Raw genomic sequence first — 72089 nt, 5'->3', positions numbered from 1 at the left:
GAGACCTTATATAGACAGGTGTGTGCCTTTCCAAATCATGTCCAATTAATTGAATTTACCACAGGTGGACTCCAATCAAGGTGTAGAAACATCTCAAAGATGATCAAGAGAAATGGGAGGCACCTGAGCTAAATTTCAAGTGTCATAGCAAAGGGTATGAATACTTATGTCAATGTGATATTTCAGTTTTTTCTTTTTAATAAATTTGCTTAACTTTCTAAAATCCTGTTTTCTCTTTGTCATTATGGGGTATTGAGTGTAGATTGATGAGGGAAAAAATGAATTTAAACCATTTCAGCATAAGGCTGCAACATAACAAAATGTGAAAAAAGTGAAGGGGTCTGAATACTTTCTGAATGCACTGTATGTACTGTTACGTGGTCCTCCCGGTAACTACCTGGTCTTGGTGACCCCCGGGCCGTGGGAGGACCCCGCCAGAAAGATCTCTGATTTATACGCGTTCGTAATGCAATCAATATGAAAGACACAAACAATTCAGGTCAATAAGCAACCCCACACCAAGGATCCGGATTAATTAATAATATATTCTCAATCCATCAACACAATCAACAATCAATCCGCAATATTACTAAGATGGCCATCTCATATATTTCCCCCCTTTCCCCACTCACGACCCCTCAATGGTCACTGTCCCTCCCAATGTCTCTGGGCCCCCCCAGACCAAGGTGAAGGTCGACTTCTCCGCACACGGGAGGTTGAACGAACCCCTGGCTGACGTGCTCCAAACGTGCACGTCGCGTACCGGGAACAGCTGCTGCAAAGCAAAGCGGGCAAAGCAAAGCGCGGCTCGCAAAGCGCACGAGGCCCAAGGTGCGACCCGTACGCGTCCTTGTAGACGTTGAGGCGAACTGTGCCGGACGCTTGGTTCCATGCACGAACCCACGGCAACTTGACGCGTAACCGGTAATTACCCCGCGCAGGTAACTCCTCTCGCCAGACGGGCTTTCAAACGCAGCGTTCCCCACGCTGCTCAATATCGACACCGCTCGCGTCGGAGCTGGGCGAGGAGGAAGAAGATCGCTGCTTCTCCAGGACCTCGTGACTTGTTTTTCTTCTTCCGGTTCACTATCCCGTTTCTGTTCTCCTGTTATCCGGAGCCTCTCTAACCATTTAACCACAACAACCTTTAATAGAATAAACATTAATAAGCAATGACATGAATAGTAATTCACCTAAATCCGGGATCCGTAACAGTACATCAAGATGGCGACACGACATTCAGAGCATGGTAATCTGTACAATTATACCTGGCTACATGGTAATCATTTGCCTACCCCCCACATACGTAACAATATAAATAAGGACCACACATTACACCTTGTTATTTTCTGCTGCTAAAATAATCGAATAACCTCTGGTAAGGTAGGTAAGGTAGCTTGGTCAATGTCAGATACATTTTGGAAAATTCTGCCATTTTTGAATCCTTGATATTGAGCTTGTCCATTGAATGAAGGACAGAAATATGGCAAATGCTTCATCTAATCTGACTGAAATGTTATCAATTATCCAACATTTTGAAGTTTTGGTAAATTTTGAATACTTTTTGTGATTTTTCTTTTCAGTGAAACAAATGACACTGGTTTCTTGTTGCAACTGTTCTAAGTTGTTCTGCTCAGAAGTTTTCAATCATCACATGACACAGAATGTTTGTCAAGAAACAGATACAAATAGAAGCACGTCTTCCAACCGCAGTTGCAAAAGCTGCGCAGAGACTCTCAAGAATATCCAAGGAAGGAAGAGACCACACAAATGTTCTGTTTGTGGTAAGGATTTTTTTGATTCATCACATTTGCGTCAACATCAAAGGATACACACGGGAGAGAAGCCTTACAAGTGTTCTGTTTGCAACAAGAATTTTGCTTCTTCATCAAATTTGCATCAACATCAAAAAATTCACACGGGAGAGAAGCCACACAAGTGCTCTGTGTGTCTTAAGGCATTTGTTGAAAGAAGAAAATTAACATATCATGAAAAAATACACACAGGAAAGAAACCCTACAAGTGTTCTTTTTGCCTCAAGGCTTTTGCTTTTTCATCATATTTGCATCATCATCAAAAAATACACACAGGAAAGAAACCCTACAAGTGTTCCGTTTGCAGCAAGGCTTTTGCTTTTTCATCATATTTGCATCAACATCAAAAAATACACACAGGAGAGAAGCCACACAAGTGTTCCATTTGTAGCAAGGCTTTTGCTTTTTCATCATATTTGCATCATCATCAAAAAATACACACAGGAGAGAAGCCACACAAGTGCTCTGTGTGTCTTAAGGCATTTGGTGATAAAAAAATATTAAAAAGGCATCAAAGGATACACACAGGAGAGAAGCCTTACAAGTGTTCTGTGTGTCTTGAGGCATTTAGTGATCAAGGCAAATTAAAAAAGCATCAACGGATACACACGGGAGAGAAGCCTTACAAGTGTTCTGTGTGTCTTGAGGCATTTGGTGATAAAGGAATATTTAAAAAGCATCAAAGGATACACACGGGAGAGAAGCCACACAAGTGTTCTGTGTGTCCTAAGGCATTTGGTGACAAAGGAATATTAAAAAAGCATCAAAGGATACACACAGGAGAGAAGCCTTACAAGTGTTCTGTGTGTTTTAAGGCATTTGTTGAAAGAGGAAAATTAATATGTCACGAAAAAATACACACAGGAGAGAAGCCACACAAGTGTTCTGTGTGTTTTAAGGCATTTGCTGATAAAGGCACATTAAAAAAACATCAAAGGATACACACGGGAGAGAAGCCACACAAGTGTTCTGTGTGTTTTAAGGCATTTGTTGAAAGAGGAAAATTAATATGTCACGAAAAAATACACACAGGAGAGAAGCCACACAAGTGTTCTGTGTGTTTTAAGGCATTTGCTGATAAAGGCACATTAAAAAAACATCAAAGGATACACACGGGAGAGAAGCCTTACAAGTGCTCTGTGTGTCTTGAGGCATTTGGTGATACAGGAAAATTAATAAGTCATCAAAGGATACACACAGGAGAGAAGCCTTACAAGTGTTCTGTGTGTTTTAAGGCATTTCCTCAGAGACAAACATTAATAAGGCATCAAAGGATACACACAGGAGAGAAGCCACACAAGTGTTCTGTGTGTTTTAAGGCATTTGGTGATCAAGGCACATTAAAAAAGCATCAAAGGATACACACGGGAGAGAAGCCTTACAAGTGTTCTGTGTGCCTTAAGGCATTTGGTGATCAAGGCACATTAAAAAGTCATCAAAGGATACATACAGGAGAGAAGCCTTACAAGTGTTCTGTGTGTCTTGAGGCATTTGGTGATAAAAGAAAATTAAAAAGTCATCAATGGATACACACAGGAGAGAAGCCACACAAGTGTTCTGTGTGTTTTAAGGCATTTATTAAGAGAGGAACATTAACATGTCACGAAAAAATACACAGAGGAGAGAAGCCACACAAGTGTTCTGTGTGTTCTAAGGCATTTGTTGAGAAAGGAATATTGAAAAAACATCAAAGGATACATACAGGAGAGAAGCCTTACAAGTGTTCTCTTTGCAACAAGGATTTTGCTCGTTCATCATATTTGCGTCAACATGAAAAAATACACATGGGAGAGAAGCCACACAAGTGTTCTGTGTGTTTTAAGGCATTTCCTCAGAGACAAACATTAATAAGGCATCAAATGATACACACAGGAGAGAAGCCACACAAGTGTTCTGTGTGTCTTAAGGCATTTCTTCACAGACAAACATTAAGAAGGCATCAAAGAATACACACAGGAGAGAAGCCACACAAGTGTTCTGTGTGTTTTAAGGCATTTGGTGATCAAGGCAAATTTAAAAAACATCAAAGGATACACACGGGAGAGAAGCCTTACAAGTGTTCTGTGTGTTTTAAGGCATTTGCTGATAAAGGCACATTAAAAAAACATCAAAGGATACACACGGGAGAGAAGCCTTACAAGTGTTCTGTGTGTCTTGAGGCATTTGGTGATACAGGAAAATTAATAAGTCATCAAAGGATACACACAGGAGAGAAGCCTTACAAGTGTTCTGTGTGTTTTAAGGCATTTGGTGATCAAGGCATATTAAAAAAACATCAAAGGATACACACGGGAGAGAAGCCACACAAGTGTTCTGTGTGTTTTAAGGCATTTCCTCAGAGACAAACATTAATAAGGCATCAAAGGATACACACGGGAGAGAAGCCTTTCAAGTGTTCTGTTTGCAACAAGGATTTTGCTTCTTCATCAAATTTCCATCAACATGAAAAAATTCACACGGGAGAGAAGCCACACAAGTGTTCTGTGTGTTTTAAGGCATTTGCTGATAAAGGCACATTAAAAAAACATCAAAGGATACACACGGGAGAGAAGCCTTACAAGTGCTCTGTGTGTCTTGAGGCATTTGGTGATACAGGAAAATTAATAAGTCATCAAAGGATACACACAGGAGAGAAGCCTTACAAGTGTTCTGTGTGTTTTAAGGCATTTGGTGATCAAGGCATATTAAAAAAACATCAAAGGATACACACGGGAGAGAAGCCTTACAAGTGTTCTGTGTGTTTTAAGGCATTTCCTCAGAGACAAACATTAATAAGGCATCAAAGGATACACACGGGAGAGAAGACTTTCAAGTGTTCTGTTTGCAACAAGGATTTTGCTTCTTCATCAAATTTCCATCAACATGAAAAAATTCACACGGGAGAGAAGCCACACAAGTGTTCTGTGTGTTTTAAGGCATTTGTTGATAAAGGCACATTAAAAAAGCATCAAAGGATACACACGGGAGAGAAGCCACACAAGTGTTCTGTGTGTTTTAAGGCATTTGGTGATCAAGGCACATTAAAAAAGCATCAAAGGACACACACGGGAGAGAAGCCTTACAAGTGTTCTGTGTGTTTTAAGGCATTTGGTGATCAAGGCACATTAAAAAAGCATCAAAGGATACACACGGGAGAGAAGCCTTATTTGTGTCCTGTGTGTTTTAAGGCATTTACTCAAAGAGCATCATTAGCATATCATGAAAAACTTCACACAGGAGAGAAGCCTTACAAGTGTTCTGTTTGCAACAAAGATTTTGTTTCTTTATCACGTTTGCATCAACATCAAAAAATTCACACGGGAGAGAAGCCGTACAAGTGTGCTGTGTCTTCAGGCCTTTCCTCTCTCGCATACTTTGAAGAGGCATCCAAGAATACACACAGGAGAGAAGCCACACAAGTGCTCTGTGCGTTTTAAGGCATTTGGTGATAAAGGCAAATTAAAAAATCATCAAAGGATACACAGAGGAGAGAAGCCTTACAAGTGTTCTGATTGCAAGAAGGATTTTTTTCATTCATCACATTTGCACCGACATCTTAGAAGTTCCCATGGGAGAGAAGCCTAAAAGTGCTCTGTGTGTCTTGAGGTATTTTGTACAAAGATCAATTTGATTCAATCCGAATTGGTAAAATCATCATTAAGGCACCAGTCATTTCAACATGCATTCACCAATTTCAAATGTTGTTTTGTATTCTCCTTTTTTTTTCCACATCCCCTCATTTTACAACCAGCATTGAAGTCTACGTTTTTCTATCTGGGATTCTTTAATGACAATCTTCATTAACTTGTTTAAAGTTTATGGTGGAGGTTTGGTCCTTGTTATCCTCTTTATCAGGATCAGGATTTGGATTCAGTGTCGTCAACTGTGGAAAGTCTTTTTTGTGGTCAAGTAGAGGTGCAGTCATGGCCAAAAATATTGGCACCCTTACTCGTTTTTCACAACTGAGCACAACTTTCACATGGACAGTGCAGTTTTGTTTAAACTCTTAACTTTAATCGGTTTGAACTCTGGAAATTCCTGCTTTGTGACAGTTTATGAAACCTGACAACTCAGAGCAATGATCTCTGATGTGCTTGATTTCTGCAACACCAAAATGGGATCGACATTTTTGAGGTTATAGCACTGGGTGGAAGATGCTTGAAAATGGTTTGAACACATCCAGATTTTTGTTCATGGTTTTTATAATGGTGTCTATAAAGGTTTTACAACAGTTTTCTGCCTCAATTCCCTTTTTCTATGACTTTGATAAGGTGCACATCCATCCTCGTTGTTGGAACTTCCACATTTATTGGCAACATTTATTCCAACTTGGAAAGGTTAAGTCCATGTGAGTGGGGTATCCTCTTCAAGGCAGTGATGCATTCTTCAATGTGCTTGTTTATTATCCCACAGTAAAGATTTTCTCTTTGAAATGTCTTTGACTTGGGACAATAATGTAGAAGAGAGGTGGCTTTCTTCCATTTGTTACATATTTATGTGAATGTATGTGAATTACCATTCAGGTCTTTGCTTATCCATGTGGAGTAGATTAAGGGTTGTTGTGGTTGGAGGGTCAGGAGCCCTTCTGAAAAAGTGTCTGGAAACAGAAGTGACCGGAAACGGAAGAAAAAAGACACGAGGAAGAAAAGAGACGAGTAGTCTTCTTCCTCGCCCCGCCCCGACGAAAGGTGGGATCGACCTTGCGCCGCGTGGAAAAGCGGCGTTCCGAAGCCCGTCTGGCGAGAGGAGTTACCGGGACGTGTACCTACCCGGTGGAGACGTCAAGTTGACGTGGGGCCGTGCATCGACCCCGCGTCTGGCACCGTTCGCGGCACCGTCTAAACAGACGCGTACGGGTCGCACGTTGGGGCCTAACACGCCTTGCAAGCGGCGTGGGGCTTTTGGCTTGCTTTACCGTACCCGCTTCGCGTGGCCACGAGGGGCTGCAGCCGCGGTGCCTGGTACGATACCTGCCCGGTGGAAACACGTCCACCCGGGGTTCGTTCAACCGCCCGAGTGCGGCAACGCCGACCAGCATCTTGGTCAGGAGGGGCCCAGAGACATTGTGAGGGGCAGAGACCAAAAGGGGGTCGTGAGTACAGAAGGGGACACACATATATAAGATGGCCATCTTAATCATATAGGGAATTGATTGTGGATTGGGAATTGTTGATGGTTGTTTGTTGTTGATTGCTCGGGGAATATCCGTGATTGTATCATTGAAATTGTATGATATCCTTACCCTGGAAATATATCATTGAACATCAGTTTCTCTTGGGTGGAATTCATAGGTATTGCGTTGCGCAAGCGCATATATAATACTACTTTCTGGCGAAGGTCCTCTCACGGTCCGGGGGTCACCGAGACCAGGCAGTCACCGAGGGGACCACGTAACAGAATTGGGGGCTCGTCCAAATTACGATTTGCGGATTCGCAATTGGGTCTACGTCCGGGATCTAAAAGTGTATTTGTATAAAATAATAAAATAATATTTTTATTAATTAAAATTTATTAATTAAGTATTAATTGGTAATTTTTTGGGGAAATTGGGGTAAAGTCTTGGGTGAAGGTTAACAGGTGTTAACGATAGTCACCATGGCGTTTGTGGCACAGAACTTTGCGGTAACACCGAGTGAGGCACAGTTCCGAGCGTTACTAAAGTCGGACCTCTTGAAATTGGCCAAACATTTTAACTTGATTAACATTTTAACTTGATAACTTGGAGGTCCGAACTAATTTGAGGAAGGCAGAGTTGCAGGCCACGGTGATACAATCTATGGTGGGATTAGGAACATGGGACGAGTTAGCCTGGGAGTGGCTACCCGAAGAACCAGAAGACGTTGAGCTCCGGAAACTGGAGTTGCAATTACGGAGCCAGGAACGGATCAAAGAAGAAGAAAGGAAAGCAGAAAAGGAAAGAGCAGAAGAAGAAAGGAAAGCAGAAAAGGAAAGATCAGAAGAAGAAAGGAAAGCAGAAGCGAGGAGAGAAGAGAAACAAGCAGAGGAAAGGAGAGTGGAACGAGAACTCCAGGAAAGGTTAGAAGGGAGAAAAGCAGAGGAGAGGAGAGCTGCAAGGGACCTCGAAGCAGAGGAGAGAAAAGCGGAAAGGGAATTAAAGGAACGTGACATGGAGCTTCAGCAAGAAATCAAATTCAAGGAGCTGGAGTTAATGAGAGAACGGGGAGAGGCACCACCCTTGCTGACGGGGTCGACACCTAACCAGAAAACCTGGGATGTGGGCAGACAGGTGAGGCTGGTTCCACCGTTCAGTGAAAAGGAAGTCGCGAAATTTTTTCCACACTTTGAGAAAGTGGCTCGACAATTAAACTGGCCGGAGGAGGCCTGGACCATACTCGTGCAAAGTGTGCTGGTGGGGAAAGCTCAGGAAATTTATTCGGCGCTACCAATGGACCAATGTGCAGATTATGAGGTACTGAAGAAGCACATCCTCAAAGCCTATGAGTTGGTTCCGGAAGCTTACAGGCAAAAATTCAGGAATGCCAGGAAGAGGGAGAGTGAGACCCATGTGGAGTTTGCCAGAGTGAAAGAAAACATGTTTGATCGGTGGTGTGAGTCAAAAGGAGTCGGGAAAGACTTCGAAACATTGCGTGACTTGATCCTGGTGGAGGAATTCCAGCAGTGTGTCCACGAGGACATCAAAGTGTACCTGCAGGAAAAGAAAGTACCAAAGTTGTGGGACGCAGCCACCATGGCAGATGATTATGCCTTAACCCACCGAATAGGGGTCCACAAACCTAACTCCTCGCCTAGACTTCAGCAGGGGAGTTATGGAACACCCGGTGCGGAGAACGACCTTACATGGCGGCGGCCTCGAGATGATTATGGGGACAACTATGATACCCCACCTGTTCGAAATCAGAGGGATGCGGGCCCAAGACAAACTTATAGTTTGGGGGGCCCGAGGCAGACCACGAGTTTTTCCTCCGGGCCTACTTGCGCTTTTTGCAAGAAACCTGGACACTTGATGTCCAGTTGTTACCACATGAAAAGGGAAGACCCAGAGCGGAGTCCGACTATTACGACTCCAAATGCAATGACCATTGTGAGAAATCGCCATCAAAAGGGTTACCAACCATTTATTTCAGAGGGGTTTGTGTCACGGGATGGAGCCTCGACTAACCGGAAACCGGTTAGGATATTGAGGGACACAGGGGCACATCAATCTTTAATGCTTGAAGGCATTTTGCCATGGTCCGAGGAGACGGCAACGGGGGATAGTGTTCGTTTACAGGGGATCGGGGGCGGTGTTAGTGCTCCCCTTCATGTCATCCATTTGGTGTCAGGACCGGTCACCGTCGGTTTACAAGCCACGCTTCCTGTAGAGGGTGTATCTGTGGTTATCGGGAATGATTTGGCCAGGGGTCAAGTTTATGGTAACCTGAGGGGTGGTAAAGAGCCCAGCAGGGAAAATAACACCACACCAGCTCGGGATGGCGACAAAAGTGCCAAGTTATTTGTAGGGGGACTGAACTTCAAAACAGAGGAAGAAGTTCTGACCTCTGTCTTCAACAGATATGGGCCGCTGGTGGAAGTGCAGTTGGTAAGAGACTGGGAAACGCAACAGTCAAGAGGGTTCGGCTTTGTCACGTTTGCCAGCACAAAAGACGCCAGAGAGGCAGAGAAGAATTGGAATGGCAAGGATTTGGAGGGTCGGACCATAACAGTAGGGAAGGCATTTCATAGGCGTCGAGAGGTCTACAGGAGAGGACAACTGGGTGGTAGTTTTGGTGGTGGCCGCAATCAATATTATTATGGAGGCTCCCTGAGTTACGGCCGCTCCCGAAGGAAGGATTGGCAAAGTAGTGGCCGAGAAGGAGACCGCTATTCATGGGACTACAGGGACAAGTGGTCCCACCCTAATTATTAGGGAAGTTCTGAGAAGTTGAAGCACTGAATGCGGCGGAGCCGCCGAGCCAAGATTCCTACACGGATTAACCGTGAACGCCGTTCCTAAAGGCGTCCATGTAGTGAACTTTCATGCACGGACTCACCGTGAACTCCACGTTCCTCAAGGCGCCCATGTAGAGAACTTTCCTGCACGGACTAACCGTGAACTCCACGTTCCTAAAGGCATCCATGTAGTGAATACTCGGCTTGGCCTCCCGGAAAGAAGTGCTATCGAGTGGCTTAACTTTGGATCTTTGATCAACCTCTTAACCTTCATTCACAAGAAACTGACGGTCAAAGTCAGAGGGTCATGAGATGGAGTTTGATTTGGCAGGGACAATGTCGTCGCTGGTGCTTAGTCCAGAGTGAGTAATCTGGAGGGGTTGTGGTGAAATTTTGGTTGCTTTATTTTTAAGTGATAACTGTGCCCGGGGGGAACTGATAATGTGGGGGGGTTGAGTTGTCTGGTTTGTTTCTCCAAATTGGCCGGCAAAGAAAGTTTTCGCTGGGTTCAAACTTTCTTTCTTGAAGGGGGGGAGTGTTACGTATTTATGTGAATGTATGTGAATTACCATTCAGGTCTTTGCTTATCCATGTGGAGTAGATTAAGGGTTGTTGTGGTTGGAGGGTCAGGAGCCCTTCTGAAAAAGTGTCCGGAAACGGAAGTTACCGGAAACGGAAGAAAAAAGACACGAGGAAGAAAAGGGACGAGTAGTCTTCTTCCTCGCCCCGCTCCGACGAAAGGTGGGATCGACCTTGCGCCGCGTGGAAAAGCGGTGTTCCGAAGCCCGTCTGGCGAGAGGAGTTACCGGGACGTGTACCTACCCGGTGGAGACGTCAAGTTGACGTGGGGCCGTGCATCGACCCCGCGTCTGGCACCGTTCGCGGCACCGTCTAAACAGACGCGTACGGGTCGCACGTTGGGGCCTAACACGCCTTGCAAGCGGCGTGGGGCTTTTGGCTTGCTTTACCGTACCCGCTTCGCGTGGCCACGAGGGGCTGCAGCCGCGGTGCCTGGTACGATACCTGCCCGGTGGAAACACGTCCACCCGGGGTTCGTTCAACTGCCCGAGTGCGGCGACGCCGACCAGCATCTTGGTCAGGAGGGGCCCAGAGACATTGTGAGGGGCAGAGACCAAAAGGGGGTCGTGAGTACAGAAGGGGACACACATATATAAGATGGCCATCTTAATCATATAGGGAATTGATTGTGGATTGGGAATTGTTGATGGTTGTTTGTTGTTGATTGCTCGGGGAATATCCGTGATTGTATCATTGAAATTGTATGATATCCTTACCCTGGAAATATATCATTGAACATCAGTTTCTCTTGGGTGGAATTCATAGGTATTGCGTTGCGCAAGCGCATATATAATACTACTTTCTGGCGAAGGTCCTCTCACGGTCCGGGGGTCACCGAGACCAGGCAGTCACCGAGGGGACCACGTAACACATTCCTAATTATTTCTTTTCAGGAACATACTACAACCAGGGCTTTCACAAGAGGGGATTCCGGTCGTATTAGGAAAGGGCAGTACGATCATTGTGTATGAGAGATGTTTCTCGGTATGTCTGTGTGTGTGTGTGTGTGCTGCCATTTTTCTCAAACATGGCCAAGTGGATCTTTGTCCAACTTTCAGAGGTTCATCAGTGAGTGCCGGTGAGTGTTTTAGGCAAACACTTTTTTTTTGAAAAGTTTTATTTTTTTAAATCGCTCTTTAATTCCACAGCTCTTGTAGATACTAGAATATAAGACCCATCGCTTCGCTTACAGGAATACCAATCTTTGTGTAATTGCAAAAAAAAGATTTTGGTAAGGCGAAAAATAAAATTGGCTGGTGTATCGAGGAGATTGTTGATAGGATATTAATCGCAGCCTTTTTAGATGCTGAATTACGAATAATATACAACAACACACAACGAGGAAGATCAAAATATAAATAATTTCTCGCTCCCTCTCCCCCCTTTTTTCTTTTGATCAAACTGTCTGGAGTGAATATTAATTTGGTACATGCCATGCCAAGAATCAAACGACTGTATGAGTTGTCCTCATCACTGCCTTTGCGCCATTGGTGGTTTCCATTTCCTCGGCGCAGCTGTGATGGCTAATCTATGGAGCAAGAACAAAAAAGGTTTCCTGGGAGATCCTGCACTCCATGCAGGGAAGGATAACGAGCGTCGCAAGTTGGCATTTGTCGTATCGCCACTTGTGCCCATGTACCCATTTTGTTTTTTGCATCACAAACCTTCCTGGGATTTCCCTGAATCCACCATAGTTGGATTTGTTGAAATCCGTTAATCTGTTCTCAAGATATCACATGACAGACAGACAGACAGAGCACCATTTATGATATCGATGATAAAGGTAATATTAAATTATCCCTGACCCCATTCCTTCATGGCGGTTGGGAAGTGTTTTTGGTCCCCACAAAAATAAAACATAGAAAAAAAAACAAATTTTGATTTTGACCCGAACAACTTGACCCTTTTGATTTGAACCCGAACAACTCAAAATGGCAACAGGATTAGGACAGCACCTGACAAAGCCAGTTACCCCTGCTTGTTTTGTATAAAATAAGGAGCCCACCAACTTCCTGCTGGTGGGAGAGTGACAATTCCTGGGAATACATCTCCTGTCTTGAGATTGCAATGTTGTCAAAGGACTTGTTTGTGACTGCCTCAAGAGGAGCAAGGTGTGAGGCAGTTTTATGTGTTCTCTCCCCAAACCCCAGTTACGGTGCCCCTCAGAGTCTCCAGTGGGAACGCGGCAGAAAGATTTGTTATTTTGAGTGTTTTAATAAACCATGGTAAAACCACACCAATGCAATTGTGTAGAACAAAACAAGTAATTGTGTTAAGAACTCTCACATACAGAATAATAACACTATCAAAGAAAGTACCATGAAAATATCACTTGCATCGAACGAACAATACATATGATGGTGCCATCATTCCCCAATGCTCTCAAAGCAATAAACTTACAATACGCCAAACGTGAGTGGAATGAAACACTCCCCAAAGTCCGTGCACAAATCCCTACGCGGGTGAAGGTCGAAGTTGTGTAGAACGGCAAGAACATGCAGGTATCGACGCGGCTGCGGACGACGTGAGAGGTTGGGCAGATTGCGGCATGGTAATGATCCCCCAAAACGTGAATGCAATCCACGCCCCACGTCCATCAAAGATTAAGCCGATTATGGAAACCAACGGCGCTCCACACATTGATGTCGATATGGAAATTAAGCCGATTATGGAAACCAACGGTGATCCACACGATGATGTCAATATGGGAATCCCAACGACAAAACACGAACCACGAGGTGGACGGCCTCCTTGAGGAAAAATGGCAGATTGGCCTGTAATGGAGGCGCTTGCTTTCCCACCAACAATCGTTCATGCTTGGTACCAAAACCTGAGACGCAGGTTTAATTGCAATCACAATGTGGGACGATTTCGCGGGCAATCCCTTTCACAGGAAGCCTCAATTCATTTGCGACCAATATCGAAAAAGCCTCGATGCGACACACGGCCATCTCTTTCATGCCCGTCTCCTCTCACTTCCGGTCTTCTCCTCTCTCTCCTCCTCCGGTTTCTTTGCCACGTTTTCCTTTTTCCTTCCGAAACATTTATTTTCACCTTTTACTAAAGTCATCTCCATTTCACACAGAAACGTTACCAACAATATTACCTGAAACTAAAAATCCTACAAGTATATAATAACAACAAAGGCAGAAGCGACGAATCCGTAACACTTCCCGCCTTCAAGGAGGAAAGTTTGAACATGGTGAAAACTTTATTTCCATACCAAAAATGTCTTTAACAACCAAAAGTAATACTCACACCCAGTAAACTACAAATAAAAACTATGGCTGATCAAGTCCCATAAGCCACAATTAAACGGACACTCCATTTTATCCTTTTTAGTCCAGATGAAACCTTATCATTAGGTTCCTTGGTGTCACTCTCTTTCCTACCGCGTCTCCCAGACCATTCCTCCAATATATCTATGGAACCAAAATCCACATCACCTTCCTTCTCATTCTCTTCAGAGCGTTTCCTATTCCTAGCATGCGTCACTGCACATGATGGAAAGATACCCGGATTCTCCTGCTCTAACTGTGCTGTGTTTTTTCCCATCCTGTGCTTTTCAACCAACATCGGATTACTTGAAACTCGACCACCGGCCAAATCGTTCCCGATAATAAAAGAAATTCCATCCACAGGAAGAGTGGCTTGCAAACCTATGGTGACTGGTCCTGACACCAACTCAGACTTTAAATGGATCACATGAAGAGGAGCTTTAACTAAGCCATCAAACCCCTGTAAGAGGACGCTAACCCCAGTTGCAGTTTTTTCACACAATCGCAAAATGCCCTTGAGCATCAACCATTGATGTGCTCCCGTGTCCCTCAATACCCTAACAGGCTCTGGTTAGTTAAGTCCCCATCCAATTCATTCGCGACCAATATCGAAAAAGTCCGCTTGCAGCCTCGATGAGACTCACGGCTGTATCTCTCATGGCCGTCTCCTCTCCCTGCCGATCTCCTCCTCTCTCCTCTTCCAGTTTCTTTGCCGCATTTTCCCTTTTCCTTCACAAACATTTATTTTTACCTTTTACTAAAGTCATCTCCATTTCACACAGAAATGTTACCAACAATATTACCTGAAACTAAAAATCCAACAAGTATATAATAACAACAAAGGCGGAAGCGACGAATCCGTAACAGCAGGAGCATCAATCCAAAATGGGCAGCCAAACCCAATTGAGCTCTATGTGAAAGTGTTACTCACCGTTCTGAGCTAGATTCAGCTCAGGTATTCCTCAGTTCGAAGGAGAATACCCAGATGGAAATTCACCTTTGATGACGGCTTTTTGATATGACCCTCCCATGAAAGGGGTTACAGTGAAAAGTGCATGGATTTACAAGGACTGCACTTCTTCCATTGGTATCCAGAAAAGTAGATTGTTTTTTTCAATTGCCAATCCATGTGGAGAGATTGTTAGAGCATGTGACTCGCCTGCATTGAAAGCCATGATCCAAATAACCAAAAATATAATTGCAAACATAGACAAAATTGATAGACTCGGCATGAAAAATGAAAAATGCAATGTAAGAGGAGACAAGTTATGCTTATTTCTGGCAACATACCTTTCTGGACTAAATCGACCCTGCTGATGACGAAAATCACTTGCCAAACTGAAATTTTAGCCGGAAACCCCCAATTCAAGATTGTGGAAAATATGGCCAGCAAAATGAATGAACTCATATCTCGACCTTCTACTGATGATACAGGTGGAAATGGTGTTTTAGGGTTCAATTAAAAAAACTAGAACGGCACTCTTCGATGTCACGACGTGACTGATACGCCTCCGCCCACATTATTACGTCATTATAATACTTGTATCAACTTTGATTTAAATCCATTCAGTTGTGCCCAAGTTGCACATTTTTTACCGAACATGACCTCTGACCTTTGACCTATTGACCCCAAAATTTAATCAGTTCATGTTTACATCATTAGACATACCTGTACCAAGTTTTAATTTAAATCCCTTCCGCTGTTCACAAGTTCACATTTTTACCTGACATGACCTCTGACCTTTGACCTATTGACCCCAACATTTAATCAGTTCATGTTTACGTCATTATACATACCTGTACCAAGTTTTAATTTAAATCCCTTCAGCTGTTCACAAGTTCTCACATTTTTACCTGACATGACCTCTGACCTTTGGCCTTTGACCTTGGGACCCCCAAAATCTAATCAGTTAATTTTTACATCATTATACATATCTGTACCAAGTTTCAATTAGATAGCTTTAGCCATTCTCAAGTTATAGACCTATTGCAGACTTTGACCTTTAACCTTTGACCTCTTGAATCCAAAATCTAATCAGTTAATGCTTACATCATTATACATACCTGTACCAAGTTTGAATTAGATCACTTCAGTCATTCTCGAGTTATAGAACAATTACAAACTTTGACCGTTGACCTCTTGACCCCAAATCCTAATCATTTAATCATTGCATCATTATACATACCCGTACCAAATTGGAATTGGATTACTTCAGCCATTCTCAAGTTATAGACCTATTACAGACTTTGACCGATGACTCTAAGATATATTCACTTTTTTTTCTCCTTTTTTTGTATACAGAATCGAGGCTCGTGAAAGAGCTAACATTTATCACACAAACAAATCAAACAGACAAACAAAATATATAAAAAGAGGGAGCGGTAGACAAGATGGGGAGAGAAGGGGAAGCACACAAACAACATTTGAAAGCAGGGACATCGGGAGATGTGTGGGAGGGAGACGGCTTGGGGGAGGAGGCGTGGGAAGGGGGGTGGGTGGCAGAAGTATAAAACACAAGGACACCAAGGACTTCCAGGAAAGAAGTTGGTATTTCAAAAAAGTGGATTTGGGGTGAAATTAGCAAGGGTAGAAAAGATCAAGGTTTTGGATGGGGGAAGATAAGAGATGGTGGTGAACAGCTGTTTTGAAGACCTGGAGGGAGGAGTGGGATTGCATAGAGTGAGGGAGTTTGTTCCAGAGGCGGAAGAAAAGAGCAATGAAGGAGTGAAGGTGAGCAGAGATTCTTGATTTTGGCAGTTTAACCATAAGAGGGTTGCAGGCAGATCTTGTGCGACCAGTAGGAATATTTGGGGGACAGAGCCCAGAGAGAGCTGGGGGGGGGCAAGGCCGGAGAGGAGTCGGTAGAAGACGGAAAGACCACCAACCTGCCTGCGATGAGTGAGTGAAAGGCCCTCGGAGTTAGCTTCATCGCGGGAGATTCCAATGATTCTGTACGCTTTGGTTTCAACAGCGTGAAGATGAGCTAGGTGTGAGGCAGGAGCACCAGCCCAGAGGGGAGAGCAGTATTCCATTGAGCTGCGGATGAAAGCCTTGTATGTGGTGAGGAGCTCAGGTGTGCCAAGGAAGGACTTCGCACGACGGAGGATGCCCAGTCGGCGACTAGCTTTGGAGGCCAGATTTGAAATGTGGTTTTCCCAGGAAATATCATGGCAGATAGTGAGACCCAAAAGCTTGAGTGACAGAACTTCTTGGAGAGGATTATTCAGAAAGTGGATGGGAGGGTTGTCCAGTCGGTCTTTCCGGAGAGACATAGTAAGAGTGTGAGATTTGTCAGGATTGAAAGACATGTACCACTTGTTTGCCCAGTCTGTGATTTTGTCCAGGTCTGCAGAGAGTGAGGCGGCTGCAGACTGCCGATCTGAGGGATGAGGAATGGAGCGACAGAGAGTAGAGTCATCAGCAAAGAGATAGAGAGGATTTTCAAGAGAGTCAGAGAGATCATTGGTGAAGACCAGAAAAAGCACAGGGCCCAGAACACTGCCTTGGGGACCTCCAGCCTGAACAGGAAGAGGAGATGAGAGAAACCCATTCAGGGCCACACGTTGACTACGACTAGAGAGGAAGGCCGCCAGTCATGCGTGGAGATTTCCATGGATACCAAAGGAGGAGAGTTTGGTGAGCAGAGCGGGGTGCCAGACCGTATCGAAGGCACGTGATATGTCAAGGGAGACAGCTCTAATTTCCTGTTTGGCATTGAGGACCTCCATCCATTGTTGAGAAAGCAGAAGCAGCATGTCCAGAGTAGAGTGACCTGGTCTGAAACCAAATTTATGATCAGAGATCAAGCCATTGGAGAAGAGAAAAGATTTCATATCCGAAGCAATGATGGATTCCATGACTTTGCTGATAATTGGGAGAAGGCTGATTGGTCTGCAGTTGGTAGGATCTGGTTTTGCACCTTTTTGTGCAAGGCGGTGATGTTGGCTGATTTCCAAGCAGATGGCAGATGACCTTGAGCAAAAGAGAGGGTGAAGAGAACAGAGAGAGGGAGTGAAAGAGCGGAAGAACAGGATTTTAGGACCCGTGGGCTGATGCCGTCAGGTCCAGTTGCAGAATCAGAGTCGAGGGTTGACAGAAACTTTTCCACCTTGTCAGGAGGAAAGGACACAGAGTCCAGGAGCAACTGGGTATGGTGGGTACAGAGAGGGATGGGTTTGGGACACAAGATTTAGAGGCAAACACAGACTTGAGGCATTCAGCTTTTTCATGTGCGGAGTCAGCTGTGTAGCCGTTGAGGTGAGGGAGGGGATGGAGGGGGAACAAACACCAGAAACAGATTTGACCAGATGCCACCAGGATTTGGAAGAGGGAGACAGATAAGAGAGTTCGGTGTTGAGAACGGAGAGATATTGTTTCCTGGCTCTCCTGAGGGTGGACACACACTTGTTTCGGGCTTTGTGAAAGCAAATGAGATTTCCTTCCATTGGATTTGCTTTCCAGGAGACGAAGGCAAGTTGTTTCTGGGCAACAGCCTCACCACAAGATTCCGTGTACCATGGACGGGAGGAAGGGTATGACAACTGAAGACGAGATGGGATAAATCTGTGCATGAGAGAGAGCAATTTACTTTGGAAGAATTCCCAGGATGAGTTGATGTCAGAGGCAGTAGAGATGGGAGACCAGTCCAGATGATTGATGGCTGCTGGAAGACTGTGCCAGTTGGCCTGAGTGAAATGACAGACTCGTCGACGCTGAGGAGGCTCTCTGAGAATGGTCAGAGAGATGTCCACTTTAACAAGCACATGATCAGATGAGCCGATTGGAGCAGAAGAAGAACAACAGACATTTTCAGGGAAGTTGGTCATAACCAAGTCCAGAAGACAAGATGCTCCGTTGACTGAGATCCGGGTTGGGAAATTGACAGATTGTGTCAGTCCCAGTGAGTCGCAGTAGTCCTTTGCTGAGGAGCCATGGCTGGTGAGAGAGGTACCCACACCCAGCTAACTGGCATGGTGACAAATGAAATCACCACATATGAGGAAGAGAGAGTTGGGATGGGTAGATAGAAGTTGGTCCATATTGTCAGACAGCGAGATGTAGATGGAGTCATCACTGTTTGGTGGACGGTACAACACACATATGAACAAAAGGTGGGAGCGAAGGGAAAGCCATAGCCAGAGCTATTCCTGGGGGTGAGGTGGAGAGAGGGCAGTGCAGGGCGAGTGAGGAAGAGAGTTTTTTTTATAAAGATAGCAACCCACCTCCAGGACGAGGCTCAGGTCTATCATACCGGAGGAGGGAGTAACCTGGGAGAGATACCAAGGCATCAGAGACATCGTCATCATGAAGGAGGATAGTTTCTGTTAAGCAGATCACATCTGGTTTGTCAGAAGCAACCTGTATGGAGAGATCAGTCAGGTTTGAGCGAAGGCCCCAGATGTTTGAGGTCCATTCCGTTAATGAAGAGGAAGGGGGAGCATCGGATACAGGACAGGGGGGGAGGGGTCGGGTAAGTAGGGTAAGATGTGGAAGAGGAGGAAGAGGTAGGGAGAGCTGTTGAAGGTGTGTCAGAAATTTCAGAATAGCTTGGAGAAAGGGAAGGATGGGGCGGACAAAAGGTTTGATGGTGATTGGGTGAGGCACAGTGAGGTGTTATTTGAGGAGGGGGAAGAGCGAGGCAGAAGGTTGGGGGAGATTAAGGTGAAAGTTGGATGGGGGAAGAAGCGGGGAGGATGCTTTGAGGAGGAGGGGTGAGAGGGGAGTCTAGGAGGGGAGGGGTGAGGGATGAGGGAGAGTCTCAGAGGGGAGGGGTGTAGGGGGGGGAGTTTAGGAGGAAGGGGCAAGGGGGGAGATTTGAAAGGGATGCGTGATGGGAAGGATTTGGAGGGGAGGGGCAAGGGGGAAGATTTGAAAGGGATGGGTGATGGGGAAGATTTGGAGGGGAGGGGCAAGTGTTACGGATTCATCACTTCCGTTGTTGTGGTTTTCATCCACTTGAAACATTTCTGGTTCCATGTATTATTATTATGGTGGTTTGAGGGAAATGACGGTTATTGTTGTCAAAAGGTTAAAGTTTTAAATGAAACCGGAACCAGACGACGAGGAAGCGGAGGAGAAGAAAAAGAGGGCGGAGCGAAAGAGTCGGAGAAGAAGCTGGTTGCTTTGCGGTCTGCAATGAACGTTGTCGAGCTAGTCACGTACTTTGGGTTTCCTGGGACAAAGGATTCCTGCGATAAAGTTGTTATCGCTGTGACTGATCATCCTGCGTGTCAGGTTTGGCGTTAGATTCCGAAGAATCATCGCCGGGTCGTTGCGACTCGAGGACGAGCCGTCGGCCATTTTGACTCGTGCGTCGAGCAAACTTTCCTTGCTTCGTCAACTGTTTCCACCGCTTTGAGACGTATCTGTGGTGTGTGTGTGCACCGAAGCTTTTGACAATTACTTTGCGGCTCGCCGACTGTGAACAGTGAAAGTTCATACCTGGAGGGCACCTTTGGATTTCCCAGTCATTGTGAGTGCACCTTTGTGCCGCTTTAACCACGTGATCCTTTTCTCCGCTTTGGCTGCGTGCGCCTTTGTGCCGTTTTGGGTGGCGTGACTGTGCCTGTCATCTGAACGAGATTCTGGTTTCGATTCGACATCGTTCCGTTGATCACTGGAGGAGATCAACTCTGAGCTCGAAGACGGGAATATAGAGACATTGGGGAATGTTCTTTTCCACTCACTTGGAGCACAGTGAGTTACCTTATGCATGCTAGCTGATGGTAGCATCATAGGAGATATTGATTGTACTCTTGATTCCTGTTATTGTTGTACTGTTATTCTTGTGTGATTTTTAATACAATATTTGTTTGTATTATTGGTGTTTGTATTAGTTGCAATTGGTGTGGTTTCACCATTGATTTTTGACACTGGATAACATATTTTTCTGCCGTGACTCCTTTCGGGGCTCGGAGGTACACCGTGACCAAGGGGTAGGGGAGAAGCACGTAACACAAGGGGGAAGATTTGAAAGAGATGGGTGATGGGGAAGATTTGGAGGGGAGGGGCAAGGGGGTAGATTTGGAGGGGAGGGGTGATGGGGAAGTTTTGGAGGGGAGGGGTGATGGGGAAGATTTGCAGGGGAGGGGTGACATTGGATTATAGAAAGTGTATGATTCATGGAAAACGAACATTTTTTGCAAAATGAGTTTCTTGTGACCTTCGAGTCAAAAATACGTTTGAGGACGCTGGAGGAGGGGTGGAGTGCAGGAGAGTTTCGGGAATGTAGAAAAGAGGAACTGTAAGAGATGGAATTTTTTTTTGGAATGAATAGATTTGGTGAGCAAGTCGAAAGCATCCTTTTATAGAAGAAGAAGAAGAAGAAGAAGAAGAAGAAGAAAAAGGTGTTATAATATATGACAGAATACAGTACTTCAGGGGAAAGTTTAAATATTTTAAAATTGAGCAGTGAAAACTATCTGGGGAAATGGAAAATGGAAATGGGGGTGAAACACGTGATCGAAGAACGAACGAACAAATAAGAAGAACGAATAAACTAATAAGAACAACGAATAAGAATAGAGAAGGAAATATTTTTTTGTGTTTTTTTTTTTTGAGTTGAGATTTTAAACAAGGAAGTATGGGGTGAAAGACTGGGACAAAAACAGAGAACGAAAGTAATTGCAGCACAATCGACGGACCGCTGAGAGAAAAACAAAACCTCAAGGTAGGACACGGTAGCCTAGTAGGCCTCAAAAGATGCGACACAAATTAACCGACGATTTTCTATACAGGTATGAAAAATTAACACCGAGAATCTTACTAAGGACACACTATAGGTACACACACCAAAAGATAAATACAGTTTCGACAAAAACACAATTGTGAAAAATTACTTAACTTCGAAAGCGTGAGCGCATGGACAGCTTCGAAAAGACGTGACCTCGCCGACAAAGATCTCGCGAGATCTCAAATCTCACTCTCACTTAATCTTTGCAACATTATACTTTGCAATCTCACTCAATCTCACTCACTTGCAATAGACTTAATCTTTGCAATCTCACTTAATCTTTGCAACATTATACATATCTGCACCAAGTTACAATTGGATCACTTCAGCCATTCTCAAGTCATAGACCTATTACAGATTTGCCCTTTAACCTTAGACCCCAAAATCGAATCAATTCATCTTTACAATATTATACATACAATTTTATTATATCAATAATAATAATATTAATAATTATAATAATAATTATGTTATAATTATATTATTATAATATTATAATTATTACATTACGATATTGGATCACTTTAGCCATTCTCAAGTTATAGATCTATTACAGATTTTACCTTTGACCTTAGACCCCAAAATCTAATCCTTTTATCTTTACATCATTATACATGCCTGTACTAGTGTACTATGTTTGAATTAGATCATTTCAGCCGTTCCTAAGTTGTAGACCTATTACAGACTTTTACCTTTGACCTCTTGACCCCAAAATCTAATCCTTTTATCTTTACATCATTATACATGCCTGTACTAGTGTACTATGTTTGAATTAGATCATTTCAGCCGTTCCTAAGTTGTAGACCTATTACAGACTTTTACCTTTGACCTCTTGACCCCAAAATCTAATCAGTTCATCTTTATATCATTCTACATAAGTGTCCCAAATTTGGTCAGAATCCCAACACTGGTTCACAAGTTATCGCTGTAACAGTATTTTTACCTAACATGACCTTTGCCCTTTGACCTCGTGACCCCAAAATCTAATTAGTTCATCTTTACCTCATTTTACATACCCGTGCCAAGTTTGACTAAGATCTCTTTTGCAGTTCTCAAGTTATCGCGGTAATGAAAATCTATCAAGGCCGGATGGACAACCTGAAAACATAATGCCTCCGGCGACGAAAAAACATGAGAAAGTCGGGAGACGACGATGGTTCACGAGCGAGCGGTATTCAATGACAAAGGACGGACTATAACTGAAACAGGTCCGGACAGGCCAGGCCCGGAAATGTCAAAACGAAGGTTACTGACCTTGAAATGAGATAGAAAATAATGTACAATCAGTTATGAGGTTAGTTAACTACACAATAGCGAAAATTCGGTGAAAAATGAAATGGGAAAAAAATGAAAAATCGAGCTCCGTGGGGCGAGACACATGACATTGGCCGAACCAAATATCGAAACCAGTGTCAGATTCCACCCACTCCCTCGGAGAAGATGTAGCTTGAACTTGATTACCCCCTAAAAAGACATCTTTTTCGGGCGTGGCTCCGCCCACAATGGGTGCAAAACGCCCACTCTAGGCAGGACACAACGAGATCATGATATCAACCTCCCACCCAAGTTTCATCAAGATTGGATGATATCATCGGGTAGTTATTCTGCGGACAGACAGACACACACAGAGACAGACGCACACACATGACGAATATAGTGGTCACTTGATAACTCGTGAACCAATTAGACTCCACAGCAAGAACTTTCAGAGTTTCAGAAGTGTTTGTTCATGTTCAGCTCATGCATGTGCCATGATCACGACACCCACAGATGGGTGAATCTCGGATGGGTGAAATTCATATACAAACAAGGGGAAAACGAAAGTAAAAGAAAATAAAAAAATGCTTCAACAAACGAAGTCATCACAACCTGGATAGATTACAAAAATGCCTTTGATAGTGTCCCACTGTCTCACATTCATGGATTATAAAATGCATGCAAGTATACAAAGTTAATCCCTAAATAGTCAGACTGATAGAGAAAGCAATGAGGTTCTGGAATACAACACTGATAATACCTCACTTGGAAGGAAAAATTGAGATCCCAAGGGTGAAGCTACGACGACGTGGTATCTTACAAGGTGACAGACAGCCTTTCCCCCCTCCTGTTTTGTCTGGCTCTGGACCCACTGAGTAAACTTATCAATGAACAAGGACACGGATACAATCTAACGTCCAAAATAAAAATGACCAAATAACCTCTAACGGTGACACGTGCTGCACGTGCACGACCTAAAACTGTTTACAGTGAATGATAACAAATTGGTTGATCAACTCAAACTTGTTAAGTTGTACTTGGAGGCCATTCCAATGGAATTTGGTCTTGACAAATGCGCCAAATGCACATTTCTATCCGGTAAAACATAAAGAACACACAATATCTCAATCGATGAAATTACAACAATACAGGAACGAGAAAATGAAGCATCCGACAAATACCTCAGAAAATAAGGTCCCCAAGTGCAACACAAAAAATACATAAAATTAATCAGCAAAGAGTGCCTACAGTAGAATAAGACTAATTCTGAAATCAGACCGCTCTCCAATGAACAAAATCAAAGCTGTAAACCAACTCGCAGTACCTGGTATTCCAGTACAGGTGTGCAATTATCAACTGGCCACAATTGGAAATCAACAACTTCGACACCAAAACAAGGAAACTTTGAACTATTCATAAACTATTCTACAAAAACCAATGCATTCCGAGGTTTTACTTGCCGAGACGAAGAGGAGGCGGTCTGATGGAGCTGAATCAAGTGCACAGAACATTGTGTGTAGGACTAGCGGAGTATGTGAAAAGCTCTGAAAAGACTATCGAATGATATTTGTACATGATCATGAAAATAACAAATCAGAAAAGGTATCCTTAATCCATTTATCAACAAACATCCAGAACAGCTGCATTTGCAGGATACTACGCAGGGAAACAAAACAGAAACAAATACAGCCCCAATGATCGCAAAGAAGAAACAGGAAAACTACATAAAGAACGGTAACAGCACTCAGTAGAGAGCATACCTCTGCCTGGTTGGCCGTATCAACCAATGGTGAAGAATCATTTCAAAAATTCTCCTCGCTGGATCCGGATCTTCACCAAAATTGAATCGATCCTTCCTTTTCAGACACACAACCTGTCCAACAAGTTTCGTCCAAATGCATCCATAACTTTTTGAGAGATCCCGCTATGTATCGTTTTGGGCCCTACCTCTCAATGGTGAAGAAGCACTTAAAGATTAAATAATTCTCATATCCGAATCCATATTCAGATATTCACCAAAATCGAATCGAATCGTCCTTGTCAGACACCCAACCGGTCCACCAAGTTTCGTTCAAATCCGTCCATAACATTTTGACATATCCTGCTATGTATCGTTTTTCCCAATAGTGAAGAATCACTTGAAAATTCTCGGAGCCGGATCCGAATCCGGATCTTCACCAAAATCTAATCATTTCGTCCTTGTGACATGCACTACATCTCTGCCAAATTTCGTCCGAATCCGTACACAACTTTTTGAGATATTTTGTTCACAAACAAACAAACAGACAGGGGTGAAAACATAACCTCCATCCACCTTTGGTGGCAGAGGTAAATATCAGCAGATATACTCTGACAAATGGGAGAGTGACAAAAGAGCAGGAAGATTCAAAAAAGAGCTTGACTGAACAGGGATTGATAAGGAAGGCTCATCGGAATGGCTAAGAAAAGGTAAAATTAATTGGGACGGAGAACGAGTCATCATAAATGCCCAAGACCAGGGACACCACACTAATGGCTTTAGGAAATTGGCAGGATTGAGCCAATCGGACAAATGCAGGTTCTGTGGAGGAGAAACAGAAAGTACTAGTCACCTCCTTTCGGGATGTAAAAAACTCATGTCAGAAACAGTTGTACACAGAAAGATCTGGCAGAGTCTGTCGAGTGATCCACTGGCACATCTGCAAAACATTTTAACATTCCTGTCCCAGATCAATCATGGAAACACAAACCAAACTATCCTTGAAAATGAACACATAGTGCTCACGCTTGACAAGATGATCCCATCAAGTGTCGACAATGCAGGTGGAGCATTGCGTCCGGACATAGTGATCAAACACAAAAAGGAAAAGACGGCACTGTTGATTGAGGTTTTGGTTCCCAATGACTTTGGGCTAAATGCTTCTGAGACCAAGAAAATGGTCAAATACCAGGAGCTGAAAAATGAGGTCAAGACGTCTTGGAAATTGAAGAAAGCTGAAATTGTACCAGTCGCAGTCGGAACAACAGGGATGATCAAGAAACCCCCTCACTGAGCACTTGAAAAGCATTCCGGGGAATATCACAACAAAGGAGCTGCAGGTGGAGGCTGTCAAAGGTTCATTGAGGGTTCCAAAAAGAGCTCTTGGAAAAAAGCTATGAGAAGGAAGTTTCACAATCTGGTTCATGAATAATGATTCTTTACCGAAAAAGGATGTTGGGAATTTGAGTTCTCGAAGAACTTCCTCCCATCTCCTAAAACCAGCATATGGAGATACCATCCAACGAGAGAAGTCTTTCAATGTTTTGTTTGCAATAAAGATTTTGGTCTGTCCTGTAATTCGTGTCATCATACAAAATACACAGTAGAAGAAAGACATACAAGTGCTCTGTTTGCAACAAGGATTTTGTTCTTTCCTCATCAATGAAAATATATGAAAGAATTCACAAAATAGAGAGAACATATCAATCTCAAGATGAGACAGGGTTTTACACTTCAGCAAAAACTTGAAGAGATCACGACTGGCCCCAAAACTATCACAAAAAGCTGCAGATGAACATAATTAGTTCAAAAGAAATGAACTGAACCACAGAGGAGACCATCCTCTATTGCAAAGTATATTCCACGCATGAAGGATTGGGGATTCACAGAAAAGAACAACGTTTCCAGGAACAACTGAGACACGGATTTCACCCAAGGTGGGAAACCCCCTTGGGAAGGGATGCAAATTCCCTCTCCCCAAAAATGGGTGTTGCTGTGAGTTGGAGACAAATGCTGAACATGAGACACTGCACCACATGTGGGTATAACTATTTTAAAAACACTGTGAGTATAAAACAACACCGAGAGATATACAATTTATTGTTTGACTTTCACACAGTATGAGTTTTCAAAGAAAGGATGTCGTCAACAGACTATGATGAATGTGCATAACTGGCAGCCAAAAGATGCGCTCGCCCCTCAACAGGAGCTGGAGCCACACTCTTTTCAAGGAGCCGAAGGCCCTGATGTCCAAACTGTTGTGAATAGTGACACCCTGCATCAAGGTTTAATTCAGACTACGGCTCGACACCGAAATTCCAACGGCAGTAATGGATGACAACTGAGTAAAATCTCGCGAGATCTCGCGAGATCTTGGAGACGGCGGCAGGGATTTTCGAAGCTCCACACGGTCTCCACGTTTTTCGAAGTTAAGTCTGTTCACAATTGTATTTTGTCGAAACTGTATTTATCTTTCGGTGTGTGAAGTTATTGTGTGCAACTTTGGTTGTTTCTCGGTGTTTATCTTTCATAAATTGATCGTCTGTTTGCCGTGTCGCGAGCAAGGCCTTGTACAGTGTGCACTGTACAACCTTGAGGCTTTGTTTTTCTCTCAGTGGTCCGTCGTTTGTGATCCAATAACTTTCGTTCTCTGTATTCCCAGGCTTTTCACCCATATCCTACTTCCTTGTGTAAATCTCAACTCAAAAAAAAAAAAAAAAAAAAAAAAAAAAAAAAAACATTTCCTTCTCTGTTCTCATTCGTTTATTCATTCTTATTCGTTCGTTCGTTCTTCGACCACGTGTTTCTCCCCCATTTCCCCAGATAGTTTTTTCACTCATTAACCTTCAATGTTTACACTTTCCCCTGAAGTTATGTATTCCGTCATATTTTATAACACCTTTTTCTTCTTCTTCTTTAAAAGGCTGCTTTCGACTTGCTCACCAAATCAATTCATCCCAAAAAAAATATCCATCTCCTATAGTGCCTTTTTTCTACATTCCCTAAACTCTCCTGCACTCCATCCTCCATCCAGCGTCCTTAAACGTATTTTTAACTCGAAGGTCACAAGAAACTCATTTTGCAATAAATGTTCGTTTCCCATAAATCGTACACTTTCAAAAATCCAATCTCACCCCTCCCCTCCAAATCTTCCCCATAACCCCTCCCCTCCAAATCTTCCCCATCACCCCTCCCCTCCAAATCTTCCCCATCACCCATCCCTTTCAAATCTCCCCCCTTGCCCCCTCCCTCCTAAACTACCCCCTCACCCCTCCCCGCCAAGACGCCCCCTCGCCCCTCCCCTCCTAGACTCCTGCCTCACCCCTCCCCTCCAAATCTCCCCCATATCCCATCCCTTTCAAATCCCTCCCCTTGTCCCTTCCCTCCCAAACTCCCCCCTCACCCCTCCCCTTCAAATCTCCCCACCCTCATTGCTTCTCAATTTCCCCCCTCTCACTCCCCCTCCTCAAAGCGTCCTCCCCGCTTCTTCCCCCTTCAAACTCTCACCTCCATCTCCCCCAACCTTCTGCCTCGCTCTTCCCCCTCCTCAAATAACACCTCATTGTGGCTCACCCAATCACCATCAAACCTTTTGTCCGCCCCATCCTTCCCTTTCTCCGAGCTATTCTGAAATCTCTGACACACCTTCAACAGCTCTCCCTACCTCTTCCACCTCTTCTACATCTTACCCTACCCCTCCTCCCCCCTGTTCTGTATCTGATGCTCCCCCTTCCTCTTCATTAACGGTATGGACCTCAAACATCCGGGGCCTTCGTTCAAACTTAACTGATCTCTCCATACAGGTTGCTTCTGTCAAACCAGACGTGATCTGCTTAACAGAAACTTTCCTCCTTTATGATGTCTCTGATTCCATAGTATCTCTCCCGGGCTACTCCCTCCTCCGGTATGATAGACCTGAGCCTCGTCCTGGAGGCGGGGTTGCTATCTTTATCAAAAACTCTCTTCCTCACTCGCCCTGCACTGCCCTCTCTCCACCTCACCCTCAGGAATACCTCTGGCTACGGCTTCCCCTTCGCTCCCACCTCTTGTTCATATGTGTGTTGTACCGTCCACCAAACAGTGATGACTCCATCTACATCTCGCTGTCTGATGATATGGACCAACTTCTATCTACTCATCCCAACTCTCTCTTCCTCATATGTGGTGACTTCAACTGTCATCATGCCAGTTGGCTGGGTGTGGGTACCTCTCTCATCAGCCATGGCTCCTCAGCAAAGGACTTCTGCGACTCACTGGGACTGACACAATCTGTCAATTTCCCGACCCGGATCTCAGTCAACGGAACATCTTCTCTTCTGGACTTGGTTATGACTAACTTCCCTGAAAATGTCTGCTGCTCTTCTTCTGCTCCGATCGGATCATCTGATCATGTCCTTGTTAAAGTGGACATCTCTCTGACCATCCTCAGGGAGCCTGCTCAGCGTCGACGAGTCTGGCATTTCACTCAGGCCAACTGGCACGGTCTTCAAGCAGCCATCAATCATCTGGACTGGTCTCCCATCTCTACCACCTCTGACATCAACTCATCCTGGGAATTCTTCCAAAGTAAATTGCTCTCTCTCATGCACAGATTTATCCCATCTCGTCTTCAGTTGTCATACCCTTCCTCCCGTCCATGGTACACGGAATCTTGTGGTGAGGCTGTTGCCCAGAAACAACTTGCCTTCGTCTCCTGGAAAGCAAATCCAACGGAAAGAAATCTCATTTCCTTTCACAAAGCCCGAAACAAGTGTGTGTCCACCCTCAGGAGAGCCAGGAAACAATATCTCTCCGTTCTCAAGACCGAACTCTCTTATCTGTCTCCCTCTTCCAAATCCTGGTGGCGTCTGGTCAAATCCGTTTCTGGTGTTTGCTCCCCCTCCATCCCCTCCCTTACCTCAAACGGCTACACAGCTGACTCCGCACGTGAAAAAGCTGAATGCCTCAACTCTGTGTTTGCCTCTAAATCTTGTGTCCCAAACCCATCCCTCTCTGTACCCACCATACCCAGTCGTACCCTGCTGCTTCTGGACTCCGTGTCCTTTCCTCCTGACAAGGTGGAAAAGTTTCTGTCAACCCTCGACTCTGATTCTGCAACTGGACCCGACGGCATCAGCCCACGGGTCCTAAAATCCTGCTCTGCTGCTCTATCTCACCCTCTCTCTGTTCTCTTCACCCTCTCTTTTGCTCAAGGTCAACTGCCATCTGCTTGGAAATCAGCCAACATCACCGCTTTGCACAAAAAAGGTGCAAAAACAGATCCTAGCAACTACAGACCAATCAGCCTTCTCCCAATTATCAGCAAAGTCATGGAATCCATCATTGCTTCTGATATTAAATCTTTCCTCTTCTCCAATGGCTTGATCTCTGATCATCAATTTGGTTTCAGACCAGGTCACTCTACTCTGGACATGCTGCTTCTGCTGTCTCAACAATGGATGGAGGTCCTCAATGCCAAACAGGAAATTAGAGCTGTCTCCCTCGACATATCACGTGCCTTCGACACGGTCTGGCACCCCGCTCTGCTCACCAAACTCTCCTCCTTTGGTATACATGGAAATCTCCACGCATGGCTGGCGGACTTCCTCTCTAGTCGTCGTCAACGTGTGGCCCTGAATGGGTTTCTCTCATCTCCTCTTCCTGTTCAGGCTGGAGTTCCCCAAGGCAGTGTTCTGGGCCCCGTGCTTTTTCTGGTCTTCATCAATGATCTCTCTGACTCTCTCGAAAATCCTCTCTATCTCTTTGCTGATGACTCCACTCTCTGCCGCTCCATTCCTCTTCCCTCAGATCGGCAGTCTGCTGCCTCCTCACTCTCTGAAGACCTGGACAAAATCACAGACTGGTCAAACAAGTGGAACATGTCTTTCAATCCTGACAAATCTCACACTCTTACTATGTCTCTCCGAAAAGATCGACTGGACAACCCTCCCATCTACTTTCTCAACAATCCTCTCCAAGAAGTTCTGTCGCTCAAGATTTTGGGTCTCACTATCTGCCATGATCTTTCTTGGGAAAACCACATTTCCAAGCTGGCCTCCAAAGCCAGTCGCCGACTGGGCATCCTCCGTCGTGCGAAGTCCTTCATCGGCACACCTGAGCTCCTCACCACATACAAGGCTTTCATCTGCAGCTCAATGGAATACTGTTCTCCCCTATGGGCCGGTGCTCCTGCCTCACACCTAGCTCGGCTTCACGCTGTTGAAACCAAAGCTTTCAGAATTATTGGAATCTCCCGCGATGAAGCTATCTCTGAGGGCCTTTCACTCACTCACCGCAGGCAGGTAGGTGGTCTTTCTGTCTTCTACCGACTCCTCTCCGGCCTTGCACCCCCAGCTCTCTCTGTGCTCTGTCCCCCAAATATTCCTACAGGTCACACAAGATGGTTAAACTGCTCTGATGGTTAAACTGCCGAAATCTCGGCTCTCCGCTCACCTTCACTCTTTCATTCCTCTTTTCTCCCGCCTCTGGAACAAACTCCCTCACTCCCTTCAATCCCACTCCTCCCTTCAGGTCTTTAAAACAGCTGTTCACCACCATCTCTTATCTTCCCCCATCCAAAACCTTGATCTTTTCTACCCCCGCTAATTCACCCCAGATCCACCTTGTTTGAAATTCCAACTTCTTTCCTGGAAGTCCTGGCAGTGTCCATATGTTTTATACCTCTCCCACTGCCCCCTTCCCACGCCCCCCCCCCCAAAGCCCTCACCCTCTCTCAGATCTCTCGATGTCTCCATGTCTCTCGGTCCCTGCTCTCAAATGTTGTGTTTGTGTCCTTCCCCCTCTCTCCCCATCTTGTCTACCGCTCCCTATGTTATGTTTTATGTGTCGGTTTGTCTTTCTGTGTGATTAATGTTCGCTCTTTCACGAGCCTCGATCTTGTATACAAAAAAAACAAACAAAACAAAACAAAAAAAAAAAAAAAAAAAAAAAAAAAAAAAAAAAAAAAAAAAAAAAAGTTTGCCGACCCATCCCCAGAGGAAGAATATTGTTGCGGTTTTGTGTTTTTATAATAAAGGTTAATTTCTCCTCATAGTTTAGTTACACTACAACATGTAGCCTCGTTTAAGCTCAGTTATTTCTTCGTAAATGTAAGCGTAGACCTTCCCTGTGTTTAGTTTTGCATTGAGTAGGACAATGAGAGTTAGGTCCTTTACGATGCCTCGATGCTTTGGGTTTTGGCGCAAAATACCATGAGGCCAGCCTGAACAAGTCGATCAAGGCCGAAGGAAGGCAGGACAGGAGGAGTGGGAGTGACCGGTAAGCACGAGCCGCCAATCAGGGCTCGAGGGGAGTGACTTACCACTGTGGCAAAAGGCGGGGTTTGGAACATTCGATGCGGGCTAGGGCGGGGGCAATATAACCCTGTGCCCAGAGCCCCCACCTCAGTTATGAGGGGAGACGCTCTGTGACCAGTTATGAGAAGGTACGCGCTGTATTCGGTCCTCCTCTGAGTTATGAGCCGGGATCCTCTGTTGAGTTAGAGTTACGAGTTATGAGTGGAGTTGAGCTGGAGTCAGATCCCCGAGGAGTGCAGACGAGTTGTGCTGTGTCAGTTGCGAGAATGAAAGTGCTCCCCGCGCTCCGCGCAGTTGTATTAATCGCGCTGTAAAAGACAGCCATGCCAGGCCACAGACGCGTGCATATTGCCTTCTGCCTGCCTTTGCTGAGATACGCGCCGCGAGGATTTTCCCGCCTGCCTGCCTGCCTTTGCCGGGATACGTGCTGTGACCGCCAGAGGGCCACGCCGGGTGAGCTGTTCCTGGAGCGACCAAAGCCGGCGCGTGAACATTCTGCCTTCATCTCCCTGTGTGTGTGTGAGTGGGCCCATTGTCTGGGTAAATAAGTTAAGACTGCTTAAGACTGCCCTGTGTCTCTTCTTCTTCTACCATCGTACATTGTGTAAATAATAATTAAATCTGTTCTTCCTTTGATTCGACCGTTTCGTCCCTTCCATCATTGACTTAGCATGGTATGAATTAGATCGTTCTGATCGGGTTCCAATAGCAAGGTAACAGCACGGACCACGTGGTACGCCATACGCTCGGGTGTACTCAATTATGCGTGGTTCGTGCGAGGCTCGATCCCCGCTTCCGCTGCGGTGTGGGTACTTAGGTCCGTGCAAAATTGTCCCGAAACCCTTTTCCACGTCTGCCTGGAAGTGGCGACTCAGTCTCACGGTTCGAAGACCCAGAAAGAAAAAGGGGCTTAATCTCCCCTTTGTAAGGGAACGGGCTTCGCAAAACTGCAACAATATATTTCGCCACGTAACCCCCATCGGGCAATAAAACCCCAGATCGAGAGGATGGAAGCAATTGCGGTGGATGCCAGTGTCAAATGAGACAAGGATGGGCTTATGAGTGGAGACAAGGAGAAAAAAAAAAGAATCATCATGAGCAGTAGTATTTGGTTGAGCAGGTCATGATCAGGAGTATTGTTATGTTTATGGGGGGTAGGCAATGAAATCCCTTAGTCTTGGTCGGATTGTATCGGGTAGTGTGCTCCGAATGCCATGAAAAAGAAGAAGAACCTCCATGTAACTGAGTAGGGAATCGGTCTGTCTGTCTGATGATTTTTTGACCGCGATACATTCCATCGTTACTTATCCAATCTCAACCAATCTTGACAGGATGACTGAGGGTTACACAATGAGGGTTGTAGCACATTCATGTGCCCCCTTCCCCAAGGGGGTTTTCTCCCCCGAGCAGGTTTTCCCCGCCATTACCGACATTGGGGTTGCGTGTTGAGGTGTATATCCATGTTAAGTTAGCTTTATCGTGGCGTTTTTCCAAGGCCGCTTCTAATAACAAAATGAATGATAGATAATAGCATAATATGAATATTACAAAATATTAATACTAATAATGTCCCACTTCCCCAAGGGGTTTTTCTCCTTGAACAAACGCCATGTCAATGTTTACAAATAGCTTATCGTGGCATTTTTGTGGGAGCAATGGCCCAACGGCCTCTAACAGAGGTAAAAAAAAAAATTTTTTTATAAACAACAAACACATCTGATTAGCTTTTTAAACAGTCGCTAATGCTGTTTATAACAATAAACAAAGAAATTGGAGGAATCTGGACATCACTCAATGCCCATGACATTGCCGAACGCACCTGATCGTAGATGTACTGTCGTCTATATACCCAACAAGGAATAATAACATGATCCTTCCTGCCGCTAACGTCGAGTTCTTCCAAGGCGTTTGTTGTGGTGTTTTTCCAAAGCCGCTTCTCATTACAAAGTTAATAACAACACTAATGATAATGGCATACCGTAATATTCATGTGTTTTCAATGACCTGATTACCTTCGCAAAAGCGGAAGGTTATGTTTTGATCGCTGTGTATTTATTTGTATGTCTGTGTGTGTGTATGTTAATCGCATAACTCAAAAAGTATTCAACCGAATTGCATGAAATTTGGTGGGATGATTGGTTATTATACGGGACACATTTGATTAGATTTTGGGAAACAGATTTGCTCAAATTCTGACTATTTTTAACTCGATCGTATTTCACTCAAAGTTATGAGCGACTGAAGAAGAAGATGTCCATCCAGGACGTCATCACTATAACGCGATCTCCCGCGATCATTTCAACCTCAAAAAAAATTATAATTGCAGATTTGACAATAGATGAGGCATATTAACAAACGAATGAAACAGATTTGCTCAAATTCTGACTATTTTTAACTCGATCGTATTTCACTCAAAGTTATGCGCGACTGAAGAAGAAGATGTCCATCCAGGACGTCATCACTATAACGCGATCTCCCGCGATCATTTCAACCTCAAAAAAAATTATAATTGCAGATTTGTCAAGAGATGAGGCATATTAACAAACGAATGAAACAGATTTGCTCAAATTCTGACTATTTTTAACTCGATCGTATTTCACTCAAAGTTATGAGCGACTGAAGAAGAGGATGTCCATCCAAGACGTCATCACTATAACGCGATCTCCCGCAATCATTTCAACCTCAAATGAAATTCAAATTGCAGATTTGTCAATCGGGGAGGCATATTAACAGACGAATACCACCACATGGATGTGATTACAATATCAAACTTTTGGCGGGATAGAATGGTTTAATTTGAAACAAATCTTCCCGCATGACAACGTAGGTGTGGCTTTGCTACACAGATCTTGTAGTCTTTTATTTTGGCAACAAAAGTAGCTGCGGCGAAGGTATGCGCTCTACCGAGTGCCCGTTCTAGTTTAACATGTTTTAATGTCACGCATGTTCCAAGGCCGCTTCTAATAGTGCACCATGGTACATCTAAACCCCCTCTCCGCCTGCCGCTCCCACAGTGAGCGGGTGAACTAATAATACAAAGGGAGCCCTGGTTCGATCCAGAATCCCACTTATCATTTCGTTTTAAAACATCCCCTTGGATGTTTTTAAGGGAGTGTTCGATTTGTGACGAATCTGCGGATTCGAATTGATGAATTAACTCCATTCAGAGATTGATTGAGAACACGGAGTTCACTCACTCGAACTTCACTCACGGTGTTGTTTGTTTGTGTTGAACCCTGTGGTACTGTATTATAGTTGTACTGTGCCTCACGTACTGTATTACACTGTACCCCACGTACTGTATTACACTGTACCTCGTACTGTACGCTATGAAGGGAGATTTGGCCATGGTGGAGCACAGAACGAACCCCCCGGGATGTAGGAGCGGCTCCGATGGAGGAAACGGGGTCAGTCCGGGACGTTCTCCCGGGGATGAGGAGTCTGGATCCGGTTCCGGTACGTGCTGTTCGTTCCCGTGCGGGGTCCGTGCTGTGTACTATTTAAATAAATAATAATTTAGACGGAGAATCACACCATGTAGGCCTACGGACTGGGTTCCCTCGTACAAGATCGTGTCGATCTCCAGATCTGGTTTCTTCGTACAAGATCGTGTCGAGATCCTGATCGGGTTTCCTCTTCCAAGATCGTGTCGATGTCCTGAACCGGTTAATCGATCCCCTTCGTTGTAATCGAAGCTCGAGCGGACATTTTGATTCCCGAGAGCAGATTCGTTAATGGACGAGGTGTGAGAGAAGTTTAAGTGTTTCCTCTTTCAAGTCGTTTCAAAAATATCTTTTTCAGGGAATTGAAAAGTGAAAATTTTCTGGATATCGATTGTGATGATGATTTTCTTCAGAAGTATTGCTTAAAGTTGAGTTTGAATGTGATGTTTTTATTTTCAGATGTTATTGTGAAAGTGAAGGTGGAGTCCGAGTTTGTTGATGATAACTCCTCGTTTATCAAAGGTTTGAGCAACAACCACAATAACAACAATGGTGCTGTTAATGTTCAACTTTAATGATAACAATACACTTTGCTTACAGAATATAAACAGTTTGCTCCGTTATATTTGGTACCTGTTGTGTTTCCCATTATGGAAGTGTCCATTTCATCAGTGCAGTATTTATCCAAATGAACATCTCCGACATGTTAAACCACAACACTGTTCAGATTTGTTTTTGTATGCATAGTTGAAGCTTGTGGAGGAGCTAGGACGAGTACACTGAACAAATCCGGACACAACAGGACAAAAGCAATAGTGGAGACCAACAGCAGAGCCGAAGACCAAGACAGAGTGAGGCGGACAAACAATGGGTGTGGGGAGGAATGGGAGGCAGGAGAGGATGCACGAGGTGGACAAGATGGATACAGAAAGAAACTCTCAGGAGGGGAAACTGGAAATTGGGAAGGAGGAATTGGCGTGGGTGAGTGCGGGGTTTCCAAAGCCAGAAAAAGACCAGGTTTTGGATTGGAGATCATGTTGGTGAACAGCTGTCTTGAAGGAGCAAGTCCAATGTACCGTGACCTGGTTTGGATCCGAACTGGTGTTCAGAAATCAGGCCATTGGAGACGAGGAAGGATTTGATGTCAACTGTGATGATGGATTCCATGACCTTGCTGGTGATTGGAAGTAAGCTTGGAGGTCTGCAGTTGAAGTAAGCTTGAAGGTCTGCAGGTAAGGGGATAAGTTTTTGCACCTTTTATGTGATGCAGTGATGTTGCCAGGTTTACAAAAAGATGGAAGATGACCCCACACAAAATGAATGGTGAAAAGGATAGAATGAGGATGTGCAAGAGCAGCAGGCCAGGTTTTTAGGACACGTGAGCTGATGCCGTCTGGTGCAGGAGCAGAGTCAGAGTCGAGGGATGAAAGAATCTTATCCACCTTCTCAGGTGCAAAAGACAGAGTCCAGGACCAGTTGGGTATGACGGGGAAGGAAGGGTACAGAGAGTGAGAGGCTGGGGGACACATGATTTGGAAGTAATCAGAATTGAGCCATTCAGCCATCTAACGAGTGGTCAGCTGTGGTGCTATTTGAAGAGAGGTAAGGGAAGCTCCTTTGAGAAGACTAGTTTGACACACAAATAAATCCACAATCCTGCTCAGAATCTATCTGAGATGGACACACTTCAGCGAGATTTTCTTCCACCTGCGTTCACGCTTCCTCGAAACATTCAATAAGGAAATAACTACACTGTAGATGAAAATTGATCGGAAATAACTACGAATAACTACGCTATAACTCCGCTATTTTTTTCATTGGATGAAGCAGCGGTCGTTTAGGTATGCTATTAGCCAATTGATGAACAAATTAATTATTCTACGATTTTTTTATATTTATTTTGATTACCGAATTAATCATTGAATCAATCAATTGTTGTACACCTCTCCCTCCCAATACTGTCTATATGTGCTGCACGGCGGCATTGGCAGGTGCCAAAGGTGCCCAGACAATGTCACACCTGAAGGATATGTTATTTATTTATTTGGCATGGGGCGGTGTATTTTGTAGCTCGACTTGTTTCACTCCTTTTTCGTTTGTCATTGTTAAATTGAGATATCAAAGTCGTAAGTTAAATGAGAATTCTATTTTTACCTTGTCAGATGATAAATGGATTGAGGATGAGACATTTCTTTTTGTGACAATGCTTGCTTGGGTTTTGACCAAATTATCTTGCAAAACTTTCTTTTTTTGTCCCCCGTCGCACCGCGGAGCGAAAGGGGGACTATGGTTTTCCCGTGCGTAAGCGAAGGACCGAATTCGAATTTGGTGTGTGGGTGCAACTAGGCATATGGAAGAACCCTATTAAAATTAGGTCGACACGTCAAAATCCAAGATGGCCACCGCCATGTATGTCTGAACCTTGTGAGCGGAATATCTTGAAAAATAAATGAACTACTAACTTCTAATCTGGTGTGTGGGTGTATCTACGCATAAGGAAGAACACTATTGAAAATTGGGCCGCCACGTCAAAATCCAAGATGGCCGCCTTGCGTCCTCCACTTTGTCAACTCACATCACTTCACCGACGGGGGACCTCGGCGTAACGCTTGTTTTCATTGGATTCACTCATTTATCCCTTTTGTCCATGCAACACAATGTCACGTGGTTTCCAGATGAAGCTCCTCTGGTGAAGATGGAAACCTTCCAGAGTAACTCTCTTCAGACCTCTCAGGATGCTTTGTGCTCTGAGCATATGAAGCAGGAACCATGTGATTCTCCTCCGGCAGAGACAAGCAAAGCTGATCAGCTGCTCGAAGGTAAGCCGAGTTACACAGAGAACACTACACTGTAGATGTCAAAATCACATTGCGTTTTTTATTTCCCCAAAGAAATTATTTATTTCCAATCCTTGTAGAATTGTAGATGCATTTCGTGTTTCCACACGCGGGCAGTTTTTATGTAAACGAGACAAGGGATATTGGTTGCAGTTGAAATCCACAGATATTTATGTACTTTACACAAGAAGCTAAAGTTTGAAAGTCTTTATTTCACCAATTCACTCTGTGAACTGTAAATAACAAACCAATTGAGATTACTGAGACTTGACAAGTCTGAAGTCTGGACCTTTTCCTTTACCATCTAAGATCGTTTTCTGGAGACTTTTCAGTGAAAATCCACATCATTTCTTGGATTGTTTCTGTGATTTTTTTTGTTTGTTGAGGGACAGACAAATTGAGAGAGAGAATTTGAAGATAAGGGAAGTGGAGAAGAATGAGCATTGTGAGAGAACACAAGGGGAGGACAAGAAGAACACAGAAAGCAAACCCTGAGGAAGGAAAAACAGGAAAGTTGCAAAGAGATGGGCTTGGGGAGAGCTAACTGGGGTGGAAAAGATCATGGTTTTGGATGGGGGATGATCCGAGATGGTGGTGGACAGCACTTTTGAAAACCTGGACGGAAGAATAAGATTAAAGAGAATGTGGAAGGCACTTTTGGTCGGCCATTGGGAGGGGTAGGACGGGGTAAGAGAGAGTTGTATGGGGGTGGAGGGGTTTTGGAGGGAGAGTTATATGAGGGTGGAGTGGGGGGGTGGGGGGACAGGGAAAGAGGGAACGGGAAGGAGGATGTCGGTCCCTGTACATAGAGTCCCAACATGGCGATGTTCGTGCCTTTATTTTATTTCCGCACAACGTTTGCAAACTAAAATGCAATGTGCTCCACAAACTTAACCTGAACAGAATTTCAAAATTTAAACAGTGGAATTGAGCTAAACAGCAGCTCCAACTGCTAAACCAGAAAGCATCTGAAAATGCAAAGCCTGTCCACGTTCGTTTGTATTCAGACATCATCTTCTTCTTCTTCCGTATGCTCAAAATAGCACAGTTTAAAAAAAATACAAAATGAAAATTGATGATTTTTTGCAGCTTTGACCTTTGAGCTTTAGATATAAAAACCAATCTGCTTTTAGCTTTTGATTGGTTAACAAATCAATTGACCCAATATGCAAATTCTTAAAATTTCATGTCAATTGCATGAAAATTGATGATTTTATGTGATGCTGACCTTTGACCTTTTGACAAAATTATTAATTTGCCTTCTCCAAATCCTCATAATAAAGCTTTGTTAAAAATTTGATGAGAAAACTCAAATGTTAAAAAGGTTACAGCCATGACACAGACACTGCACACACACACGGACATACACAGACACACGGACACACACACGGACACACACGCACATGGACACACACACACACGCACAGAAGTGATTGCAAAACCCCGTCTCCTACTGCGCACGGGACAGGCTAAAAAAGTGTACATTTGCTAAAAAATCTCTCCGGGTGGTGTTTCATATGACCCCTTTTTGGGGGAGGAGGGGGGGGGGGCAAATTTGTTTTGTTGTATCATTTGTATCTCTCATCTATTTACACTTCTGAAGACGATTTTCCCGTGGCGCATGGAAGCAAATGACCATTTAGAAAGGCAGAAAACAAAAGTGTCACTGTTTATTTGTAAATGTACTGCACTTAATTTGATTTGCACTAAAATTATTTCATTAGACTTTGTATTTAATTAAGCATGTGAGTTAAGAGGGGGCGGAAATTTGATATCTCGCCCCGAGTGTCATTTTTCCTCGATACGCCACTGACTCCACTGTACCTGCGATCTGTTTTTTAAATTCCTTGGCCATTTCAACGAGAAGCAATCAGCTTGCTATCGCTTGCTGGGGTGGTTAAGCTGCTTGCCGAGGGCTCTACAAATTAAGACAGAAATACCTGTGTACTTAATTAATTAGTCACAAGGCCGGGGAAGTTTGGGTGTGCTATAACACCCTTTTTAAATATGATTAATCACCACTTGGTGAACGCTATTCAGGCTGCTTTTGCAAGCCATGGCATGACAGTAGACAGAGCTCCCTTTTTGTTTTTACGTACCCATTTTTTTATTGACTAACATTTTTGTGCGCTATAATAACCCTCCCCTCCCTCCCCCTCCCTTCCTCCCTCTCCCTTCCCTTCTCCCTTTTCTTTCCCCCTTCTCCCCCTTCCCCTCCCCCTTTCCATTCCCTCTTTCCCTCCCCCTTTCCCTCCCCCTTTCCCTCCCCCTTTCCCTTCCCCTCCCCTTCTCCTCCTCTCTTCCCCTCTCCTTCCCCCTTTCTCTTCCCTCCTTCCCCCTTCATTCCCCCCTCCATTCCCCCCTCCCCGTTCCCTCTCTCTCCCTCCTCCCCATCCACTTCCCTACCCCCGACACTCCATCCTCGCCTCTCCCTCCCTCCTCTCCTCCCCGCCTCCCTTCATATTCCTGTCAGGAAGCGACTCATTGTTACTCGGCAACACCGGGTACTTTTGCTAGTTCATAATAATAACTAGCAGGGACCAATGGAAATTCTATATAATGTATGAGGCTCGTATAATATGGCTCCAAGTCCTCAACTTCCCCTACCTCCAAAGGGTGTCGATTCTCTCCCCACTCCAAGCCTTCAAACCATCTCATCACCCATCCCAATAGCCTGTTCAACTCATAATCCCATGAGATATGTGGAAAAGATAGGTGACCATGAGCAGATCATAGCCTGTCATGGTCACCTGTCCAACTCGCAATGCTGCGAGATATGCCGAAAAGATATGGAACTATAAACTACCTGAAACCAATTGTCTTCCTCCTTATGCATATGCAGGTATCCACCGCTAAACGAAGGATCGCTGCAATGAATGGTTTCATTCAGGCCTATTCATTGCTGAACAACGGTCTTCATTCACTACAACAACCATCACAGTGTCATGGTGATTCTACAATGTCACTTCCTTGGCGATGATAAGTACGATATGTTTCTCCACTGATTAACTTTTCAAGGGGGGGATTAACTTTTCTGAGTCATCTGTTCAACTCAAATCTTGTGAGATCTCTGTCAACAATCTGTCAATTTCCCGACCCAGATCTCAGTCAATGGAGTATCTTCTCTTCTGGAATTGGTTATGACTAACTTCCCTGCAAATGTCTGCTGCTCTTCTTCTGCTCCAATCGGTTCTTCTGATCATGTGCTTGTCAAAGTGGACATCTCTCTGGCCATTCTCAGAGAGTCTCCTCAGCGCCGACGAATCTGACATTTCACTCAGGCTGACTGTCACGGTCTTCAAGCAGCCATCAATCATCTGGACTGGTCTCCCATCTCTACTGCCTCTGACATCAATTCTTCCTGGGAATTCTTCCAAAGCAAACTGCTCTCTCTCATGCACAGATTTATCCCATCTCGTCTTCAGTTGTCTTACCCTTCCTCCCATCCATGGTACACTGAATCTTGTGGTGAAGCAGTTGCCCTGAAACAACTTGCCTTTGCCTCTTGGAAGGCAAATCCAACTGAAGGAAATCTCAGTTCCTTCCACCAAGCTCGGAACAAGTGTGTGTCTACCCTCAGGAGTGCCAGGAAGCACTATCTCTCCACACTCAAGATTGAAATCTCAAACCTGTCTCCTTCCTCGAAATCCTGACGGCATCTGGTCAAATCCGTTTCTGGTGTTTGTTCCTCCTCCATCCCCTTCTTTACCTCAAAAGGGTACACAGTTGACACCGCACGTGACAAAGCTGAATGCCTCAACTCTGTGTTTGCCTCAAAATCTTGTGTCCCAAACCCATCTCTCTCTGTTCCCACCTTACCCAGTCGAACCCAACTGCTCCTGGACTCTGTGTCCTTCTCTCCTGACAAGGTGGAGAAGTTTTTTGTCAAACCTCGACTCTGATTCTGCAACTGGACCAGACGGCATCAGCCCATGGGTCCTAAAATCCTGCTCTGCCGCTCTATCTCACCCTCTCTCTGTTCTTTTCACCCTCTCTTTTGCTCAAGGTCATCTGCCAGCATCTTGGAAATCAGCAAACATTACCACTTTACACAAAAAATGTGCAAAAACAGATCCTTGCAACTACAGACCAATCAGCCTGCTCCCAATTATCAGCAAAGTCATGGAATCCATCATTGCTTCGGATATCAAATCCTTCCTCTTCTCCAATGGCTTGATCTCCGATCATCAATTTGGATTCAGACCAGGTCATTCTACTCTGGACATGTTGCTTCTGCTGTCTCAACAATGGATGGAGGTCCTCAATGCCAAACAAGAAATCAGAGCTGTCTCCCTCGACATATCACGTGCCTTCGATACGGTCTGACACCCAGCTCTGCTCACCAAACTCTCCTCCTATGGTATCCATGGAAATCTCCACGCATTAGTCCATGAGCCAGATAAAATTTGACTACCAAAAAAGAGGGCAAATCGCCACTATATTTTTCAGTTAGCCTTACATATTGCCTGTATGAAAAAATGTGATGGACATTTGAATTCGGTAGCTAAACCCATAAAATGGCCGCCATTTTCATATTTCATCAATTTTCATATCTCATAAATTTGGCCGTAACTTTTAATCGGCTGGTCTGAGGCACATGCACCCTACATAAGATATGTTCAGTATGTCATTTGGCATATTTCAAAGTAAACTAAAAGGAAATTTGTTCACTACCTGTCGAGATAATTGGGAAAATATGTAAAAAATGTGTAATTTTCATGCAAAATGCTCAACTTGCCCAGCTTGGGGAAGGTTGAATATTTTTCATTGCTGGCTGTCATTAATTATTTAATTGATAGGCTGTGCGCTTGTGGAGAGTTTCCCTGTGCCAGTGCATTTTGAGGGTAATTTACACCCAAAAAACATTCTTCAAATCCGTAAAAACGGACTGAAGAATACAATCTATAAGTTGTGTGTTATATATAGGGACATTTGCAAACAGAAATTTTAATGTAGAGCCATTTTATGTTACTTCAGGTGAAGAATGATATACGTTTGATTGCAGTCATTTCATATACATGATATAATAATCCACTTACCGATGATGGTGTCTGTTCGTACTCTGGTCAGGCTTGTATCGTCTGACTTCTGGGAGTTGTATGCCCCCCGGTTGCTCGTCGTACTACCCTCGTTGTTTCACCGCTGACATCATCAGATGGTTGCCAACTGTCACTGGACGTTTCGACCCATTTGTCTTTATGCGGCTTCCAATGGGGATCTTCGCGACGATACCATAACCAGCATGACGCCCTCCCTGCTTGCTCTCCTAGTCTGCGTATAACTGTCCTCCTCTGCCTTCCTCGAATACCTATCATTTGGCACATCCTCTAAAATGACTGCGCAGGGAATCCATGACAGTCCACCTCCACAGGGAATAGTCATGTCTTCCAGCCCCTCTGTTGACACCTCTCCATCAGCTCGGCGTACTTGGCACTGTTCCTCTCATAGGCCTCCTCGCAGCCTTCTTCCCATGGGACTGCTAACTATCACGATGATGATCTTTCGCTGAGTTGACCAGATAACAACATCTGGCCGAAGGGTTGTATGCACAATATCTGGAAAGGCTAGCTTCTGGTGCAAGTCCACCTGCATCTCCCACGTAGATCCATCTAGAAGGCACGCCTTTGATTGATGAATATGTGTAGGCCTCTGATGTTCTTGCAGACTTTATATGTAAACAATGTGTGTTCAGTCATCATCATTAAAAAATAGACTTCCACAGTCCCCGCTTTTTCCCTCTGGGCAACCAAATAAAAATAGACCCTTTATTTTTGGATCTGGGTGTCTAATTCACCTCTACCTAAAGCCCCAGTCACACCGGGCCTGCGATCAGGTTACGACCTAGCTGCGACCGAAAATTTTGTGAATCGTGGGCAAATCGTAGAAAGAGCGTGCGACTGGTTGCAGAGGTCGTGGGTGATTGCCAGAGCAAAATCAGTCGCAGCAAGGTCGATGGTCATGTTCAAAACTTCTGACCTGCGATTCCAAATCGTAAGAGGTCGCAGACAGGTCTTACATGGTCGCATGGTCGTACCACCAGTCGCGCATGGACGCACCACCAGTCGTGCATGATCGCGGGTCAAGTAGTCGCACGATTGGTCGTGCTACTGGTCCTACCACCTGACGATTGGTGGTGCCACCTGTCGTTCAACCTCACGATCGGTAGTGCGAGTGTTCGCAGGTCGCCACGATTGATTGTCCGAGTGGTCGCAAGTCGCCACGATTGACCGTACGATTGGTCGCTGATCACCACCACTATTTGCACGATTACCTACGATTGATCTTGCGATCGATCTTCTCCAATCGTTGGTGATCGCACAACCATGCGTACCACCAATCGTACGATGATCCCTAAGACCAATCGCTGTTTGCGATCGCAAATGGAGAGCATAGCAAACATTGACGATTGGTCGTACCTCAGCCAGATTGCCATCAATCGCACGATCCAGAAATCGTACGATCCAGTGTGACAGGCCTAAGGCATGCATGCACCATCCTGATGGAAAAGTTTGATTGTTATTCGGCGTCGTCTTGCATGTTGAATCCCTCCGTCGTTAAGAGTTCAGTTTGTTGCGGAGCCTTTCATTCAAGTGATCCACTTCCTGGTGAAATATGAGGTTGTAAACAAGTTTTCACCTCATACAAATGCACAAAATACTTCAGTTCACGATAAAAGTTACTATTTTCCCTTCTCATTTCCATCACAATCTGGGTGACAATATCAACATCATCCATTTCTGACACCTTTAACATTTGGCGATTATTCATGTGTGATGCTCTGCGGCAGGATGAACGCTGAAACTCTGTGCTCCTGTCATCAAAGAGTGACCCAATATCTCATGTGCTTGAGGAACCAGGCACAGGTCACAATCTTCTCTGTGCTTGCAATGCACAATCTGCCACGTTTCAGCAGCACACAAGCCATTGCGTGTTGAATCACCAATATGGTTGCAGATGGGCAAGATCACAAAATGACCCTGCACAGCATGCAGCATCACTGCCATTCTTACAACAAGTGTTAGCAGATCTTCACCAAGGCTGCCATCCAGTTTCATCTGACCTGCCCTCAAGCAGAGAGTGTGAGGAACTGGACAAATCCCGCTCAATCAGCAGAATTGTGTGAGGTATGGACCAAAGCTGGAGGTGCATCGATGAAGGCTCCAGGATCATGATGTCCAGGTGATCCATGGTGCACACCAGGAACAACCAGTGGAGCCATGAAGGCCCAGTGTCCAGCTCAGGCCAGCAGTCCCATCCAGGACTCATCCTCCTTTTGGCAATCAGCAGAGTCACGATGTCATGCTGGAACATCAGGCAGGACCTGCAAGTTGCTATGCCAATGGAAGAAGAAACTTTGGCTGTTGATGTGAGCTCCAAAACAGGTGCTGACATGATGGATGTTTACTGAAGCAGGTGGTCACTTTCAACCCACATATAACAGTGGTTCAGGCAAATGGTCACTTGAAACTCCTGCGGGGGTAGGTGATATCATTTTTTTAACCACAATTATCAATTTTCCAAAGGAAGGTGTCTTTCCATGTTTTGGAGGTACATGCCATAATAATTTCATCTTGAGCCAAATTCACTGATCTTAATCTCCAGCAACTCTTCCAAAAGCCTAATTTCGAATCTTACAAGTGGGTTATTCTCCTCTTTCATTTAATCACACCAGAGCCTGTTTCCGACACACTGGATCAAGCAGAATCATTTAAAAACATGGAATTAACACATTATAACTGACGATGTAATTAATATTCCGATTATGTTCTGCCTTATAACAATTTACATTGGTTCACAGGTTCCCCGAGAACATTTGAAAGATTATTTATTTCATGTGTAACACCCGAACAAAACATGAAATCAGGGGTGTACACGTTTCAAGCATAAACAAAGTACATATGAATAGAAGAAGAAGAAGAACCACCTTTAGAGGCAATTTTCCCCCGCAGAGTAGGGGTTGGCCTTTTTTGGCCACCGTTGTCCCCTTTTTGAAGCAATGTTTTATGGCCGGATGCCCTTCCTGCCACCAACCCTGTTAGTCGCCTCTTGCAACACAGGGAATTACCAGTGAACTGGTCCTCAATTTGCCGACCTCAGAAGGATGACAGGCTGAGTCAACACACCTGGTGTTAATTCAGCGATCGATCGGGATTCGAACCCAGGATCCTAGGATTCTAAGCCGGCACCATAACCGCTAAGCCAACACCAGGCTCAAAAGTACATTTGAATGTATTAAATAAATCTTCAAAAATTGTAAATTTCCTTTTTCCTCACAAAACTTTTTTTTGTTTCCACTTTTCCACGCAGTAAATTTTCCACTTTTTTGAAATACCAACTTTTGTCCTGGAAGTCCTTGGTGTCCTTGTGTTTTATACTTCTCCCACCCCCCCCCCCCCCCCATACCCATGCCTCCTCCCCCCAAGCCCTCTACCTCCCACACATCTCCCTGCTCTCAAATGTTGTGTTTGTGTGCTTCCCCTTCTCTCCCCATCTTGTCTTCCGCTCCCTCTTTTTATATATTTTGTTTGTCTGGTTGATTTGTTTGTGAAGTAAATGTTAGCTCTTTCACGAGCCTCGATTCAGTATACAAAAAAACAAAAACAAAAAAAAATATCCAAAATTATATCACTCAGAAATCTCAAAGCTTATCATGTATTTAATCAACATTTGCACGATCATGTGGTCCTCTCACCACAAGGTGAGAAGAAAATCAATCATTACTGTAACTTTCAAATTATTCGTCTTCTTTCATCAAACTTACTTTCATATTTTACTAACAAAATATCTCATTTCATTCACAGGTGCTCAAACTTCACAATTCACAGGTGGACATAATCAATTTTTTAACCCAATTGTCACCAGAGTTTTTATACAGACTGCTACCACAATTACTGCCAGCACAATTACCAATGCAACTAACAGATATTGGAGTATTTTCTCTGCTACTTCCCCAATATATATTTCTCATCCATGCAAACATAACCCCTTTTTTGTCCCCCGTCGCACGGCGGAGCGAAAGGGGGACTATGTTTTTTCCCTCCGTCCGTGTGTCCGTCCGTCCGTGCGTGCGGGCGTGCGTACATGCGTAAGCAAAGGACCGCATTCGAATTTGGTGTGTGGGTGCAACCCACGTCAAGATCCAAGATGGCCGCCGCCATGTATGTCTGATGCCATGTATGTCTGAACATTGTGAGCGGAATATCTTGAAAAATAAGCGAAGTACCAACTTCTAATCCGGTGTGTGGGTGTATCTAGGCATAAGGAAGAACCCTATTGGAAATTGGGTCGCCACGTCAAAATCCAAGATGACCGCCACCATATATATGTCTGAACCTTGTGAGCAAAATATCTTGAAAAATAAGCGAAGTACCAACTTCTAATCTGGTGTGTGGTTGTATCTAGGCATAAGGAAGAACGCTATTGAAAATTGGGTCGCCACGTCAAAATCCAAGATGGCCACCACCATATATATGTCTGAAACTTGTGAACGAAATATCTTGAAAAATAAGTGAAGTAGCAACTTCTAATCTGGTGTGTGGGTGTATCTAGGCATACGGAACAACCCTATTGAAAATTGGGTCGCCACGTCAAAATCCAAGATGGCCGCCGCCATGTATGTCTGAACCTTGTGAGCAGAATATCTTGAGAAATAAGCGAAGTACCAACTTCTAATCTGGTGTGTGGGTGTATCTAGGCATAAGGAAGAATGCTATTGAAAACTGGGTCGCCATGTCAAAATCCAAGATGGCCGCCTCCATGTATGTCTGAACCTTGTGAGCGAAATATCATATCATAGCATGTTTTCTGCGTCTTCCACTTTGTCAACTCACATCACTTCCCCGACGGGGGACCTAGGCGTAACGCTTGTTATATCGGGAAATGGTGGCCATCTTGAAAATATGATACAGGATTAATATATACACCTTTAATCTTATCATTATCGGATTCCTTGACAATGAAAACATAGAAGTTTAGAAGTAGACACCAAAATTGTCTTTATAAGTGCATTAGAAGTGAAGATATTGGCAAAAACAGAATTTATCGGAAAGTCGTGGTGGCCATTTTGTTTTTCGCCTCTAAAAAAAATTCCTCAAGGGTGCCAATCTGGCACCCGGCTGATTATGCTTCAGGATAGGTCAGAGATAATGAATCGACCAAAAAACTTCATAATGACGCTCAAGCACGCTTTGCCTTGAAATGCCTGTTTGGCATCTGGACTATATCCAAACAAGAGGAAAACGAAAGTAAAAGAAAATATATAATCCTTTGGTAATCGGCCGGCACTCAGCTTTGTGTCCCCAAATGGCTGGTAAGGCTTGCCGGTTGCTCGTCGCCTCCAAACCACCGTGCGGGAAACACACAAAATGGCACGGAGTGGTGCCCTTCAACGTCAAGAGGAAACACAACGCGGACCCAGTCCACCACCGACATCGATCCTGTGCATTGTCGTTCCGACTGTCCTGAACCGCTGTTTCTCACCAGCCCTTTTGTAGGAGCGCACACGAACCAAAGACCACATGCCCGTGACCAAGCTGGAACAAGGAGGAAATGCGATTGCCCACAATCAAAGCCAGGACCAGAAGAGTGAGTAAGATGGCGCCACTGCGTCTTTTTTTTTTTTCCCCTTCACTCTCGAATGTTCCACGATGACGTCACACACTGTCCAATCACTGAGCGCTATCCCATCATCCATCACGCCTCCACCAATCACGAAGGCTGGGGCATGGCCTCCTTGAAAACTCCTTGAAAATAAAATGACATGGGAGTCGTGGGGGGCAGAGTCCAATCTCTTTCGCGAATGTTCGGATGAAGTCGAAGACCGTGAGGTGGGACCTGGTTGGCACGATCGGCAAATGTGCCAGGTTTGTTGGACCTGGCGGCGTGGTGAGCGAATGAGTCCATTTGTTATAGGTTTTTTTCGGCTTTTTAATTGCAATAAGGACGGAGGGAAGATTACAGGGGCAAATTACACACTGGGGAATTAATCTTCAAGCCCTAGAATTACTTAACACGAAGCCACGCCCCTCATGGCGATATACAAACGCTCTTACCAGGACAGACGGCTTACTTATATACATCAAGATGGGTTTTTCGCGGCATACGGAGCATTTTAATCGACACATTCTGAACTTAATTAAGGTATTTCATCCATAGCCCAAAAACATAACAATACCATCTAGGTTTGAAGGGAAAAGAGGAATCCTGCAGAAACCTGGGGGTGTGGGGAGGGGAGGATAGGATATAGCACGGAAAGAGCACGGAAAGAGCAGAGGATGTAAGACCAAAAATGAGATTGTAGAAGACAAAGAGACCAAAGACCTGTCTGTGATGGAAAAGTAAGAGGCCCATAACCTCTGCCTCATTGCGGGTCATTCCAATAATATTGGAGCTCTTGGTTTCCACTGCCTCAAGCTGAGCAAGGTATAATGCAGGGGCGCCAACCCAGAGGGGAGAGCAGTACTCGATCAAGCTGCGGATGAATGATGGATTCCAGTAATTTACTGATGATTGCAAGTAAGCTGATGCGTTTTCCACTTGGGTTGTAGAGGCCAAAGGTTTGAAAATCATTGTTTGAGGCACAAACTCTGCTCTTGCTGAGGATAAGTTGGTGAAAGTTTCATCTTATACCTTCTCTTCCTTTCAATTACTGTCCCTCCTTTGTCATGTTGGACTGAAAAATTATGCATCTGGAATTACTTTCTGAGGAGGATAAAGGGAGACCTTAGAAAATATAAATAAGGACCACACATCACTCCTTGCCATTTTCCGCTGCAAGAATAATCGAATAACCTCTGGTAAGGTAGCTTGTGTTTACCCAGTCACTGTCAGATACATTTTTGAAAATGGAAAATTCTGCCATTTTTGAATCCTTGATATTGAGCTTCTCCATTGAGTGAGGCACAGAAATATAGCAAATGTTTAATCTAATCTGAGTGAAATATTATCAATTGTCCAACATTTTGAAGTGTTGGTAAATTTTGAATGCTTTTTGTGATTTGTCGTTTCAGTGAAACAAATGAAACTCGTTTCTTGTTCCAACTGTTCTAAGTTGTTCTGCTCAGAAGTTTTAAATCGTCACATGACACAGACTGTTTGTCAAGAAACTGACACGTTTAGCAACGCACCTTCCAACCGCAGTTGTAAAAGCTGTGCAAAGACTCTCAAGAATATACAAGGAAGGAAGAGACCATACAAGTGTTCTGTTTGCAGTAAGGATTTTGGTTATTCATCACATTTGCATCAACATCAACGGATACACACCGGAGAGAAGCCTTACAAGTGTTCTATGTGTCTTGAGGCATTTGTTTATCGAGCAACTTTAATAAGTCATCAAAGAAGACACACGGGAGAGAGGCCTCACAAGTGTTCTGTGTGTCTTAAGGCATTTATTTATAGAGCAACATTAACAAGGCATCAAAAAATACACACAGGAGAGAGGCCTTACAAGTGTTCTGTTTGCAACAAGGATTTTGCTTATTCGTCATATTTGCATCAACATCAAAAAATACACACGGGAGAGAAGCCTTACAAGTGTTCTGTGTGTCTTAAGGCATTTGTTCAAAGATCAACATTAATAAATCATCAAAGGAGGCACACAGGGGAGAAACCCTACAAGTGTTCTGTTTGCAACAAGGATTTTGCTTCTTCATCACATTTGCGTCAACATCAAAAAATACACATGGAAAAGAAACCCTACAAGTGTTCTGTGTGCAACAAGGATTTTGCTTATGCATCATACTTACATCATCATCAAAAAATACACATGGGAGAGAAGCCTTACAAGTGTTCTGTTTGCAACAAGGATTTTGCTTATGCATCATACTTACATCAACATCAAAAAATGCACACGGGAGAGAAGCCTTACAAGTGTTCTGTGTGCCTTGATGCATTTGGTCATAAAGCAACTTTAATAAATCATCAAAGGATACACACAGGGGAGAAGCCATATAAGTGTTCTGTTTGCAGTAAGCATTTTGCTCATTCGTCATATTTGCATCAACATAAAAAAATGCACACAGGAGAGAAGCCACACAAGTGTTCTGTTTGCAACAAGAATTTTGCTTCTTCTTCACATTTGCAGCGACATCAGAAAATGCACACAAATGAGAAGCCTTATGAGTGTTCTGTGTGTCTTACGGCATTTGTTGAAAGATCAGCATTAATAAGGCATGAAAAAATACACACTGGAGAGAAGCCACATAAGTGTTCTGTGTGTCTTAAAGCTTTTCATCTTTTGTCAAGTTTGAAGAATCATCAAAGAATACATACAGGAGAGAAGCCTTTCAAGTGCTTTGTTTGCAATAAAGATTTTGGTCATTCCTCACATTTGTATCATCATAAAAAAATACACAGTGGAAGAAAGCCGTACAAGTGTTCTGTTTGCAACAAGGATTTTGCTTATTCATCACATTTGCAGCGACATGAAATAATACACACAGGAAAGAAGCCACACAAGTGTCCTGTTTGCAACAAGAATTTTGTTCGTTCCTCAACAATGAAAAGACATGAAAGAATTCACACAAGAGAGAGTCGCCTGTTCCACAACCCACAACTACCAGGTTCCAGAAAAATGGGAGAAGATTAAATGAACAGAGCTGGAGCTTAGAGGAGGAGAAGGATATCATCCTCAAGTGCAAACTGTACGCTGCGCATGAAGCATGGGTTATTAACGCTGAAGGAGAAAGATTCATGAACCAGTTGAAACAAACAAAGCTGGCAGCCAAGATTGAAATAGTTCCATTAGGGAACCTCAATTCAGTCGCATCAATGAAGGAAAAATATGTCACTCAGGAAAGAATAATGGAAATAACAAAAAAGCAAGACAGCAAGCATTTGAAGACATGAATTGGATGACCCAAGAAGAGAGAATTAAAATGAATGTAAAAAAACTGGACAAAGAAGGAAAATGGATCTTATTGTGGGCAATGGAGTATGCCAGAGCAAAACCCATGAGAAATGAAAGGGGGAACACTTGGGAACAGATATTCCAAAGAATGTGTCCTGACAAAGTTAATTTTAAATGCACAACACTAAATTCAAGGGAAAACAATTTCATCCATCAGAAAATATTCACAGAGGAACTTAGAATAAGAGAGGAAGAAATTGACGAGACAATAAGAAATAATTGGTCACCTAGAGATGGCGCACTACCGCTAATGCCGAAACGGAATGAGGGGACGTACACATGGGATGAGATTCCCAGAGTCCAAAATCCCAAAGAAAGGGGGCAACTGACGGAACTTACTGGTGTTGAGCAGGAGATAGAACAGGAAGAGAGGAGAGCAGAAGCGGCTGGGATTTCAAGTTTAGTTGCAATAACGGAGACAGAGATTGGACAACAGATTGGCGAATTGAATCGGGAACCAAAATTGGAAATTCTACAAATGGATCAAAGATTGACAAAAGCAAATGCTGCAGCAGCACCACCTCTAAAGGAAGAACAACTTGAAGTTACTAACTCAGCCCAAATACCACCTTGCAAACAAAACAAATTAGACCATCAAAGACAGATCACAGGGAAGAGGAGGTTGACGGCAAACGGCATAGACCTGAAGAGGCGTTGGCTAATAAAATAGAGGAAATCAGACTAATATCATCTAGGCAAAGACCGCAACTTCACCGAATAAAAAACAACAAAAAACTGAAGATACAAGTAAGGAGAATAAACCAAGCAGTCACTTAATCTCCTCAAATCACCTAATCAGTAGCACTGTATGTGCAAGAGAAAATAACAGGCGAACAACACAAAAAAAAGAATTCTGCAACTGGACCAGACGGCATCAGCCCACGGGTCCTAAAATCCTGCCCTGCCACTCATTCACACCTTCTCTCTGTTCTCTTCACTCTCTCTTTTGCTCAAGGTCATCTGCCTTCAGCTTGGAAATCGGCCAACATTACCACTTTACACAAAAAATGTGCGAAAACAGCTCCTTGCAACTACAGACCAATCAGCCTGCTCCCAATTATCAGCAAAGTCATGGAATCCATCATTGCTTCGGATATCAAATCCTTCCTCTTCTCAAATGGCTTGATCTCTGATCATCAATTTGGATTCAGACCAGGTCACCCTACTCTGGGCATGCTGCTTCTGCTGTCTCAACAATGGATGGAGGTCCTTAATGTCAAACAGGAAATTAAAGCTGTCTCCCTTGACATATCACGTGCCTTTGGTCTGGCACCCCGCTCTGCTCACCAAACTCTCCTCCTATGGTATCCATGGAAATCTCCATGCATGGCTTGCGGACTTCCTCTCTGGTCGTAGTCAACGTGTGGCCTGAATGGATTTCTCTCCTCTCCCATTCCTGTTCAGGCTGGAGTTCCCCAAGGCAGTGTTCTGGGCCCTGTGATTTTTCTGGTCTTTATCAATGATCTCTCCGACTCTCTGGAAAATCCTCTCTATCTCTTTGCACTTTGCATGATGACTCCACTCTCTGTCACTCCATACCTCATCCCTCAAATCAGCAGTCTGCAGCCTCCTCACTCTCTGCAGACCTGGAAAAAATCATAGACTGGTCAAACAAGTGGAACATGTCTTTCAATCCTGACAAATCTCACACTCTCACTATGTCTCTCCGAAAAGACCGGCTGGACAACCCTCCCATCTACTTTCTGAACAATCCTCTCCAAGAAGTTCTGTCACTCAAGCTTTTGGGTCTCACTATCTGCCATGATCTTTCCTGGGAAAACCACATTTCCAAGCTGGCCACCAAAGCCAGTCATCGACTGGGCATCCTCCATCATGTGAAGTCCTTCCTTGCTACACCTGAGCTCCTCACCACATACAAGGCTTTCATCCGCAGCTCAATGGAATACTGTTTTCCCATCTGGGCTGGTGCTCCTGCCTCACACCTCGCTTGGCTTCACTCTGTTGAAAACAAAGCTTTCAGAATCATTGGAGTCTCCAGCAATGAAGCTAACTCCGTGGGCCTTTCACTCACTCACCGCAGGCAGGTTGGTGGTCTTTGTCTTCTGCCGACTCCTCTCCGGCCTAGCTCCCCCAGCTTTGTCTGTTCTCTGTCCCGCAAATATTCCTACAAGTCGCACAAGATCTGCCAGCAACCCTCTTATGGTTAAACTGCCAAAATCAAGACTCTCTGCTCACCTTCACTCTTTCATTCCTCTTTTTTCCCGCCTCAAGAACAAACTCCCGCACTTTCTTCAATCCTATTCCTCCCTCCAGGTCTTTAAAACAGCTGTTCACCACCATCTCTTATCTTCCATCCAAAACCTTGATCTTTTCTACCTCCGTTAATTCACCCCAGATCCACTTTTTTGAAATATCGACTTCTTTCCTGGAAGTCCTAGCTGTGTCTATGTGTTTTATACCTCTACCACCTCCCCCCTCCCCTTCCCATGCTCCCGCTCCCCCTGTCCTCTCCCCCCCCACAGATCTCCCGATGACCCTGCCCTCAAATGTTGTACTTCTGTGCTTACCTCTCTCTCCCCATCTTGTCTCCCGCTCCCTTTTTCGTATGTTTTATGTGTGAATTTGTTTTCATGTGATTTTACACGAGCAAACGAGGTTAGCTCTTACACGAGCCTCGATCTTTCATACAATAACAACACAACAAAAAAGATACATCTGATAATCTGAACAGAAACAAAAAGCCACCATGGAAACAGAGACTGGAGAAGCAGAGAGACCGACTGAGGAAGGTAACGGGACAAATAGAACAATTCAAGAAGGGAAACAGAAGTCCAAAGCTCAATAAACGAATCAGACGAATAAAAAAAGAAATAAAATATCGAAAACAATGGGTAAAACCATTTGCTGCCCATATTAAGCTCCAAATAACAGATAGCAGGCGGGGTGGGAACCATGATGAGACCAACAACAGAATAAAGCAAAATCAACAGTTTGAAAACAACCCAAAAAAGTTATACAGAGAACTAGGGAAAGAAACAAAACTCCCCCTAAAAAAGAGGATCTTTAAAAATTCTGGAAAGGGACGAAAGAGAACACAACAAGGAAGCAGATTGGATCCGTAACCTGGAAGAGAAGAAACAACATCTCGAAGAATTGCACCAAGTAAAAATTGATGCAGAAAACACAAGACAGCAGTTTGCAAAGATGGCAAACTACAAAATCCTTGGCCCAGATGGAATACCAAACCTTTGGTAAAAACAACTGTATGCTCTCCACCCTCACTTCGCTCAAAAACTTAACGAAATCATCTAAGGGGAACAGCCAATGGATCAATCGTTCACAGAAGGCAACACTGTTCTCATCCCAAAATCGAATGAAACCCATCTACCCCACAAGTATAGACCAATAACATGCTTAACAACAGCAGACAAACTTTTAACAGGATTCATTACCGATGAAATTTACGAACACCTCACTCAGCAAGGAGCTTTAGAGACAGAACAGAAAGGATGTAAGAGAGGCTGTTATGGAATGATCGACCATTTGTTATGATGATAGACCCCAGATCGAGAGGATGTAAGCAAGTTCGGTGGATGCCAGTGTCGATCGAGAAAAGGATGGGCCCATGAGTGCAGACAAGAATAAAAAAGTGAATGGTCATGAGCAGGAGTATTTGGTTGAGCAGGTCATGATCAGGAGTATTTTCCCTGGGAATTGTTTTCTGGCCAACAAGTTTATATATGCTTTGCCAAATGAGTTTATTTTTCTCCACATGTGTAAATGGGCATTACTTTCTTGGTACTTATGTCTATTATAAGTACGTAGTGTTGAAAGGGAAACTCGCCTAGTTACGAAGAAATGTGTACCGCACAACTTTCACGTGGACAGTGCATATTTGCTTTGACACTTTCAATGATAATCGGTTTGAACTGGAAATTCCTGCTGTGTGAAAACACTGGGTGGAAGATGGTAGAAAATGCTTTGATGTACCTTGATTGTTGTTTTGCAAAAACATGCTTTTCTTAATAGTGTCCATAAATGTCTTGCAACAGTTTTCTGCCTCATTTCCCTTTTTCTTTGAATATTTGATAATTTGCCCATCCATCCTCACTATTTGAAGCTCCACATTTCTTGGTAACATTTGCTCCAACTTGGAAAGGTGAGGACGTTAGGTGCAAGTGAGTGGAGTAAACTCTTTAAGGCACTTTAAGATACATCCTGTCCCTTTAAGATACTCTTTAAGATACTCTTTAAATACTTTAAACTTTAACTCTAAACTTAAACTTAAACTAAAAACTTAAACTTAACCTTAAACTTAACCTTAAACTTAACCTTAAACTTAACCTTAAACTTAACCTTAACCTTAACCTTAAACTTAAACTTAAACTTAACCTTAAACTTAACCTTAACCTCAAACTTAACCTTAAACTTAACCTTAAACTTAACCTTAAACTTAACCTTAAACTTAACCTTAAACCTAACCTTAAACCTAACCTTAAACTTAACCTTAAACTTAACCTTAAACTTAACCTTAACCTTAAACTTAACCTTAAACTTAAACTTAACCTTAAACTTCACCTTAAACTTAACCTTAAACTTAACCTTAAACTTAAACTTAACCTTAAACTTAACCTTCTGGAGTTCCCCAAGGCAGTGTTCTGGGCCCTGTGCTTTTTCTGGTCTTCATCAATGATCTCTCCGACTCTCTTGAAAATCCTGTCTATCTCTTTGCTGATGACTCCACTCTCTGTCGCTCCATACCTCATCACTCAAATCAGCAGTCTGCAGCAACCTCACTCTCTGCAGACCTGGACAAAATCACAGACTGGTCAAACAAGTGGAACATGTCTTTCAATCCTGACAAATCCCACACTCTTACTATGTTTCTCCGAAAAGACGAACTGGAAAACCCCACTATCTACTTTCTGAACAATCCTCTCCAAGAAGTTCTGTCACTCAAGCTTTTGGGTCTCACTATCTGCCATGATCTTTCCTGGGAAAACCACATTTCCAAGCTGGCCTCCAAAGCCAGTCACCGACTGGGCATCCTCCATCATGTGAAGTCCTTCCTTGGCACACCTGAGCTCCTCACCACATACAAGGATTTCATGCATAGCTCAATGGAATACTGCTCTCCCCTCTGGGCTGGTGCTCCTGCCTCACACCTAGCTCGTCTTCACGCTATTGAAACCAAAGCGTTCAGAATCATTGGAATCTCCCGCGATGACGCTATCTCCGAGGGACTTTCACTTACTCACCGCAGGCAGGTTGGTGGTCTTTCCGTCTTCTACCGACTCCTCTCCGGCCGAGCTCCCCCAGCCCTGTCTGCTGTCCCCCAAATATTCCTACAGGTCGCACAATATCTGCCTGCCACCCTCTTATGGTTAAACTGCCAAAATCAAGACTCTCTGCTCACTTTCACTCCTTCATTCCTCTTTTCTCCTGCCTCTGGAACAAACTCCCTCACTCTCTTCAATCCCACTCCTCCCTCCAGGTCTTTAAAACAGCTGTTCACCACCATATATTATCTTCCCCAATCCAAAACCTTGATCTTTTCTACCTCCGCTAATTTCACCCAAAATCCACTTTTTTGAAATACCAACTGCTTTCCTGGAAGTCCTTGGTGTCCTTGCGTTTTATACCTATCCTGCCTCCCCCCAAGCCCTCTCCCTCCCACACATCTCCCGATGTCCCTGCTCTCAAATGTTGTGTTTGTGTGCTTCCTCCCCTTCTCTCCCCATCTTGTCTGCCGCTCCCCTTTTTATATACTTTGTTTGCTTGTTTGTTTGTTTGTTTTTTTGATAAATGTTAGCTCTTTCACGAGCCTCGATTCTGTGTACAAAAAAACACAAAAAAAACACCAGAATCTATATAATAATAGCGTAAGGACTCGACTTTGTTATCCCTTTTACGCCGCACCCAGTGACCCGATGCCCACGGCACGAATGGATTTACGATCTACGAACTGCGCTCTTTGTTTATCACGTACAGCCATACTCGAAAAATCTGAATTAGCCGACGTTGGGGCCCAAAAGCATCCGATTAACTGCCGATACGACGCCATCTTACAACGCCATCGTATTGGCGTCTGCTGGGCGAAGGCGAAGCAAGCCGTCTGCTGATTGGACAGGCGAAGGCGAAAGCAAGCCGTCCACTGAGTGGACAATCCAGAGCATGCATTTGTGCCGGTGTCGTCGATCGTTGTACATATTCGCACTCTTCATTCTCATCTTTCTTCCTAACTCTTACTCGGACAAGCAAATCCCCTCTGCCATCCATAATGGTACACTCCATCCATACACCACATCCTCCCTTCCGTGGATGTTCCACGGGTTTCGGCTAGTTCTTACTAATTGCGAAACAATATTTCCGAAATTGCTCCCTAACAACCCGTAACCATAAATTAACCATAACTGAAAATGGTTTCAAAATACATTGCCTCACTCCTGCTATAAAGCTAAACTTATATGAAGCTTAGGGATCAAGAAAACGCAGGGATCACACGAATTTACCACTGAAATACATGTTCCACTTGTTTGACCAGTCTGTGATTTTGTCCAGGTCTGCAGAGAGTGAGGAGGCTGCAGACTGCCGATCTGAGGGAGGAGGAGTGGAGTGGCAGAGTGGAGTCATCAGCAAAGAGATAGAGAGGATTTTCAAGAAAGTCGGAAAGATCATTGATGAAGACCAGAAAAATCACAGGGCCCAGAACACTGCCTTGGGGAACTCCAGCCTGAACAGGAATGGGAGAGGAGAGAAATCCATTCAGGCCACACGTTGACTACGACCAGAGAGGAAGTCCGCAAGCCATGCGTGGAGATTTCCATGGATACCATAGGAGGAGAGTTTGGTGAGCAGAGCTGGGTGCCAGACCGTATCGAAGGAACGTGATATGTCAAGGGAGACAGCTCTGATGTCCTGTTTGGCATTAATGACCTTCATCCATTGTTGAGACAGCAGAAGCAACAAGTCCAGAGTAGAATGGCCTGATCTGAAACCAAATTGATGATCTGCGATCAAGCCATTGGAAAAGAGGAAGGATTTGGTGTCAGAGGCGATGATTGATTCCATGACCTTGCTGATAATTGGGAGCAGGCTGATTGGTCTGTAGTTGCAAGGATCTGCTTTTGCACCTTTTTGTGTAAAGCGGTAATGTTGGCTGATTTCCAAGATGATGGCAAATGACCTTGAGCGAAAGAGAGGGTGAAGAGAACAGAGAGAGGGTGAGATAGAGCGGCAGAGCAGGTTTTTAGGACCCGTGGGATGATTCTGTCTGCTCCAGTTGCAGAATCAGAGTCGAGGTTTGACAAAAAATTCTCCACCTTGTCAGGAGAGAAGGACACAGTCCTGGAGCAGCTGGGTACGACTTGGTCAGGTGGGAACAGAGAGAGATGGGTTCAGGACACAAGATTTTGAGGCAAACACAGAGTTGGGGCATTTGGCTTTTTCACGTGTGCTGTGTAGCCGTTTGAAGTAAGGGAGGGGATGGAGGGGGAACAAACACCAGAAACAGATTTGACCAGATGCCACCAAGATTTGGAGGAGGGAGACAGGTTTGAGAGTTCAGTCTTGAAAGTGGAGAGATGTTGTTTCCTGGCTCTTCTGAGGGTAGACACACACTTGTTCCGAGCTTTGTGAAAGGAACTGAGATTTCCTCCAGTTGGATTAGACCTCCATGAGGTGAAGGCAAGTTGTTTCAGGGCAACTGAAATACTAACTTCTGTCCTGGAAGTCCTTGGTGTCCTTGTGTTTTATACTTCTCCCACCCCCCCCCTCCATTCCCATGCCTCCTCCCCCCAAGCCCTCTCCCTCCCACACATCTCCATGCTCTCAAATGTTGTGTTTGTGTGCTTCCCCTTCTCTCCCCATCTTGTCTGCCGCTCCCCTTTTCATATACTTTGTTTGCTTGTTTGTTTGTGTGTTTGTTTGATAAATGTTAGCTCTTTCACGAGCCTCGATTCAGTGTACAAAAAAAAAACTGCCTTCCCACAAGATTCAGTGTACCATGGATTGGAGGAACGGTATGACAAATGAAGATGAGAAGGGATAAATCTGTGTATGAGAGAGCAGTTTACTTTGTAAGAATTCCCAGGAAGAATTGATGTCAGAGGCAGTAGAGATGGGAGACCAGTCCAGATGATTGATGTCTGCTTGAAGACCGTGCCAGTCGGCCTGAGTGAAATGCCAGACTCGTCGATGCTGAGGAGGCTCTCTGAGAATGGCCAGAGAGATGTCCACTTTAACAAGCACATGATCAGAAGAACCGATTGGAGCAGAAGAAGAGCAGCAGACATTTGCAGGTAAGTTTGTCATAACCAAGTCCAGAAGAGAAGACACTCCATTGACTGAGATCCGGGTCAGGAAATTGACAGATTGTGTCAGTCCCAGTGAGTCGCAGAAGTCCTTTGCTGAGGTGCCTTGGCTGGTGCGAGAGGAACCCACACCCAGCCAGCTGGCATGATGACAGTTGAAATCACCACATATGAGGAAGAGAGAGTTGGCATGCGTGGATAGAAGTTGGTCCATATTGTCAGACAGGGAGATGTAAATGGAGTCATCACTGTTTGGAGGATGGTACAGAACACGTATGAACAAACGGTGGAAGCAGAGAGGAAGCCATAACCAGAGGTACTCCTGGGGGTGGGGTGGAGAGAGTAAGGGTGAGGGGGGGAGTTTTGAAGGGGAGGGGTAAGGGGGGAGTTTTGAAGGGGAGGGGTGAGGAGGGAGTTTTGAAGGGGATGGGTGAAGGGGTGTTTTGAAGGGGAGAGGTGGAGTTTAGGAGGGGAGGGGTGAGGGGGGAGTTTAGAAAGTGGACGATTGATGAAAAACGAACATTTATTACAACCTGTGTTTATTGTGATTTTCAAGTCAGAGATCCATTTGAGAACAATAGAGGAGGGGTGGAATGAAGGTGAGTTTGGAGAATGTCGGGAGGAATGACTAAGAGATTGAATTTTTTTTTGAAGTGGAATGATTTGAAGAGGAAATTGAAAAAAGCCTTTTAAATAGGAAGAAAAAAATAGTGTGTTGTAATAAACCATTGAATAAAACTCTGCAGGTGAAAGTTTAAACATATTTAAACAAAACCATGAAAAACAATCGGAAAAATCCTTGAAGTGAGGGCGTGGATCAGAGAAAGGAGAAAGGGTTGAATGAGATGGAGGAAACTCGGATTTGAAAGCGGAGTTACGGCTGGAGATGGAAGGAAGAGGTGGAAGAAAAGGAGATAAGGGGGTGGGGCGAGGAGAGAAAGAAAAAAAAATGTTGCATTTAAAACGTTAGACAAAGGGTTGATGTTCAGGGAAGTTAGAGGGAAAAGGGGGAGGAAAGCCTCAAGTTAACAGGCCGCGTACGCAGTGCGAACAGAAAACGATTTAATTATACACAAGTTTGCACGAATTGCAAACCAAGATTAACTCGAAACACACAGTAACACATACACAATAAAATAAAGAGAGGAAATTTGACAAAGACACAAATGGGAAAATACTTAAACTTTGATGCCGTGTAGAGGTCAAAGTCGATTCCTTGTTCAAAGGACAAATTTCAAGTTTCCATGAGTTTTCTGGAACTGGAATACTGAAGTTTTTGTTGTTGTTGTGCCAGTGGATTGCTCGACATACTTTGTTGTGCCTTTGTGCGTACAGCTGTTCTGACATGAGTTTTTCACACCCTGCGAGGAGGTGATGTCTACTTTGTGTTTCCACCTTGCAGAAGCAACACCTGTCTGATTAACGTATTTGGTTAAAGCGATTTGTATTTTTTCGTTGTTCTTGAGAATTTAATATGAGTCGATCGCCATCCTAGTTGAGCTTATGTTTTCTCTTTTCAGCCACTGAATTGAGGCTTTTTGTCGATGTACAGTCTGTCCAACTCTTTTAATGCTCTTTTATCACTCTCGAAGTTGTTGATGTATATCAAGTATTTTTCATAAGCAAACAGCTTACCAAGCCATCCGTTCCGCATCAACCGCTTTGCAAGCCGCTTACTAATGGTCACACCCATGCTCAATTGTGTTAAAATCTTCGAAAACGATCTTTATGGTTACTGTTCGGGAAGATAACCAAGGATAGTTTTCAACCTTATCGGAGTGATAGTACAAAACGAGCCTGGGTTAGATCCAGAATCCCTGGTATCTTTGGTTTTAATCAAAACCCGGAATGTTTGAAACGAAGTGTTTGATTTGTGACGAATCTGCCGATTGGAATAGATGAATAAACTTTTCAAGATAATGTTTAAGCACATGGTGTTCACTCACTCACTCGACTTTCACTCACTCGGTCTTCTTCACTCACTCACTCACTCACTCACTCACTCACTCACTCGCTCTCACTCACTCACTTCACTCACTCAGTCTTCACTGACTCTTCACTCACTCGGTCGGTCTTCACTCATTCCTCCGTGTACATTCACGTGGTCTTACTCACGCGGTGTTTGTCTGTGTTGAACTCTGTGGTATTATACAATACTGTACCCCATGTACTGCATGTACTGTACGTAATGAACGAAAATTTGTCCATGGTGGAGCAGAGAATGAACCCCCCGGGATGGAGGAGCGGCTCCGATGGAGGAAACGGGGTCAGTCCGGGACGTTCCCCCGGGGATGAAGCGTCTGGACCCGGTACGTGCCGTACTGTTCATTCCCGTGCGGAGTCCGTGCTGTGTACTATTTAAATAAATAATAATTTAGATGGAGAATCACACCATCAATGTACGAATCGGGTTCTCTTGTACAAGATCGTGTCGATCTCCTGATCGGGTTCACTCGTACAACTACAAGATTGTGTCGATGTCCTGATCTGGTTCCCTCGTACAAGATTGTGTCGATCTCCTGATCGGGTTCCCTCGTACAAGAACGTGTCGATCTCCTGATCGGGTTCACTCGTACAACTACAAGATTGTGTCGATGTCCTGATCTGGTTCCCTCGTACAAGATTGTGTCGATCTCCTGATCGGGTTCCCTCGTACAAGAACGTGTCGATCTCCTGATCGGGTTCCGTGGTACAATATCGTGTCGATGTCCTGATCGGGTTCCCTCGTACAAGACGTGTCAATCTCCTGATCGGGTTCCCTCGTACAATATCATGTCGATGTCCTGATCGGGTTTCCTCGTAAAAAATTGTGTCGATTTACGAATGGGGTTTCCTTGTACAAGATCAGGTTGATATACGGATACTAAACAAGAATGTATCAATTGAATGCAGGTTTATTAGCAACAACGATGAACAATCAATCTGCAAGACAAAGAAAGCGATGGTAGATATTAGAATAAGATAATAGATACAGAATATGCAAATAACAATGCGCAGTATTACACAAGATGAGAACGCAATAGAGAACAGCACCATACAAGAGTTGTCTATCTCCCTTTCCCAAAAACGTTCAATTGTGACACAGAATAGAACGAAACTGGAGACCGAGAAAAAGGATCACATGAGTTTATAATTGATATTCTTCTGAATTGAATCGGGCTGGTGGTTTGATAATTCGCTTCGGGCGGCCCGTCACCACCCGATCAATCGTCGGAGTCCTCTGAGGGCAGTTCGTAATTTCCTGGTCCATTGTGGGAGTCTCCGGTGGGTGGTTCACTATCGCCCTGTCCGACGCCGGAGTCCCCTCCAGCTGGTCCATCATCACCCGAACCGTCAAGGGGGCAGAAATAGGCAGTGACCGTGGAGGTGTGGCGGTGGTCTGCACATGTGGTTGGTTAGCGACTCTCGCGGGTGGTGTCATCGCGGTGGTGGAGCGGAGTGTCTGTGATGGTAAGCCCGGCGCAATGACATGTTGGGGTTCACCCTTCTGGGGAGTGGTAACAGGATTGAGACAGACTCTTGGAGCGGCGATGGGTTGGGTACCAGACATTAAGTATTTCGGTACGATTGGCATAACACTTGGCATAACGGTTGGCAGCATGCCACTTTTGCCAGTCGTAGTGGGAGTTGTCATGCTGAAAGGCGTAAAACGTCGCAGGAACTTACGATTCCGGAGAGTGATTCTTCCGGAGCCATCCACCTTGACAACGTATTGATCGAATTGTTTTACCTCAATCACGGTTCCGGTCCGGTCCCATTTTCGTGGTTCCAGGCCGGTCTGGTTCTGGATCCGGACATGGTCCCCGACGGCCAGTGGAGGTAGTTTTGTCGTGTGTTCAGAGAGTCTTTCGATCTCCCTGGCATGCCGAATGCGCAAAGCTTCCTCACGATTGTTGCGTGTTTCCCGCCAGGTGTCCGATGGCAAGTATCTGCCTGGGATGATGGGTATGAAGTCCTTGACTGGCCTCTTGAAGATGATCATGGCTGGAGACAACCAAGTGTCCTGATCCGGTGCATTCCGGTACTGGAGTATTGCACGTTGGAACCGATCAGTGTCTAGTTCACCATTGGAACCAGTGTTATCGGTGATCATTCTTTTCGATGTTTTGACTGCGATCTCGGCACGACAGTTGCTGTGTGGGAAGGCAGTGGATGACAACCGATGGTTAACGCCCCACCGACGCAAGAAGTCTTGGGTGTCATGTGCCGTGAATTCTGGCCCACAGTCAGATGCCAATTCGTCGGGGATACCATAAGTGGCGAAGTTCGACCGCAGACATTTCACTAGGCCTTGTGCCCCGCCAGTAGTTAGCTGAATGATTGGCCAATTAGAGTAACGATCAACGGTGACCAAATAACTCCGACCCTTGTGATGAAAGTAATCTGAACAAACGTACTGGAAAGGGTAGGCAGGTTCAGCTGAGGCTGTAGGTGGAGCACTTGGGTGCGATGGGGCCATCCGATTGCAGTGTGAGCAGCGATTGCGCATCTCATGAATCTGGGGAGTGATTCCAGGCCAAAAGATCGAGCTGCTGGCCCGGGTGGTCATAGCCGTGACTCCTTGGTGAGCAGCATGAAGATTCTCAAGGACAAGCTTCCGTAGCTTCGGTGGGATGATAATCCTCCCCTTGTAGACCACTATGCCATCAATAGTGTAGAGGTGTTCACGGAAGGGAAAGTATTCCAAAATGGACACAGGGAAATCGTCCCGACTGGCAGGTAGACCCTGCTCAATAGAATTGAGTAACTGCAGCATCTGAGTGTCACTTGCTGTTTCGTCCCGAACATCGTCCCAAGTGACGGACCGCACAGAATCGAGTGTCTTGATGGCTGCCATAGAAATAGCCATTTCCATGCCAGAGTCGTCATCTGTGGTCCACAGCCCAGTCAAGGTGTGCTGTCTTAGTGTAGTCGATGTGGCCACATCCATAATGGAGGAAATGTCATCCACCAGTGGCAGTCGTTCCGATGGTCTGGCACCCGACGGATGTCGTGAAATCGCATCTGGTACGCAGTGTCGTTTTCCCGGGATGTGGATAATTCGGAAACGATATGCTAGGGTCCTTTCTTTCAAGTTGGCAAGCCGCGTGTTATGGATGTCCTCTAATCGTCTGTCACCAAGAAGCTTGATTAAGGGCTTGTGATCGACGGCAATAATCAGGTTCTTGCATCCCAACACAAAATACTTTACTTTTTCCAGGCTGTCCGCCACTGCTAGAGCTTCACCCTCTATCGGAGCATAGCGCGACTCCGCTGCATGGGTGAAGCGGCCTCCAGCAAGGGTGATTTTTCCAGCCATCGGGGCAGCACTGTGGGGTTTCACCAGGGCATCTGCAGTGTTTTTGGAGGAGCCAGAAGCCAATCCCATCCTTCGACCAGTCAGTTGCGAGACATGTTGTCCGTTCCTTGTCAAAGATCCGGACCCCATTTGCGACTTCAGATATGATGAGTCGTTTTGATTCTTTGAATAGGGATTGTAGTGTTGCATCCCAGTAGAAGGGGGTGCATGGTTTTAGGAGGTCCCGAAAAGGTCGCATCCTCTCGGTCATGCTGAAGCAGTATGTTACCTGATTGACTAGCCCAAACCAGGAGCGAATGTCAGTAATTGTTTTTGGTGTGGGGAAGTCCTGTATCGCTTGGAGATACCTTTGGCATGGTCGTACACTGTCCATGGTGATCTCGAATCCAGCGAATTCGACCGTGTCCTGACCAAAATGGAATTTCGTCGGATTTTGCGTAATCCCATTACGGCCGCACAGGTCGAGCCAGTTGCATGTCTGAAAAAAGCTCTCTTCCAATGTGTCGCTCCACATGATGGTATCATCAATACATTTGGACTTGTTTTTGAAGTCCGATACGATTTCGTCAAATCGTCTGGAGTATCCATCACCTGAAGCGATGTAACCTTGGGGAGTGGTGCAGTAACGGTATCGGCCCCATGGTGTGATGAACGTTGTCAGATGGCGGTCACATTCTCTGATTGGAACGCTGTGATAGCCATTCCAGGCGTCTGTTACCGTCTTTTTGGTGTTATGTGGCACCGCCATTGCTTGATGGAAGGGTGACTGGGTGTGGTGGGTCTCACGTGTGCAGTGCGCATTCAGTGGTTGCAGATCAACTGTCCTCCGTGGGGTCCCATCCTTCTTTGGACAGACGACCATTCTGCTGCACCATGTCACTGGTTCACCAATTGGCACCGGTTCCAGAACCCCTAACCTGATGTCGCGATCGATACCAGCCTTGACTTCTGCCTGCCAGTGTAAGGGGACAGGCACTGGGGTGTGCACCGCTTTTGGTGTTGCCTCGGGGTCAACCATCAGTGTGAGAGGCGGACCTTCCATGTGGGGTAGTGGCTGGTGTTCGCAGACATTGAATGTGCTGCTTTTGTAGTACTCCAGTAGCCATTTCTCCAGCCTCTCTCGGTTCTCGTCAGTGGCCGGAAATGGGATAGATGTAGGCAGTGTAGGGGGAAGCGATCTTACCGGGCAGTTACAATTTGCATCGATAACTGCTGCCACTGCAGCACCAACTGTGTTGGATTCGCCAATGGTTGGGAAGCTACTAGACACGAGGCCTAGATCGACGCATGCTTCACGACTGAGATACATGTTCCGTGTGTCAGGTGAGATGTAGTAGATTTGTCGGGTTTCAATAATGTCGCCATTGGCTGTGCGACCAGACAGGTGTAGGAGCATGGCGCCGATAATCCGGACCCTTCCACTGTTAACAGCATTCATCTTCAGGTTGACAGGTAACAGGTCTTCATTACGCAGCCCGAGTTTGTGGAAAATATTAAGTCCTGTGAGGCAGCTTTGACAGCCAGTGTCGGCCATGGCCTGGAGCCTAGCCGATTTTGGTCGGGATGACAGTGGCTGGCCGAAATGGTCATAAGATTCCTTATCGATCCGTGCTATGAGTTTTATGTACGGCTGTGGTTGAGACTTCTTCTTGGTCCAGCCAGAGAGGTGGTCAAATATATGGTGGTCGAGGTGTAGTGGAGTTGACAAGGTGGCCATGGCCCTTTTAATTTGCGGCTTCCAAATGGCCGTTTCTCGTTCCGTGACAGAGCAGAGGAGATCGTGGACCTGGCTGCTTTCATCCACATCATGAGCATCCATTGATTTGTCCGTAGGTTTGTTGTCCGCCTTTTTCGTGCCTCCCCAGCAGACATGTGCAAAATGGCCGCGAGTGGCGCATTTACTGCATGTTTTCCCGTAGGCATTGCAGAATTGACGCCTTTGGTCGATGTTCGGCTGTTTGCCATGACCAGTTTTGCCGCAATAACTACAAATGGCCGCCTGCTTGTCGGTAGTGATCAGGGCTCTTTTGTTCTTCCAGTTTTTGTATTGGCTTGCGCCATGAGCGCCTTCACTATCGAGCAAGGCATTCTGGGAACGTTTCCCTGCTTCCTTGGCCTCGACGAAAATGAGAACTTCCTCCAAGCTCATGTTCTGATTTTGATCACTGAGAATGTCCTGTTGTATATCTTGATCGGCGAGTCCCCGACATAGGACATCGCGAACCATGTCCTTGGTGTAGTTGACATCAGTAGGGGGATTGCATGAGCATACAACAGAAAACTTGCAGATCTCAGCTTGACCAGCCAGACGGGCTGCGTAGGTACGAATTGGTTCTTCTCGGTCCTGTCGCATGTTGTGAAGGTTTACGCGGGACACCATGGTATTCTCCTCTCGGACAGCAAGGGACCGAATGGCTTGTAGTATAGCTGCCTCGTCCTTGATTTCAATGCGTGGGTTGCTGCGGTGGAGGTCACGTCGTAGGTTATCATCACAACATTCAAGGAGTTGAACGCGAACATCATTGCCGATTATCTGGGTCGCTGCCTTGTAACCATCCCATCTTCTGGTGAAATATTGCCAATCTTTGCTGGTACCGCCGGTTTGGATACGAGGACGGCTGACTTTGTCCGGTTTGGCTGGTGCAATGGACGTGTGGGTCATGGCGTGGATGGAGAGCTGGATAGCAGCAACGGCATTGTCAGTGCTGTCAGTAACGTAGACACAGCTCGGGAAGGGGCAGACTGCAGCAGGCATCTTCAGATGAGTTGATTGTTCATAAACAAGAATGTATCAATTGAATGCAGGTTTATTAGCAACAACGATGAACAATCAATCTGCAAGACAAAGAAAGCGATGGTAGATATTAGAATAAGATAATAGATACAGAATATGCAAATAACAATGCGCAGTATTACACAAGATGAGAACGCAATAGAGAACAGCACCATACAAGAGTTGTCTAGATACTAGTCAGGTTCACTATGTTTTTTTGTTCAAAATTTTGGTAGATTAGCAAAACTATACATTTTTAGAATAATCAGAGCATGAGGAATCCAAAAATTAATGTTTACATTTGCGTAGACACCTTTGCGAAAATGACACTCAGGACAGTGATGAAGATCTGTAAAAGCATATTCCTGAACGGTATAGACCTCGTAGATCCTGTGTATAGGACTTATAGTTCAATCTGATACTACCTATAACTTCCTATAACAACCTATAACTTCAAAGGACTTGCAATATCATGTATTATGTAATACAGTTATATCGCAAATATAAAGACAATGGTTTTCAATTACCTTTGTTTGTTGCTTTTCTATAATCCTGAGCACTATTTTGAGGCCTTTATTGGATTCCTTGACCCAGAAAACATAGGATTAGCATATTTAATTAAGTCTCTAGGTTGACTAGAAGCCGAGATCGCGCAAAATATGTATTTTATGGCGGCCATTTTCAAAATCCAAAATGGCGGCCATGCAGGTGTCTGTGCAAATACCAACATTGATTTTCAGATTCTCCATGCTCTGAAGATTCCAAAAATGTACAGGTTTGCTAATCCAAAAATTTTGAAAGAAATTATATTTGTTAACATAGTGAACCTGACTATCTTCATCACTGTCCTGAGTGTCATTTTCGCAAAGGTGTCTACGCAAATGTAAACATTAATTTTTGGATTCCTCATGCTCTGAATATTCCAAAAATGTATAGTTTTGCTAATCTACCAAAATTTTGAACGAAATTATAATTTGTTAACATAGTGAACCTGACTATACCGTAGGGTTTCCTCGTACAAGGACGTGTTGATGTCCTCATTGGGTTCCCTCGTACAGGATCGTGTTGATGTCCTGAGCCCGTGTTGAGTTGATGTTGATGTCCTTAATCGATTCCGTTTGTTGTAATCGGAGCTCTAACGGACATTTCGATTCCCAAGAGCAGATTCGTTCATGGACAGTTTGTCATTAAAAAGGCTGAGAATTTATCATTAAAACGGCTGAGAATTTGTCATAAAAAGGCTGAGAATTTATCATTAAAAAGGCTGAGAATTTGTCATTAAAAAGGCTGAGAATTTATCATTAAAAAGGCTGAGAATTTGTCATTAAAAAGGCTGAGAATTTATCATTAAAAAGGCTGAGAATTTGTCATAAAAAGGCTGAGAATTTATCATTAAAACGGCTGAGAATTTGTCATTAAAAAGGCTGAGAATTTATCATTAAAAAGGCTGAGAATTTGTCATAAAAAGGCTGAGAATTTATCATTAAAAAGGCTGAGAATTTATCATTAAAAAGGCTGAGAATTTGTCATAAAAAGGCTGAGAATTTATCATTAAAACGGCTGAGAATTTATCATTAAAACGGCTGAGAATTTGTCATAAAAAGGCTGAGAATTTATCATTAAAACGGCTGAGAATTTGTCATTAAAAAGGCTGAGAATTTATCATTAAAAAGGCTGAGAATTTGTCATAAAAAGGCTGAGAATTTGTCATAAAAAGGCTGAGAATTTGTCATCAAAAAGTCTGAGAATTTGTCATAAAAAGGCTGAGAATTTATCATTAAAAAGGCTGAGAATTTGTCATCAAAAAGGCTGAGAATTTGTCATCAAAAAGGCTGAGAATTTGTCATCAAAAAGGCTGAGAATTTGTCATCAAAAAGGCTGAGAATTTGTCATAAAAAGGCTGAGAATTTGTCATCAAAAAGGCTGAGAATTTGTCATAAAAAGGCTGAGAATTTGTCATAAAAAGGCTGAGAATTTGTCATTAAAAAGGCTGAGAATTTGTCATAAAAAGGCTGAGAATTTGTCATAAAAAGGCTGAGAATTTATCATTAAAAAGGCTGAGAATTTGTCATCAAAAAGGCTGAGAATTTATCATTAAAAAGGCTGAGAATTTGTCATAAAAAGGCTGAGAATTTGTCATAAAAAGGCTGAGAATTTGTCATCAAAAAGGCTGAGAATTTGTCATAAAAAGGCTGAGAATTTATCATTAAAAAGGCTGAGAATTTGTCATCAAAAAGGCTGAGAATTTGTCATCAAAAAGGCTGAGAATTTGTCATCAAAAAGGCTGAGAATTTGTCATAAAAAGGCTGAGAATTTGTCATCAAAAAGGCTGAGAATTTGTCATAAAAAGGCTGAGAATTTGTCATAAAAAGGCTGAGAATTTGTCATAAAAAGGCTGAGAATTTGTCATAAAAAGGCTGAGAATTTGTCATAAAAAGGCTGAGAATTTATCATTAAAAAGGCTGAGAATTTGTCATAAAAAAGGCTGAGAATTTGTCATCAAAAAGGCTGAGAATTTGTCATAAAAAAGGCTGAGAATTTGTCATCAAAAAGGCTGAGAATTTGTCATCAAAAAGGCTGAGAATTTGTCATCAAAAAGGCTGAGAATTTGTCATCAAAAAGGCTGAGAATTTGTCATCAAAAAGGCTGAGAATTTGTCACTAAAAAGGCTGAGAATTTGTCATCAAAAAGGCTGAGAATTTGTCATCAAAAAGGCTGAGAATTTGTCACTAAAAAGGCTGAGAATTTGTCATAAAAAAGGCTGAGAATTTGTCATCAAAAAGGCTGAGAATTTGTCATCAAAAAGGCTGAGAATTTGTCATCAAAAAGGCTGAGAATTTATCATTAAAAAGGCTGAGAATTTGTCATAAAAAAGGCTGAGAATTTGTCATCAAAAAGGCTGAGAATTTGTCACTAAAAAGGCTGAGAATTTGTCATCAAAAAGGCTGAGAATTTGTCATAAAAAAGGCTGAGAATTTGTCATCAAAAAGGCTGAGAATTTGTCACTAAAAAGGCTGAGAATTTGTCATCAAAAAGGCTGAGAATTTGTCATCAAAAAGGCTGAGAATTTGTCATCAAAAAGGCTGAGAATTTGTCATCGAAAAGGCTGAGAATTTGTCATTGAAAAGGCTGAGAATTTGTCACTAAAAAGGCTGAGAATTTGTCATAAAAAAGGCTGAGAATTTGTCATCAAAAAGGCTGAGAATTTGTCATAAAAAGGCTGAGAATTTGTCATCAAAAAGGCTGAGAATTTGTTATAAAAAAGGCTGAGAATTTGTCATCGAAAAGGCTGAGAATTTGTCATTGAAAAGGCTGAGAATTTGTCATTAAAAAAGCTGAGAATTTATCATTTAAAAGGGTGAGAATATCATAAAAAGCTGAGAATTTATCATTTAAAAGGCTGAGAATTTGTCATAAAAAAAAACCTGAGAATTTGCCACGAAAAACCTGAGAATTTTCATTAAAAAGGCTGAGAATTTGTCATTAAAAGGATGAGAATTTGTCATTAAAAAGGCTGAGAATTTGTCATCAAAAAGGCTGAGAATTTGTCATCGAAAAGGCTGAGAATTTGTCATCGAAAAGGCTGAGAATTTGTCATTGAAAAGGCTGAGAATTTGTCATTGAAAAGGCTGAGAATTTGTCATTGAAAAGGCCGAAAATTTGGAGATGGTGTGGGTCGGGAAGGGGGTTGGGAGCAGGATGGAGGTGAAGTCGTGGCGTGGGAGTACTTGAGGGTGTGGCTGGATGAGGGAGGGGGAGTGTTGCTCGGCAATGGCGAGTCCTTTTGTTAGTTCGTCAATATTTACCAAGAGATCGTTGGGTTTGTTTGCTGTACTTTGTGTTAGCAAAAGCTCATTGTCTTTTGAGCTTTGGCGACGAGCTGACGCTTGCGCTGACGCTTTCGAAGCTAAGTGATCCTTCTCAATTGTGTTTTTGTCGAGACTGTATCTATCTTTCGGTGTATGTACCTATAG

The 72089-nt window shown here is 44.1% G+C and overlaps 2 protein-coding genes and 1 long non-coding RNA gene across 3 annotated transcripts; all 3 read left to right on the top strand.

Annotated features, from left to right (window-relative positions):
* The first annotated feature begins 1591 nt into the window (after nt 1–1591).
* Nucleotides 1592–5382, top strand: LOC144892316 (uncharacterized). The gene is given in 3 exon segments (XM_078778224.1): nt 1592–1957; nt 2042–5136; nt 5138–5382. Coding segments are annotated over 3 exon segments (3702 nt in total). The 3' UTR covers nt 5379–5382.
* Nucleotides 5383–34929: 29547 nt separating this feature from the next.
* Nucleotides 34930–37750, top strand: LOC144892318 (uncharacterized). Its single transcript, XR_013623509.1, has 3 exons — nt 34930–35034; nt 35487–35549; nt 37709–37750. It is a non-coding gene; the product is annotated as an uncharacterized LOC144892318 (long non-coding RNA).
* A 12130-nt stretch (nt 37751–49880) lies between these two features.
* Nucleotides 49881–51449, top strand: LOC144892134 (uncharacterized). Its single transcript, XM_078777359.1, has one exon. It carries the CDS (start codon nt 49881–49883, stop codon nt 51447–51449), a length of 1569 nt encoding a protein of 522 aa, XP_078633485.1.
* Nucleotides 51450–72089: the final 20640 nt, after the last annotated feature.

The sequence above is a fragment of the Myxine glutinosa genome, chromosome 5 (assembly GCF_964187855.1).
Source record: "Myxine glutinosa chromosome 5, kmMyxGlut1.1, whole genome shotgun sequence".
NCBI classification, from domain to species: domain Eukaryota; kingdom Metazoa; phylum Chordata; class Myxini; order Myxiniformes; family Myxinidae; genus Myxine; species Myxine glutinosa.
This window is presented reverse-complemented; position numbering and strand designations above follow the sequence as displayed.

Excerpts from the sequence above, each read along its gene's own strand:
- LOC144892134 (XM_078777359.1), top strand. The coding sequence starts at position 49,881 with ATGAAACTCGTTTCTTGTTCCAACTGTTCTAAGTTGTTCTGCTCAGAA.